The following is a 72,089-nucleotide window of genomic DNA, read 5'->3' on the forward strand; positions in this document are numbered from 1 at the left end:
TTATCCTGGCAGTTCAACACTCTGACTCATGTTTGTTTGATCCGGTCCACACAACAGTAAACATCTGGTCACGACTTTATAACAGACTAGGGGTGGAGATGCCGTACTGCGGATCGGTTCCCCTGTGGAGATGTCCAGGTCAACCCCCCCCCCACTCCCAGACTTACAACAAAGATATGCAGAGTGGGTAGGATTCCGGTGAGGAGCTGGCACTACATGATTTCTTCACTGATGGGAAGTTTGTTACATTTAAAGATTTCACAGACAAACTGGACTGTAACCCAACTAGAATATTTCAATATTTTAGAATGCGGACAGCTTTCCCTTGCCGGTGGTCCTCATTTACTCCTGAACCGAACCCCTATATACCATTGGAATTACTGGTGACCAACAAAGACCCCAGAAGACTAGTGTCAAGACTATATAAGGCCTGTCAGTCTAATCAACCATCAGTCATAGGGCCAAGGGGAAATGGGAAAAAGATTTAGGCATAATGGTTCACGAGGACCAATGGCTGTGCTGGTGCCGCTTGACAAAGGAGGTCTCCCTGCCCCTTTTAGGTTAATACAATTCAGGGTACTCCACTAACTGCACTACACACCTGTACGAGTCTCCAAATTTGCACCAGCAGCTGGTGACCAATGTGCAAAATGTTATGCAGAGGCTGCGGACTCCCTGCATATGTATTGAAGTTGCTCATGCATTGTCCATTTCTGGCAAACAGTTTGAGAAGTGCTATGTGACTTTCCTGGGATTCCCTCTACGCTGTCCCCTCGCAAATGTTTACTGAGGGATATTGGAAAGGTTCCTGTAAAAATCTGCCAACTCTTCAACTTGGGTTGACTGCTAAAAAATGCATTCTAAAATATTGGAATTCTGGTGCAGCTCTGTCATGCCTGCTGGGATTGCTCCAGCCGCTCCCTTTTGTGCTCCCTCTAGAATAATCAAAGCATATATTATGCTCCTAGAACGGTAGCCAGGCCGTTCTATACCCGTTACAGGCTCACTCGGTGGTTTCCTTGGAGACGGCGTTTGTTGGACGCCGTTCTCACTGACCGGCTGTTCTTCCTAAATGAACATGCTTCACGTGATTCAGGTCACATGCCTTTGGATGCGTTGTACTTTATTTAAGGACGGCTGTGGTGGGAGCCCGGTGCTTCTAACTGATTTTGGTTCATCGTAGCTCTGGTTTCCTCTTCGTGTTTTCCTGTCTGGCAACACTGTTTCCAGTTTCTTTCCACCCCTTGGAAAGCTTTAGCTGTCCATCGGCGGAGGAGCCATTGAACATTCAATTCAGCTTCTACATTCAGCCGCGCGCTTACCGCGGCTAATACACCTGTTACTGAATCTATGCCGCAAGACATGCGCGGCTCGCCAATATTTTGGTGGATCTATATTCGCTGCTACATTCGCCTACTGCTGTATTAGGCAGCTAGAGACTTGCGGTTCATCCATATTTCGCTGCTACTAACCCCAGCTGCTCATTCCAGCTGCACGACTTCCGCGGCGTCGCTGGCTTCTGTTGCAGCATCATGCCGCGAGGCTCACACGGCGATCGTCATCTTGTGGATTAGGAGCCACACTTAGACACTGCTACAATACTTCTCCTCTCACCTCTACAAGGCAGCTACATCGCTTGATTGCTCCCTGCAAATAACATGCTCATTACTGGGCTTAGCCCTTATCAACGGCCTCAATCTGCTCCTCTCTCCTAAATTGGACTCTACCTCCACTTTCACCATACACGACTTATTGCTGTTTCCTTCAACATTCTTTTGGTGCAACTCCAACATACTGTGCACTGGACTTAGACTCTTTCCAATGGATATGGTGCACCCCTACACTAGTGCGTCCCTCCGGCCAGTATGCGTCTAGTCCCTAACATCCCTTCCTTATCTGTTTTTCTGGACCTTCCCGGATCCTTCAGAGATCAACTGTTCACTGTCCAATGTAGGGCACTTATAAGGATTTTGTTGTTCATATGCAGTAAAGGGCTGGGGGCTAGTTTCTGGGCTTTTCCATACTGAATCCGGTACTTCTTTTCCTCGGAGAGACCTTCCATTAAGAAGTGGCTCTAATCACCGGCTATCCCCGTAATAGGGATTGCTGCACCTTTTCAATTGATCCGCTGTGCTTGCCTTAGGTTCTCTTGGCTAGTGGGGTTGGTCATTAGGAAGGTCTTTATTCATCTAGGATCCCAATCACAATGGCCCAGCAGTTCAAACCAGGAAAAAGCCACAGTCCCGGTAAGCCACCTTCTTTGTTCTACTCATGACTGGTTGTTTTCTGGGTACCTAGTGTAACAAGCTCCCACTGTTAATGAGTGGCTCAAGGAACTGACCTATAATAATGAGAGGGAAGAATTATATTTCATTGACAGTGCTCACCTGCAGATCCAAATACATATGGGGACTATTTCGTAGCTTCCTACAGAAGTCAGTCACTTGATCTGTAAACTGTGTTATGATGTATTGTAATCCAGGCTGAGTCATTGCTTCGCTGAAACCTACCTGCTCACCTGCTGTTGGTATTATATGGTGTGGCTCTCTCGCCTAGATATGTGTTGTGGTAACATGTATGCCACTGTAGTATAAATAAAAAAGAAATGAAATGAGCAATGTATAGGACCAGCTTCTTGTTATTCAGCAGGTGTGGTCCGTCTCTGGTCTTGTGGTATAACGAGGTGCTGAATAGATTCCATGATGTGAGTCATGGCTTGTGGTTAAAGTGGTTCTATGTAATAATGTCCCCACAAAAATAACGTCATGCAAAAAAATCACCGAAAAATTGCCTTTTTTTGCTGGGACATTATTAGATGGAACGAGCGGGGGACACCCCTGCAACTCCTGCTCCCTACATATATGTATATGGTCACGTATATAATGTCGCCAAGACCTTATCCAGGCGACATTATATACGGTGACCATATATATATAGGGATATTATTGTGAAATGAGGAACAACGGTTGTTAATGAAATTAGTTTTGTAATGTATTTTTATGTTGTATAAGTTTGTTGATCAAACTAATAAACAACTAATAATAAAAAATAATTAAAATAAATAGGGATATTATTACCGGATACCGTTAAAGTAGTGCAGAAGCACTTGACAATGCTTCCTTCCCAAGACAACTTCTAATAGTTGGGGAAGAGGACTTTTCTCTGGGGCATGTGAGCCACGCTAGTGTGCAAAGCACAAAGGAGCGGAGTGGTAAGGGTGCAATTATTTTCCATGGGATTGCCAGTTCCCTGCTCAACCGAAAATACTACTAGACCCCGAAAGGTAAGGTAGAGTTTGGTCATGGAGATTAAGCTATGGCCGGGTGAAACTGTCGTAGGCAAGTTGTGCAGATGGCAATGTCAAGAAGACTGTGACATGCTGAAATGGACTGTAGTTGACATTCACAGAAGTTGTTCAGTCAGTTTTCCATTAGTCTACTGAGGGTCTGGTCATTTTCTGAAGGGTGAGCATCCAAAAATAGAACGGTTTTAAAACGTATTTCTAGTTTGTAAAGGATTTTGGTTTTGACAGACCTTAGGTGTCCGTGTAATGTTTTAAAGTGGAATAAAAAGACAGGTGCCCCTAATTGTGGCATCTGAAAAGCGTGCAATCTGTCCTAATTATGAATAGTAGCAATTTAAGCTTCATACTACCAGCAATAAACTGTTTAGAAACCATTGTCCATGCATGCACAAAAATTATCCCTAGTGTTATAATTTCCCCACAAATAATTCTTGCTCTGTATAGGTGAGCCTTTGAGAGGACTTCAGCATACCTCAATACTGGAAGCTTTTATTGGATCGCAGCTTTTGGAGCAAGTGAAAACAGGACAACATGAGTTTATTACTTTCCTAAGATTACACCATTTAGTCGAGTAGAGGAAGCTGCGGTTTGATCCCAGAGTCACTAGTTCAGCAGTTAGCATTCAATACACTTCCCTGCAGAAGATATGATATGGCATTTATAACACGCCTATACCCAAGTGTTTCAAGGTGCGACAGTCAAGGAAGGGGGAAACTGAGGGAAAACAGGGATCCTACTAGGCCAGGTGTCATTCAGATCACAAGTGCATCTGAAGGGGGAAAGTGCAGTACATGGGATAGTAGAATAAATAATTAGTAAAGTACGGCCAGCGGGTGGCAAGTGAAAGGGTAAGTGCAGACATCAGGTGTCGGGGTTGCCAGGGAGGCAGTGCAGGTGTGTGTGACTGGTGGGGGAGGGACCTGGGCCAGAGATCAGAGGATGGCCAGGTAACCAGTGCAGTTTCAGTTTCAGCCAGGCGGTCAGAAGAAGCAAAGAGAAAGGCTTTGAAGTGCTTCTGGAACTGGAGCTGATTCTCCTCAAGTTTCGGGGAGGCAGGGAGGCTGTTCCAGAGGGAGGCCCCAGACGAAGAAAGAGAACTACCACCATCTCGTTGCTTGGAGAAGCGACTGACCCTGAAGGAGTTGAGGTGGATGAGCGAAGAGCTCTAGAAGAAAGATATTTAGCAAGAGAGAGTTGAAGGTATTGAGACCCCAGACCCCAGAAGGCCTGTGGACAATGCAGAGGGTTCTGAACTCAATCCTTGCAGCCACTGGAAGCCAGTGCAGAGATTTCAGTCCTGGAGAGATACGATAGGATCCCTGGGCTTGAGACCAAGGACAAGTCTTGCAGTCCTGTTCTGGATGGGTTGCAGAGGGCAGAGAATAGAAGCAGGCAGATTTATAAAGAGGCTGTTGCAGTAGTTTAGCCTAGAGAGAACCAGAGCTCTGGAGACCGTGAGCTTCTGGGGAAGGAGAGGAAAGGAAGAATACCACTGAGGAGGTGCAGCTGGTAGATGTGAGGAGAGAAGGAGAGTGTGGAGTCGAAGATGACCCAAAGTTTTTTTAGCCTCACAGGCGGGAGCACAAAGAGGGCCAAATTAAGTTAGCCGGAGCTACTGCACACTACAAAAAAACAGTGAGCGTGTTATGGCTGCCAAAAAAAGTCCTATGTTGCTGGCACTCACTATGATTTCATTAGTCCCTTTGACAGGATGGTCATGCAGAAAGATAAAGCCAATCCTTAATTTCTCCAATGGCTGGCCACCACAGTACGCTTTTGAGTAGCCATCCAATTCCTCCCTGTAAGCTCACCCCATAGACCTCCACTGAGTTTCCATGGGTGTGCATGGGTTACCATGTACTCTGTTCACTATCCTCCCCTTTCAGTTGGAATCACCATGGGCAGGTAGCCATATAAGTTATGTCTGAGTGAGGAGCCTGTGTGAATTCTGAGTTAAGTAGACCTGTGTATTAGGGTCTGTGGCAATCGGGGGCGGAATAGTTTGCTAGGTTAGGATAAGAAGAAAAAAAAGGGTAGTTCTCTCCAGAAGCCACAACAATGATATTTGGAATGCGCAAGATGAAAATAACTCTTTCATTCTGCTTTCCCACATTCCTAGCTAGTTGGGAGCGCCTGCTTCGCAGGTGGGGGAAGGGAAAAGCTGAATGGCAAAAGATAGCTGTCACTTTAAAAGAACTTCATGTTTTGGAAGACTTCACACGCTTGTGTTTCTCCGCATGCAGGTCCCCACCCTTGCACCACCAACTGACTCTATTCCTTTCATTGACTAGGTGGGCTAGAATTTTCTTTGCTCTGTGATACCCTTCTTTTTTGGGTGTTCCTTCTAGCTGATCACTTATTCAATGGATTGCCTTTTTCCTGCAGTTTCCTCATCTGATATCCTCATCCAGCTCTGCTTCTCGGAAACTTATTCGACAGGGGGGTGTAGTGACTTCGACTCGATTGTCGATCGGTCTTGCTCGGTGCTCGGCCATCAGCTCTGGACGTGACACCGGGCATCATATATATGCCATGTCACCACGCCCCATACTGCAGTTACTTTTTTCTGCGCGCTTGACCTGCTGCTCTGCGGAACACGACAACAGAGTCTTCGACCAATAATTGTGGGACAGGCCCCCCAGTGGGTGGGGCAGTAAGGTTTGGGTACCCTTGTGCCAGATTGGCACACCAATGTGCCCCTCTGCGCCAAGGGGAGTTGGGATACCATATGAAAAAAACGAAAATGGTGGAATGCATTTTAGGGGGCTGTGGGGCACCCCAAAGCAACAGGGATTTTTCTAATGGGACGGGGCGGTGACCCCCTCCCCCCAACATGCAATGGAGTGGGGGCCATGTCATACAGCCCTCCCTGGGCCCAGATATCTGCTCCTAGGAAGGGACACCTGAGCCCAGGGAGGAGTGCAGGACAGCCCCCCACTTATCTGCCTCCAAGGAGGGCTACATGAGATGCACCGCCCCTCCAATTGGGGTCGGGGTGGAGAGGTACACCCCCTTCACATTACAAAATTCCCCAGCGGTGTAGGGTGCCCCTCAGCCCCCCCTAAAGTGCAGCCTGCCATTTCCAATTTTTTTATTTGTTTACCAAAGTTGCCTTGGCGCAGAGGGCACATTGGTGTGCCAATCTGGCCGCAGGGTGCACAAACCTTACTGCCCCACCCCCTGGGGGGGCCTGTCCCACAATTTTTAGTGTCCCTCTCCCCCATCCCAAATGGAGGGGGGTGTACTTCACACAGCCGTTTGTAGGAGGCCCAGGGAGGCCTGCATGAGGTGCCCTGCACCCATTTGGTGTGAGTGGGGAGAGGGCCACTGAAAATTATGGGACAGGCCCCCCAGTGGGTCGGGCAGTAAGGTTTGGGCACCCTGGGGCCAGATTGGCACACCAATGTGCCCCTCTGCGCCAAGGGGAGTTTGGTCACCAAAGGAAAATGGTGGAATGCATTTTAGGGGGGGACTGTAGGATACCGGACTGACGGGGAATTTTCTAATGGCACGGGTGGTGACCTCCTACTCACCCCCCCCCGCAATGGAGTGGGGGCCATGTTATGCAGCTCTCCCTGGGCCCATGTATCTCCTCCTAGGAAGGGACACCTGACCCCAGGGAGGAGTGCAGGACAGCCCCCCCTGTCTGCCCCCACGGAGGGCTACATCTCATCCTCTGTCCCTCCAATTGGGGGGGGGAGAGGTGCACCCCCCATTACATTTCAAAATTTTCCGGCAGTTTAGGGTGCCCCTCAGCCCCCCTAAAGTGCAGCCTACCATTTGTTTCTTTGTTTACCAAACTTCCCTTGGCGCAGATGGGCACATTGGTGTTCCAATCTGCCCCCAGGGTGCCCAAACCCTACTTCACCATCCATTGGGGGCCTGTCTGACGTTTTGGGGTGGGCTTCTCCCCCCACCCCAAATGGAGTCTTGGGGGGGCACCTCATGCAGCCCTCCCTGGGGGCAGTTATCTGCCCGTAGGAAGCGGCAAATGGGCTTTCACTGGGGCGTGAGGTTCAATAGATCACATGGGATGGCTTGCAAGGGAGGGGGCATGCTTGAAAAATATTGATTTGTTTTTGCTGGTGTGACCGTAGGTAACACATGTTTTTTGTTTTGTTTACAGCTTTTTCTACGCGAGCAGCTGCAATGTTATGTGAGTACTGTTTTTTATTATTCTATGGTTAGGGCCCACTGTCAGTGGGGTGGGTGAGACTGGGGCTGGATTGTTGGTGGTGTGGGTGGGAATGGGCGGTCTGGGCAGATATTTTGGTGGGCTGGGACACAATTGCAGGGGCAGGCCACAAATTGCCCCCCATGCCAGCAGAACATTGGTGTTTCCCTGGGAGCGGATCCCTCCCATGTGGGTTGTCCATCTGCAAGCCCATGCTCCACCTCTGGCTGTGCTACGTTACAGATGTCGCCTCCTGGGAGGAATGGGGATCCTGCCGCGGCTCCCTGGAGCTGCCGATGTGCTTAGGGGACGGTACACCCACTTGGTACATGGATGTCCAAGGCCAAGGACATCACCTCCAACCGTCCTGGAGTTGCGGCTGGGCTGCATTACAGCTTTTCCCTCTGGGGAGGTATTGGCATACTGCCGAGACTCCCTGGTGGGGAGAAGCTGTAACACAGGCCAGCCAGAGCTCCAGCAAAGTCGGCGGTAATATCCCTGGCCTTGGGCACCCTTCTCCTATGTGGGTCTTTGCCGGGGGTTCTGGGTAATAAATTCTGGGCTGATTTGTGTAAGCCAGACTCTTTAGATTCCCACGGGTGTCTTCTTTTCAGAAATGCATGGGGTTCCCTGTTTTCCTTGCTGGCTTCGACACCCTAGGCCCAAATTTGTAGGGTGCGCACACAAACAAAATGTGTTGTGCTGAAAGGCTTGGGTATACCAGTGGGTTACCCTTTTCCTTTTGCCCCCGGTAGGTGCACCCACACATGTGAGGTACTGTTTTCATCGGAACACCTGTGGGAACGTGGGAAGGTATGACATTTGTGTTTGTGTGGTTTTCATAATGTCTAGACCCATTTGCTGGTGCCCTTTGTCACAACCCTTTCATTTCCCAAATGTGCACTACATTTATTCGCTGCTTTAGGCACCATGCACTTGTTTACCCTGCACAGGTCACCTACCCTTGAAAAGGTCTGCCTGTGCTCTTTCAAGAAATGTATGTTTGTCATTCCTCACCACATTGGTTTTCCTGATTTACACATGCTTAGTACGTCTGTTCAGGCCGTAAGCATAAAACCCCTGTGTACCATGGCTCAGTGTTTGGCTTGTGGTATTGCTTGTTTTGTGAAACACTATAAAAAATGTGTGCTTTCCTAACTGCAAGAGTCGTGGGAATGTAGTGGAGCATTGTTTTTCTCAGAATTCATGGAAGCCATTGCCGTACCTAGCCAACCATGTCCACCACATACCCTTTTTGCGCTAATTTTCCTGCTTTTTCCCCAAACTATGGCATTTTCCCCCTACCTAGTTGTTGCCAGATGTGATGCTGGAAATGCATTGGAGGGACAGGGCCTCCCTGTCCTTGTCCTGTAGTCCTTTTTAATTTGTGTTCTGTATTGTTTTCTGCCCAGGAGTCCATGTGGGACTCCTGGCAGTGCAGCTCTTCCTGTTTTTGGTTTGGTGTACAGACCCATGGGATACCCTTATGGCACCCATGGGTGAGGGTGCAACCCTGTGCCCCTAGTGTATGTTTTTGGGAATCTGTGTGTGGCTCACAGAGCAGGGTATGGGCTGGTGGCAGCTCCATGCTGAATTTGACAGGTGCTCTGGGTATCCTCCATTTTGGGATATCCAGGCCCTGCCACTGGAATCAGTTGATTCCTGATGGCAAACCAGATGGCCCCTGTGGCCTCTTGCTCTCTAGTGCCTGTTACCTTGTTTTCCCAAAGTCCTGGGAAGCCCTGACTCTGTCCCTTCCCCCTGACTGGCTGTTGGGTGGAGGTTCCATATATGGTGGTGTTGTGAAGTCCAGGCCAGACTGGCTGGAGATTTCCCAGTAACTATGTTGTGGGTACACCCTGTGGGTGGGACCTGGGTGAATGGATTGTGTGACCAATATGCACTTGTTGCTGTGGATGTCTGGTTTCTGGTGTATGACACAATGACTGAGATAGCCCTGCCTGAAACTGGGATGAATGCAGTGTGTAGTGTTGAATGGCTGGGTACTTGTCCCAAAACACATTCCTTGTTGTGAGTGTCTGAGAGGGAGGAGCATGGCCTGAATGCACTGTATGCCTGATTGGCTGACTGACTGCATTAATGCCCTTCTGTATGATTGGCTGCAGAGTGTGACCCAGCAGTGTGGATGAGAGACAGAATAGTATATCTGGGGACCTCTCACCACTGGAAATTGTTCAGAAGCTGAGTTGACGCTTGGAGAGTAACTAGAACGGCTTATCCTTGCCGCCCAGCTGGAAGAACTGCTGCTGCATTTGTTTCGACCCGATCCGAAAGCTGTTGAGTTCATCAAGGACTGATCCGAGAGAGTACCCATTAGGCGCCCTCTTCCCGTGCTCTGAAGTACCATCAAGCACCACTAAGCTTCGTGGAAGTCAGCCCCTCGATAGGCTGCCGACCGGAGACGGGGACTGCTGAGGAGAACGAAGTAAAGCACCCGGACATCGACGCTGTCGAAGTCCATTGCAGTCGACCACGGTTCGGAGTATCGCTGTAACCGCTGGAGGCCCGTCGAAGCCGGGTTGCCCAGAAGAGGGGACCGCTTAACGCTGTGCTGCCGATGACCGGAGCCGCATGCTCCTGTGCCTAAGACCTTTGATTCACGGATGCGCTCGTCTGCACCACCGCCTGCCTTATCCTGCCGGAAAAGGCCAGGCCGTTGACGCGCCGAGGAGCATCTGCCGGTGGGTTTCCCGCCACCCGAAGACCACAAAGACATCCACTAGATGCCCTTGCCGGGCCACAGTTCTTCAGAAACTCTTTGCGGTCCTGAACTATCAAACACTGAGGTGCCCTGCACACCTCATCTTGCAGGATGTCACCGACGAGCACCGTCTGGATCGACGCTGTGGTCTCGGCACCATTGAACTTTTCATTGACGCCGTTGATGCCAAGTTCACCTTCTTCAACGTCTCTTGACGATCCGTGGCTCCTGCTTTAAAGGGAGTCACTCAATAAGGATCCATAGACGCCTCACTGAAGAACTCTGCTCTACCAGGTACATTGGGGGCGGGGGGGGTTAGAAACCTTATAGAAGGAAATAAGACTTATAGGGCCTCATTACACGGACGGCGGTAAGGGTTAACCGTCACCATTAATGGTACCGGTGACCGTTAACCCTTACCGCCTTACTACGAAGTCCCTTTGCGGGTTGGAGACTTTAACGCCTGCTTTTTGCAGGCGTTAAAAACTAACCCGCAAAGGGACCAGGGAGCTAATTACGTTACCACAATTTGCAGTGCAGTAATTAGCACCTTCCCCATTCCCATTATGCCCTATGGGGCAAAAATGGGGAAGGGCAATGGGGGAAGGGGGAATTACCGCCCCACCAACCTTGGAATAGGGCGGTAATTCCCCTTTAAACCAAGGCGGTGCCGGTACTTTACCGGCATGGACCAAGGTGCTACTAGCACCTTGGTCCACCGCCGTCCGTGTAATGAGGCCCATAGAACAATATATTGACTGGGCTTGTGATACATCTTTAATTTACAGGTTGCCCAGGTGGGGGGGATCTCTACACAGAATTGTGCCTAGTTGGTAGGGGTCAGTATTCTGCCCATTGTTCTAACCAACTGCTTTCCTCCTATATCTATTGTTGGTTACTTTTTTTCCTTGATCTGTGTGACATTTGACCAGAATATAGTTCATACACTTTAATGATATCTGATAATAATTGTGGTACCACTTTAGAACTGTATGTATTTGCCATTGTGGATTTTCTGAGCACAAAGTGAGCTATTGTGATAGTGTACATAAACTTGAATATGAATTATATAAAGACTGTGTTTTAACTAATACAGTGTGTGGACATTACTTTGTGAGGGCTTGGAGACTACACTGTACTTAAGAACCAGCCTGCATCACCTCCTGAGAAGCTAGGCCTTGATTGCTCGACCAGTGCTACCCTATAGAGAATCTTGGCTGGGGTCCTCTGTGCCTCTCCTCTGCCATATAGAGAGCAGGAGTACAGACACCCCCCTCCAGTCTTTGCACCCGACCTGCGCAAATCACCCCTTCCTGAACTTGGAATTTTGTCTACTTTTCAGAAATAAATGCCTTTCTGTCCTCCAATTCGGCTTTCCTACCCTTTTCTTCCATTCCCTCCATGCATGTCCAATTGGCAAAAATGGCCAACATCGCCTACCTCTCACAAAACGATTGATAACCACATCAAAATTATTTTTTTTCGTTTCCACTCAACCTGTTCTTGAAAGTCAGGAAATTGGGGAATTCCGCATAGCAAACCATTTGTTCCTAGCTCTTAGAAGGAAAAATCCACAGGCTTCTTTGTACATCATTTTATTGGCATTTTTTGAAAAAACACAACATTTTCGCCCTTTTTGGTTATTTTCTCTCAGCCCCTTACAGCAACCAAGGATTTCTGGCTGGCGTTACGACCGCCTACATGTAGGAAAAAAGGGGGCCACATTTGGCCGCGATATCTCATGCAACAAAAAAGTGAATGGCGACATACCGAAATCACCAAAAAAGGCCTTGGCACTGGGGGAAAAACCCATGGCACATAAAGGGTTAAGACCATCTTATATGAAAACTTGTGGCTTCTCCCTGAACGTCCAGAACAGGCTGCTCAACACACTTTTTTGAAGGTGAGCATCTTTTTGGCCAGTAAGCTGACTCCTCCCTGGAAAATGTAAGGAGTCGCAATTAGCTGCCAAAATGGCTGGGCCTAGCTGCGCAGCCAGGCAAACCTGCCTTCAGCTTTGCCTCTAGGGGCAGAGGCTACAGGCGCTATGTACCTTACAGCAGGTAGGCACAGCTCCCACAAGCCTGGCAGGGGCAGAAGTGTTTCTTGTGCCCTGGAAGGGGCAGGGGGGCTTCCAGAGGCCAGCAAACAGCGGTAGTGGCTTGACTCTCTAAGCCACTTAGATTTTCCCCTTGCACAACCTACTGGTTTGTGGACGACTGGCAGAGCATTGGCCCAAAAGGCATGAGGCTACCTCCGATTCCTGGGCCCTAGAGCTCATGCGGTGGGGCCATTGTCTGCCCTTCTTAAGAAAACCACCAGACAGAGGGGGCGCTGTTGCGCGCATCAAAGATGGCTGCTTGAAGGGAGAGCTCCGGCTCCTGATCTAAGAATATCCTCTCTACGCTGCTCTCTATACTAACGACACGAAGATTCCTGTGCAAAGGTCCTCCTGAAGGTCCCCTGCAAAAATTGAGAATTTCCGTGCCCGGGCTGCTGAGTGATTACACCCGAAGGAGAGAGGCGGCTGCGTGGTGTGGGCGTCGCCGCCCCACGGCACTACTGCTGGAATCTGCTGGCTGAGCGCAGAGGAGCAGGCCGCAGAGGGGGGAGGGGCGCGACGCGTGGTGGTGCCGAACCCTCATAGCGGAGCTACGGAGACCCAACATCCTCGATCTGCGGCACCGCGGAGTTCGGAGGGGATACCTGCTCGGCTGGCTGCTCCGGTGTCGGACGAATCTGGAGGCAGCCTCGGAGGACGTGAGGCGGCTGTCCTTGGGCCCGCTTCGTGACACCGCCGGTGCGGAAGCGCCTGGAACGCTGTGCGAGGGCGGACCCAGCAAAAACAAGTAAGTGCAGCTGGATCGGTGGATCCCATGCTGTGAAGCTGCCCGGGGCTACTAGACCGACCGAGGCGATACCCCTGGATGGTGCGAAATTTGTGCGACCCCGACTCCACTTCTGATACGAGGCAGTACAAACGCAGCGGGTGGTTGGAGGTGGGGGTTGTGGCCTGCATTGTTGGTGTGTGCCCGAGCGGCTACTAGCAGATGCAAGCGGTGGGAAGCGGAGAACAGCGCCCCGCACTGATTGGAGTGATACGGCCTTTGGTTCCATATCCGCCCCTGCTGTGAGAGCGGGGGGCCCCCAACATCCCGAGGGGCCACAACAGCGGGACTGGCCGATATATCCCAATAAATCCCTTTGCATCGTCCGAAGTGGACACGCGGGCCACCCCCCTATAAACTACACACTCCAAGCATCCTGAATAGCCGGGGGGGGCCTCATGGTGGCAATACTGGTCTGTTTGATCTGGAGCAAGTGTGGGAGCACATCCACTTGGCCCAGGCAGTGAGCGAGGGAGACACTGGGTTCGCATATCATTTTGCCTCTATCAACGACAGTACACGTGGGAGGACATAACCCATTCCCAGACTACACACTATTCCACATGAGCCGCGTCTCAAAAAAAGGCACGGGAGGGAAAAGGACGGGCCTGATGGATTCCTTCGCGAGCTCTCAACCAGGCAAGGCGCCTTATGAAGCACAGCAACAACTGGACAGGCAGGATGAAGACCCATTGGAGCGCTTGGCAATGCTAGTACAAAACGGCTTTATGGCAGTAAACGTCAAACTTGACGACATTGTGGCGACGATCGGATCCCTTAAGGCCAGGGTTGAGAAAGAAAGCTCGCGGATCACAGAAACAGAGAATAGGATAAGTGCAAACGAGGACACCATCATGCAACATGGCCGCAACATAGCCCTAATTAAAACAGAACTTCGTAAAACCCAGGTTAAATGCGAGTATTTAGAGTCTAGGTCCCGCAGAAATACCATACGGATTGTGGGTGTGGCAGAATCCTTTGGCAAGAGCGACATGGAGAGGCAAGTGGAACATCTTCTGAAAGATACTCTGGGGGCTGAATCTTTCTCTGAACATTTCCTAGTGGAGAGAGCCCATCGCACTCTGGCACCTCCGCCGAAACCCAGAGCACGACCCCGCACGATAATAGCACGCATCCTTAACTATAGGGACAGAGACGCTATCCTTCGACTCTCCAGAGAGAAAGATACATTGCACTTTGATAACCAAAGAATCCACATATATCCTGATTTCTCAACTGGGGTACAGGCGCAACATCGATCCTATGAACCCATAAAAAGACAACTGCGTATGCGGAATGTACCTTATGCCTTGATCTTTCCTGCTAAAATCAGAATACAACATGGCGGTAGAGCCCATTTTTTTGAGAATCAAGCGGAAGCTATGTCCTACGTGGAGGCGTCTATACCACTACCTCCCAGAGAAAGGGCAAATGACCAAAACGGCGGTGTCCAGCCTGGAGCAGATAGACTTGATGTAGCGGACTAGTGGGTCTACAATATCCGATTCCCCACACGGGAGACCATGTGGAGGGTGAAAACTAAAAGAATGGCTTAGAGCGGCTTAGATGTAGATTCGAGGTAATCTTGAGCTGTGAGCCCCCTAAAGGGCGGCCGGATGGATGCAGCAGGCACCCCTAGGAAAGTTCCAAAGTTATTGGGGAAAATGCCCATCGGGGTAGACCCGACCGTTATTGGGCACCATCGTCTTGTTGGGGGTGATGATGTGGGTGGGGGGACGAGTTGGGGTATTACAATGTTGGTTGTTGAGATATATGGGATTCATGATGGAGTGGTGGGCATTGGAGACCCAGTTGAAAGGGTTCTACAGGTTGTAAATGTTGGCGGCGTCGTTGCACATGACATTCATCTGGTTCAATCCGATACAAGTGAAATGATGTTGAGGCACAGTCATGGCATACAGTGGAAAAAGGGATAGCGGAATGAAGTTAAAGCTCCTGACATGGAATGTCCGCGGTTTAAATAACCGGGCTAAGTCTAGAAAGGTTGGGGCTTACGTAACTAGACACCTCCCACAGGTGAATATGTTACAAGAGACTCATGCACTCCGAAAGGTAAACATGGACTTTTTGAAAAACTGGGGACAACATAGATTCTATGCTGACTACTCCAGACAGGCGAGGGGGGTTCTCACTCTCATACACCCTTCTGTGGGTTTTCGACTCGGTAGGAGTAAGGTGAACATTCATGGGCGTTATGTTATAGTGTGGGGTAGTGTTGCGGGGAGGAAAATGATACTTGTGAACACCTATGGACCAAACGTTGATGATCCTGAGTTTTATGTAAATGTTGTACAGGAATTGGAGTATACGGGCTCTGAACAGATCCTCTGGGGAGGAGACTTTAACACAATCATTGACGTCACAATAGATCGGTCCAATACAAAACCTTGATCCCCCTCCAAGGCTGCAGTAATGTTTTCACAAATTCTGTCGCAATTGACAATAGTAGACACATAGAGATCACTACACCCCTATAAGAAACAATACACATTTTACTCTACAGTACATGACACGGAGTCCAGAATAGATTATTGGCTTGCCTCCACAAGCCTCATGAGTCACATAGATATATGTGAGATACTTTCCCGCACCCTTTCAGACCACTCCCCTGTTACAATGGAAATGTCATTGAGGGATACAGCTCCCAGGGTTAGACGATGGAGGATGCCACCAGACATCCTTAAGGACTCTGCAGTAGCAGAGGCATTGCACATAGAAGTTGAACACTTCCTTGAAACCAATACAGGATCAGTAGACAGTCGCCATACTCTCTGGGAGGCTTTCAAGGTGTGGGTGAGAGGGATATTGCTTTCTAAATCCACAGTCATGCTGAAGGCAGTCAGGAGAGAACTTGGAGTGGTGGAACAATTATTGGGCAGTTTAGAAGCGAAATACACTGATGAGCATGACAACGAGACCCTTGCGGAAATCAATAGTGCCCTATTGGAGTTTAATAAACTAGCGGCTAGAGAACTGCTGTATATGTCAGCCCCTCATAGAGCACGTAGATACGGTGAGGGCAACAGAGCTGGATGCACCTTGGTCAACCTCCTTAAAGCAGATAGACAGCACTTGATGATCTCCAGTATATCAACGGGTGATGGCTCGGCGGTCACTAGCGAAGAAGGGATAAATGGGGAATTCACTTGTTTCTACACAGACCTGTATTCCAACCATGATTCAAAATCGAGTGACGTGGAACCGTACCTCGACAGCATTCCCCTTCCAACGCTCCCTGCGGAATACAGACTTGCGTTGGAGCAGCCCCAGACCAAGGATGAAATCGCCGAAGCGATCAAGTCACTGGCTAGCGGCAAAGGACCGGGCTCAGATGGGCTGGGGGTGGAACTATACAAGGAGTTAAGTGAGGAGCTATCCCCAGTGCTGCTGTCTGTATTGGAGGAGGCAGTTGAGGTGGGCACTCTGCCACGATCAATGAGAGAGGCCATAATAACAGTCTTGCTGAAGCCCAGGCGGCCGCCCAACGAGATGTCCTCTTACAGACCCTTGTCCCTAATAAATTGTGATGCTAAAATATTTGCCAAGATCCTGGCCACGAGACTCCTTCCGCACATGCCCACATTGATACACCCAGACCAGTGCGGCTTTATTCCCACTAGGTCAACGGCCCTTAACCTTAGGAGATTGTTTGGCATCATGACCCAGATAAAACCAGAAGCTCAGGCAGTGGCTGTGTCGTTGGATGCTGAAAAAGCGTTCGATTCAGTATCCTGGTTGTTTATGTTTAAAGTGTTGAAGAAATTTGGTATAGACCCATACTTTTTGAGATGCGTTAGTCTGCTGTACTCTGACCCTGGAGCCAGGGTACTGACCAATCGCATGGTTTCCGACTGGTTTGGGCTGGGGAGGGGTACGCGACAGGGTTGCCCTTTCTCCCCAATACTATTCGCCCTTACCATTGAACCGTGGCTGTGGCAATTAGGGAACACCAGGGACAGAGAGGTATCGCAATGGCCGGCCTGACTCACTCCATATCCCTATATGCCAATGACACGTTGTTATATATCCGTGAGCTGGATATACACTTAGGCCCGGCGATCAAGACCATCCAGGAATTTGCCGAGTATTCTGGTTATGAAACAAACCGATCCAAATCAGAGATTTTCCCCCTCACCCCGGCCACGCGATGCCCAGCCAACACATATGGGTTAAAATGGTCCCCAAGCAAAATGAGATACCTGGGAATTATTGTGTCCGGTGGCGGTGCCACCCTTTATTCTGACAATCAGTGGGAAAAAATGGCTGAACCTTACAATAAAGGGGGCATAGCAGCCCCAGATTTTGAATTGTATTATCTAGTGACGCAGGCCCAATTTATCAGGCACTGGTATGATGCACAGTGTACATCCCCTCATGTTGTTATTGAAAGACACGCTGCTTGCCCCACCGACTTACGCTCCATAATCTTTAGCAAAAAACATAAGGATGACTGCCTATTCCACCCGGTTAGCATAACAGTGCATGCATGGTCCAGATTGTTTCGTAGGCTGGGGTTGGAGACTCCCTATTACTCGGAAGCCCCCTTCTGGAATTTCCCCGGTATAGCACCCTCTTTTGACTCAGATGTCCAAAAAAACTGGGATCCAGATGAGGAATTCAAACTGAAAGATATATATCCTAATGGTAAATTCATAACACTAGAGGAATTTAAAGTTGATATGGGGAAGGATCAACTGAAGATATTACAGTACCACCGGATGCGGATGGCCTTTAAGGCCAGATGGCCCCTGTTTCCAGAAGAACCACCTGCCCACCCACGCCTCACAATACTGTCTACACAACAGAAGGTTAGTGTCTCAGGGCTCTACGCAGTAGTACAGGCGAATACGCCCACGACAAATAGTATCAGGGCTTCGTGGGAGGCTGACCTGGGAAGCACCATCTCGGACAAGGCATGGGAAAAATATTGTGACCTCACCAAACGGGTGTCTATAAATGCAGGCTTACGCCAGATCCAATTTAAGGTACTAAATAAATTACACTACACGCCAGTGAAGGTGGCTAAGTTCACTCGAAATGGCCCGGCCAGTTGTCCGAAATGAGGAAGCGCACAGGCCGATTCCTTCCATATGTATTGGAGCTGTCCACCCATATACGAGTTCTAGAGGGAAGTCGCATCCATCCTGGCAGACATTACACAGATCCCTGCAGACCTGTCGCCCTGAAAATATCTATTCGGAGATATTGGTAAGACCTCGGAGATGGCCAGGTGTTTATTTAATGTAGCATGTATAGTAGCAAAAAAATGTAAACTGCAACAGTGGAAGAATGCATACGCACCACAGATCAATCATTTTCTAAGGGAACTGTCTCAGGTCAACGAATGTGAAGAACAGTATGTATTATCGCTACCAAGACCATGTAAGCCTAAAGACATCTGGGCCCCATTCAGAGTCTACTTGTGTGAACTGGGTTCGGACGGAAATAGCCCGACTAGATCCGAAAATGAACAGATTGTGTAAAAAATGGTGGTTGTAATTGTGTTTCGACTTTGTAATAAGAACAATTGTATTCTATGTAATGTCATGTTCAAGCTGCGACGTGTACCACCATAATTAATTAATAAACAAAGTTTAAAAAAAAAAAAAAAGAAAACCACCAGACAGACCTCCACCTCCAAGCCAACCGGGACAGAAGCTCCAGGAAGAACTGTGAGCCCTGTTGTTGAAGGGTGCCATGGAAGAGGTACCTCCTGAGCAGAGATGATCATGCTGGTTTTTCCTGGTGACCAAGAAGGGAGAAACTTTCTGTACCATTTTGGACCTCAAGGCACTGACCAAGTTCATGAGGAAGGACAAATTCAGGATGGTGACGTTGAGGGAGATTATCCATGCTCTCGAATTGCAGGATTGGCTGGTGTCAAAAGAGGTACAGGACGCTTATTTCTATGTGTCGATGCATCGAAAGCACAGGAAGTTCCTGAGGTTCCTAGGACTATAAGTTCAAGGTGCTCCCCTTTGGGCGGACTTCTGCTCCAAGGGTCTTCACCAAGCTCATGGCAGTAGTTGCGGCTCACCTCAGTAGATCCAGCATCCACAAATCCCCATACCTGGACAACTGGCTGATCTGGGGGAGCAGTTTGTGTCTCATCTGGACAAGAACACCAGCTCACTACTCCACAGGATGGGCTTCTCTCTGAATTTTAAGTCCCATGTGATGCCAGTCCAGAGACTCCAGTTCATCGGAGCAGTCAAGGACACCCGGGTAGGTAAGGCCTTCCCTCCAGTGGAGAGTCAACAGCATAGCGCAAATAGTAAACTTGTTCCGGAACTACATTGCCTTACCGGCAGCTTCCTTCATCCGCCTCGTCTCATGGCCACCTGTATTTTTCTCGTGCCAGAGCCAGGCTGCGTATGATCTCTTCAGTGGCTCCTACTGGGTCAGTGGTCCCAGTACCTCAGAACCCTATCTGATTCCATTAGGGTGTCCAGGTCAGTGGTCAACAACCTTCACTGGTGAGCCAACTGCCACAATCTCATGGCGGGGGCACCCTTCTGGCCTCCTCGGCCTCAGGCCTGAGTGGTCACGGATGCGTCTCTGAAGGATTGGGGCGCTCACTGTGAGGATTTGCAGGTAAATGGCCTTTGGTCAGCAATGGAAGCCAAGTAGCACATCAACAGGCTAGGGTTGTAAGCCATCAGGTTAGCCCTGAGGGCTTTTGCCCCATCTCTGAAAGGGAAACATGTCCTGATTCTGACTTGAATACAGTGGCCATGCATTGCCTGAACAAAAAAGGTGGCGTGTGCTGCATTCCCCTTTGCAGAGAGGCGTTGCACTGATCATAGTAAGCAGGATACTGTGCCTGAAAGTGTGGTATGTGTTATGGTACAATGGTAAACTCAGTACCCTCGTTTTGGAGGGTCTTCACAAGTCAATTTAGGGGGAAACCCCATACTACTACACCCATGAGTACCCCTTGGTGGGAAACTGTCAGTACATGTTGGTAGGAAAGCATGAGTACCCCTTGCAAGAATAATAGCCAGACTGGATTCTGGGTCCTTGGTACCAGAAGACCTGTTAAAGTCTAATACAGTCATTGTGGTGCCGGGGAAAAGCTGCTTCGGATCTTGCTGTGAAGGCAAGCACTGCTCTGTAGTTGGCTGCTCCAGCAGGTTAGTTAGTCTATACTGAAGCCCTGGGAAAGTGCCATCATTGATATCTGATTCAGTTACTAGCACCCGTTAGTAACAATGTTCTTTTTGCAACTTTCCCTTCATAGTTTCATATGGAACCCCATTCTTTTCTGTTTTTATCCTGTCCTGACTTTTTGAAAGGAAGTGATGTCTTCAGCTTCACTTCCCATGCATTTTGCATGGTGGAACTGATCAGTCCTTCAGACTATTGGTACTGGGAAAGTTTGTTTGCCTTTTGAATTCTTGTAGTTTTAACAATGCAATCAGCATCTTACAATGCAGTGAAATGGGGATTTGTTTGTATCACCCTATCTTTTTACACACAGGTTTTTGGGTTACCTTTATATGTGCCTAAAGACCAGCTGATGACAGCAGTTATATCTTTATAAAACAGGAGGATAGATATCAAATCTAGTCACACAACCGCTCTCCATTGGACCCAAAAAGGGTAATGTAATTGTGGAAAAAGATTCTTCAAAAATATGCCAGTATCTTTCAAATTTCACAGAAGTTTCGAATAGAAATCCAAGTCTTAGTGAGTTAAATAGTTGTTTATCAAAAAGAACAGTTCAGAAGTCAGTCACTAGTCCAATCTTAGTGAGGACACGGCTAATACATCTCTAAATAAAAATAGACTTAATGTGCCAATGCATTTCGGAGAAATAATCTCCTTTGTCAGGGTAAGTCTGGAATATCATAATATAATAATGACAAAAACAAATTCCACCAGGACACAATCATGAAATGAGGATAAATCAAACAGTAAGTACATTGCAGCCTGACATAAACAAAAAATTGAAACAGTCAAAAAATTAAAACAATCACATACCAAAGTATAGGTAAATTCGGGTCATAACGCGGTGCAGATGAGGGCAAGAAAGGAAAAAGAGAAATGAATGTGACAATCTCAGCTGAAAATAGGTGAACATGTCTGGACATGTGAAAGTAAGGGAAGTTGGGTTACCTCTCGAGTTGTGTAGCCAAGGGGTAAGTGGTGCTTGTACAGAAATCTGGCGTGTACACAACACTGGTGTTCAGAAATGAACACCCGATCCAAAACTGGACGGAACACAGATGGCGTTCTGTGAATATAAGAGCATAATCAGTAGGACGTAAGTGTGCTAAGTACTAGCATACTAGCACCTCGGTAATGGGAAGAACTAATGCTGAGAATACCTGTCGTCTCAATCTGTGGACTTCGGCAGCCGTGGAGCTCCTGCACCGCTGAGTGAAGGCGTTGCTAAGGAAACGATTGCTATTATAGCCACGCGACAGCATCGCGGCCAAAGAATGGCGCGATGCGGCAGGGACATGGAAAGTCACTGCAAATGGGATGGGATGAGGATATCTGACCAAATAAAGTATTTGTCAGGACTGCTGGAAGATAATGAGAAATTCTAGAGAGTACAAAAAATGATAACAAGAATAAAGTCAAAAGGGTAGACATAGAAAAAATACTCAAAAAATTAGGAAGCGCAAATGGTCACATGTGATGTGCGTAAATGCAAGAACATAAATAACTGGGCCTAGACAGGCCAAATGTTAATTTATAAATACTAAGGAACATGTAACCTTGTCGCGGGTGGTGGCACACACGGGTGCCACCTTGGGTCCCAGACAAAACATCCAGGATAAGCGACACAGGTGAAAAAAACGCAATTGCGCAGGAAGTCATTCATAACATTAGGCTAGGGTAGTATATACATATGAAACACAGAAGTGCAACCACTAAAAATAGCATTAAACAACATAAAAATCTAGGCATATATGGAGATATAAATGCTATAAAGTCTAGTCATAACGCAGGAGGTCAGAAGCGCATAATAGTATGTACATATGTTTACATGAAAGCCAAACTGCTGTGGTGACATAGACAGTGTGTCAAACATGCACGGAAGTACATCCAATTTTAAATATAACAGTGGTAGTTGATCTCTTCATTGAGACCATTGGGAGAAAGACTCCCAAGTTTGTCAATCCAAAATGTTTCTCTTCTGTTGAGCCTCCGGCCCAGATCTTCATGTGGGTTGACTCTATTCAACACCTCTAGGATCAGGAACCTGATCTGTTAGATTGTGGCATTTCTCACTACAGTGGCGAGCCACTGCTGAATTAGAGTTTGAATTACGGATGCAGGAGCGATGCTCGTTCCAAGGTATTTTAGCTGCTCTTGTGGATTGACCTACATAATATTTCCCACAGAGACATTTGATGCCATATATAATGTTTACACTGTCACAGGTGCCAAATGTTTTAAGAAAAATCTTGTTGCCTGTTTGAGGATGGTACACGATGTTGCCTTTGATTACTAGATTGCAGTTGGCGCAGTGTAGGCAGGGATATATCCCAGTACGTTGGGTGATTGGTTCTTTTCTGGGAGGTCTTATGTGTACCAATTCGTCTGATAGATTCTTGCTCCTCTGATAGGCAAATACCGGAAGTTGGTCGAATAAATGTTGTACTCTGATGTCGTTCTTGAAGATGCTCCAATGCTTTTTAATGGAATTTTTAATCTTATTGCTCTGGACAGAAAATCTTGAAACCTATACTGGTGATTTCAGTTCTCTTTTAGGTTTGGTGGTGCAGGATAACAAAGTGTCTCGGTCAAGGGCATTCACTCTTTCGGATGCTAAGTCTAATTCTTCCTTTTTGTAGCCAAGTGCTAAAAATGTGTCTTTTCTTACCGATTGTTGGGCTAAACAGTCCTCAGGATCACTAACAATTTTTTTGACCCGCAGTAGTTGACTGTATGGTAAGTTCCTGAGTAAACTTGGTTGATGGAAACTCAACCGGTTTAGTAAATTATTGCGATCGGTGGTTTTGCGGAACAGAGTGGGGCTGTAGCTGGTGTCCTTCTCTATTTGTACATCAAGGAATGTAATCTTGTCTTTGGATATTTCACTAATGAATTGAATATGCTGGTCGATGTTGTTGAGGTATTCAAAGAAGTCATTGAATGTGGCTTCAGTACCTGTCCGAATTCCAAAAAATGTCATATCGATATAGCGTGACCACAGGTGTATATTGCTGCACCATTCTTGGTTATTGAGTATGTGATCCATTTCGAATTTGTGCATGAAACAGTTTGCATACGATGGTGCCATGGTGGCACCCATTGATGTCCTGGAAATTTGCGGAAAAAACTGATTGCGATACTGAAAATATGAGTTTTCCACAATGAATTGTAGGAGAGTTAGTATGAATTCCTTTTGTGCACGAACTTCTGGTGTTTCAAGTAGTAACCACTCAACAGATTCTATACCAAGATCGTGGGGTATGGATGTACACAAGATTTTGACGTCAATAGTAAACATCAAATGATCATGTTGGAAGGTTGTAAAATTGAGTTTTTGTAGAAAATGAGTGGTATCCCTGATGTAGGTAGAAGTTTTCTGTATTAATGGTTGTAGAAAAAAATCAATGTACACTCCTAGCGGTTGATTGATACTGTCCATGCCTGCAACTATAGGTCTCCCTGGAGGTTTAACCAAGTCCTTATGGATTTTGGGTAATATGTAAAAGTTTGGAATCCTGGGATGTTTATTGTTCAAGAATTTGCGGGTATGTTCATTGATCCAGTCAAGTTCCATAGCTTTGTCAAGTAATGTTTCAAGATTCTGCCTAATGGATGTGGTGGGGTCATGGTCCAAGGGAGCATAAATGGTTTGGTCTTGTAGTTGCCTTGTGCATTCTGCATCATAATCAGTTGTATTCATAATAACCAAAGCTCCTCCTTTGTCAGCCGGTCGTATTGTTATGTTCTTGTCACAATAGAGATCCCTGAGTGTTTTCATTTCATGGGGTTTGAGATTCTTATGTGGTGGAATTTTATAGCTGATCCACTCGAGATCTCTAGTAACGAGTTTTTGAAAGATATCAATCGATGGAACTGAGATGGGTGGTATGAATCCACTCTTGGCTCTGAACTCTTGAAAATCAAGAGCATTAGTTGTGCTCTCGTGGGTTTCTAGTTCTTCAAAAAAAAGTTTAAATTTCCTTACAAATTTTTACAGTTCGATCTTGGTGTCAAATAGTGTCATGCTATGGGTTGGCACGAAACGTAAACCCTTCTGAAGTGTATTTTCTTCCATCTTACTCAATATTTTGTGGGATATGTTGATGATTAAGTTTTCCTCAGTTGCAGTCGCGTTTGTGGCTTTTTTCAGAGATTTCCTCCTCCCCCTGCAGGTTCTTTTGGGTGGGCGCCTAAAAAAGCTGAGGTCGTAGGTGTTTGAGTAGAAGGGCTAGTCGTGTGGTTAGAATCCCCTGATGTCTGTTCTGTCGGGACGTCAGGCTCCCTTTGTGCTTCTGAGTCAGAGCTGGATGTATTATCCGATGGATATTTAAAGAGTGTTTTAGGTGCTATTGGTCCATATTTTTCCATCCACGTGTATACCTCTTCGTTAATATAGTCATGGGTATCACGTTAACATTTTTTTCACTTTCTTCTGTTCCAACTCAGTCTTATAGTCTTCAAGTTTAGTATTAATATCTGCTAGAATGAGGTCATATTCTTCTTTCCCCAACAAACCTACAAGTTCTTTCTCAATTTCTTGGATTTCAGTGTTGAGAGAAATCAAATTTTTAGGCAGCTCTTGGATAGTTAATAAAATGAGGTCTAGAGAGCATTTGTTCAAAATGGCTTCCCACTTACGTACAAACTCATTCAAACAACAAGTAGTTGTCCAATTGGGGGCAACCAGTGGTTTCACATCCGCCCCAGAAGCAGACTTTCTGGCGCCAAGGATGCGGGCTGGCACTAAACAGTCCAAGCCACCTTGCTGGGTCACAGACTCACAGACTCGAGCCCGCTAAATTAACAGCTTTCCCGCGAAAGTGCTTGACCTTCTAAGGACCTTTCTGACTGGGGAGGGCAGGAAGAAGGCCAAACAGTATAAAAAGAATGCAAAAATGGTAAAGATATAACTGCTGAATCGAAGAAAATATAAGTGGGCACCCCTAGGTAGATACACTCCAAATGCAGTAATTTATAAGTTAGAAATCTTAAATTCAGATGAAGTTAGTAGCAAGATCAAAAATCATTTATGGGAGCTGGCTGCGAAGAGTCTGGAGACACGCTGACTCGAAAAACATAAAACAGGAGGCTAGATATCGAATCTAGTCACACAACCGCTCTCCATTGGACCCAAAAAGGGTAATGTAAATGTGGAAAGAAATTCTTAAAAAACATGCCAGTATCTTTCACATTTCACAGAAGTTTCGAATAGAAATCCAAGTCTTAGTGAGTTAAATTGTTGTTTATCAAAAAGAACAGTTCAAAAGTCAGTCACTAGTCCAATCTTAGTGAGGACACGGCTAACACATCTCTAAATAAAAATAGACTTAATGTGCCAATGCATTTCGGAGAAATAATCTCCTTTGTCAGGGCAAGTGTGGAATATCATAATATAATAATGACAAAAACAAATTCCACCAGGACACAATCATGAAATGAGGATAAATCAAACAGTAAGTACATTGCAGCATGACATGAACAACAAATTGAAACAGTCAAAAAATTCAACAGTCAAAAGCCTAGACCACTTGTCCACCTACCTTGAATGGTTTGGCTATAGCTCCCAGAGTTGTCCCATACATCTGTCCACCATATCAGCGTATAGAAAATAAGTCCTAACACTTTGGTAGTCTGCTACTTGTGCCACAAGTCGCCTTCTCCCTGAATTTCACCTTCCCACCTTCAAGCAGCTGCTGTGATCGTGACTGGAAGGATGATTGTTGTTGCCAGCAACCTCTGATCATTGCTGGAACTAGTATTTCCATTCAAGTGGGTTTGAGGATTCTTCTGCCTGGGCACCTCTAACTGGAAACAAATGGTGGGTATCGAGCCCACCTCAACCCCCAGGTTATCCGGACATGTCTGGGAAATCTGAACCAGTAATCCTCAGTGTGCCCCTTCACTGTCCTCCACAGGATAACCTAAGGAGCAAGTCCTTTTGTCTCCTGTTTCCCCTCCGTGCACCTTTGGTAGATGGGTCGTTTATCCTGCCACTGGGTTAGCCGTGGATCTGGAAGGGATGAGAACACTTACCTTTCCTTGGGTAAATTGTTGAGTAACTTTTAAAAAATGTGAAAGTCATTACCACCACAAGCCCATTGCATCCTTCTAAAGAGAACTCCCACTGGTGACAAACATTCTGTTGTACTCTGTGACTTTTCGGCACAAGGCCCCATTCATTCTAGGGTATGAACTTCTCAAGTTATGATATTGTACTTGTGATTGGTTCCCATCATTAATTGCATCTAACTTGCCTCTATTGCTTGATTAAGCTATCTGATGTCTTGTCTATTACATGAAACTAATGGTGATTCTTTATACTTGTATAATGTTGTGTGATACTATCTGCAAGATGGATTTTTCAGTGTGTTCATAAGGTCTAAAATAAATAACTGTATTTTATAACTATCTAAACTGAATTATGTGCCATTCTGTGTGGACTCAGTGGGCCCCTGAGCCCACTTGCACTCTCCTGGGACCAAGCCATGACTGTTCAGCCATGTACCCTGATTGGGGTTTGGCTAACCCTTCAGAGCTCCTTGTTCATCATAACTAGAGTGGCCTCTTAAAATCTGTCCGCCAGGCCAGATTCTAGAAATCCATCTTAATAGCGTCACTTCACCCGAATCCTTGGTATTGAGAAAAGCTGCCAGTCTACCATCACAAAAAGACAAGTCTCCCTCTCCAATTGTACTGAATTTGGTACCGGAATCTCATAAATAAAATTCAATGAAAATGTTAAAAAGAGAAACATAAGGAACTTATTTTGGTACAGAGTAACCATTTTGAATCTGTAACCCTCGTCTTATTCGGAGTATTTTTATCCTAGAAAATAATTTGTTTCTCTGCAGGAGCTTTTATTTAGTACTCCTGCTAGATCTGAAAATTTAGGATTTTCCATCTTGTTTTGCTCCTGAGGCATGAGGTTCCCTTGTCGAAAGCCTAGGATCTTCCTCGGGTAGATTTGACAAATATTCAGGTCTGTAGACCTGTAGTGTTTATTTAATTTCAATCCTCAGCCTGCCTCTGTTGTTACCCGATGGGGTTGATTAACTTACATCCCCTATGCGGTCAGAAGAGGACCAGGTGAACCTTCAGTTCTGGCCGAAAACATGACTATTTTGGACACTTCTTGCAGACCCCTCTCTGGACATGGTGGCTGTTAGAAGTGTTGCAAAAGATGTCCAGAGGTCATAACTTCAGTTTCTCCAAATAAACAAACTGTGTCATCGCACTGATGCAGATGAAAAGCATCAATCTATATCCCCTTCAAAGCTGTTTGAGACAGGCATGCAAGCTCTAGAAATCTTTTCCAGAAAATAAGCCCAAATCCTCAGGAGTTGGGAAAACTTCCCATGCAGCAGCCCAAGTCTGTACTGCCTTTGGAAAGTTCCTCAGAGTCTGCTGTAATGAGGAGGCCCATTGTATTATCAAAGCAGAGTTGACCTCGCTATTCCCCCTTTAACAGGCTCCGACAGAGGGGTGCACATCATGTGATGGTTAGAAATATTTACTTGTTAAAGAAATGTATTATGGTGACAATGTTAAACCACTCTTAAGTTTACTCCCGTTATTTTATAATACCAAAGAAACGTGGTGGCATCAGACCGATCTAGGATCTGTACGATCTTAACCAGTTTCTTCTGGTGGGAACATTTCATATGGTAACTGTTCTTAAGATTCTGGTGGTGCTTCAGTCTGGGAGACTGGATAGGTCGTTGGATCCTCAAGATGTACACTTTCCTGTTCCAATTGTGAAAGAGCATTGTCAATATCAGAGGTTTGTTGGGAGGCAGATGGATATGCAATCCATAGATTCTGCCCCTCCCCCAGCCCAATACCGCACAGGTGAGATACATTACTAAGTCAACCGTACCTTTCTTATCCCAAGCAGGTACAGCAGGAGATGGACAAAGGTCTAAGCTGAAGATGGCATGAGTAACCAAACTAACGTTGTAATAGACACAAAGCAAATGTGCACTCTACATGAAGTATGCGTAAATTAGGTAACATGCACTTCTACATGGAGAATATGAACATAGCATACATAAAACATGAAGAATAATAACATAATCAATGTATAAACTGAATGCAACATGAACGACTCGCGAATATAGCCCACTAACACAGAAGCGCAAAAGTACTGGGCAGCCATCTTGTCCAAAATGGAAGCCACAACATGCTTCTAATTAAACGAAAGGCCTCAAGACTTCACAAAACTCCAAATGCTGAAACCACACAAATATAGTTCTGTGCAGAGCTCAGGCAGGAGCTTGCAACCACAGCCAAAGTTACCGCGAATTAAGGGAGAGTGAAAACATTACAGTGAAAGCACGGAATAGCAATTCCCAGAACGCAAGAAGCATACTCCCAGGTTAATTAAAGTCGTATAAGAATAGAACCATCATTTGTAAGCGAGGTGCAGGACAACTATAAGCCCAAAGATTTCATGAAGAATACAAGTGTCCCCTGTGGCAAGAGAAGGCATAATACTTGCATCAATGTTGGCTTAAATCCGAATAAATTAAGGGTGAAATAATTCTAAACATGGTCTCCTCACACATGACCCATAATTGAAGAACACTGTCTATTCAATAGCAACAAACAGACAGGACACCTGCCTTACTCCTTGCACATATCCCCAGACACAAGATGCCACACAAGGCCAAATAAAAAGAGGATCACCCTGGCTCATGTCCTAGAAATTAGGGATGGTATCTTTAATTGAAAGGAAAACAGTCCGTGGACCTCTTTGTCCCTACTTCTGTCTGGCCCATGTCTTGATGACCTGGCAGTTGTCCAAGGTTGGTTAGTAAGAAGCCAACCAATATCTGTTCTGCTGTTAGTCCAAAAATATGAGGCTACTGTAAAACAAAGAAAACACACCAGTCACGAGGAACAAAGATATAAACAGTATATTCACACTTGAGCGCACGCTGCCTTTTACAAATGCACAGCATACAAGCATTGGAAAAGTGAGCAAAAATTGGGCATATAGGGGTTTAATGCCGTTTCAGAATACAATGACGTATTTGGCTAGCTCATCACGTGACAATGACTTGTGACCTACAAACCTATAAACGTGGCAATTCACCATAGCAGCATGTGCTCGAACACTCCATGTCATTCTACAGACTATTTACTGTCTGGGAAGCAAAGCAAAGGTGGGTGTAGGATATCGTGTTCTTCAGTACAAGGTAACATTCCTTGCACTACTTTATCTATGTTTGTGCTAGGCTAAAAGGTCAGTCTGCATGTCTACTCTGCAGTTTGATCATCTTAGAAGCAGAATATGCTGAAAATCATGCTTTGCTTTAATTGTCTGGATTGCACGTTCACATTATACTGCAGAAAACAAGACAGTCAAGGAAAACAGAATGGCTCCTAATGTACAGATTAGCTATGTTCGTGCCAGTGCTTCAAGGTATTCTGTTGCAGAGTTCAGCGTGCTAAGTGATTTTAGCATTCCCATGTGGGGGTATGTTTTAGAGAGAATGAAAACTCGGAAATGAGAGCAAAGCAGCCAAGATGGCGTTTTTGGAAACCGCAATGACGTGGTTCAATGTGTATGTGCTTAGGCCAACATTATATTGCAAAATATATCTACTTTTACGCTGCCACCCATGAAATATGGTGCAAGCCAATTATTTTATTTATTGGATATTTATTAGGTGCCTTTACAACAGAACAGTGTTTCAAGGCGTCGCAAGGCAAGCGGAAAGGGAGCAGGGGAGAAAATAAAGCAATAACCATGACCATGAATAAATAATAAAACTAGAAACGGTCCTACTAGGCATTGTGACATTCGGAATGTGTAAGTGCAGTGGAAAAGGGGGGGAATAAGTGCTGGAAGGGTCCCCCGGGTTTGAGGTGATTTAAGTGACAGAGGTGAATGTGGGGGAGGCAACAGGTACATGCAAGGGAGGATGGATGAACCTAGGTGGTGGATGTCTGCCACAAAGCAGTCAGGTGTGTGACCAATGGGCAGTGCAGGGGATGGTGCTGGTGGCGACTGGGCAGATAGCCTGGACCCTGTTGGATGAAGAAGGTGCCAGGCCACCAATCTCAGTGGCAGATGGGTGTATAAACAAGGGAGTGAGAGAGGGAAGGAGGTAGATAAAAGAAAGGTCTTCATTTGTTTGGGGGAACTTGATGTGGTCCAGTTCAAAACAGAGAGGGAGGGAGGCTGTTCCAGAGGAGGGAGCCAGTAGAGGAGAGAGATCTGCCCCAAGCGCTCTGCTTGGAGAAATGTTTGGTCCGTAGATAGTTGGAGCTAGAAGATCGAAGAGATATGGAAGGAGAGTACCTGGGGAGTGACAGCTGCAGAAAGCATAGTTCCATGCCCAAGAAAGCTTTGTGGATGATGCAGAGTGTCTTGAATTTGATCCTTGCAATCACTGGGATCCAGTGGAGATATTTTAGAGCTGGAGAGATGCAGTCACTGGGCTTGAGGCCAGGGATAAGTTTTGCAGCCATATTCTGGATCAGTTGAAGTGCACAAAAGGAGGAAAGAGGCAGGTTAAGGAAGGGGTTGGTGCAGTAATCCAGCCTGGAGAGGACTAGAGTTCTAGAGACATTGAGCTTCTGGTGAAGTGAGGAAAGGGAGAATGTCTCGGAGGAGGTGAAGTTGAAAGTGGGCCTTCTTGGCAGGTAAAGGAGAGAGAGGAGTCGAAGATGACCCTGAGGTTTCTACAAAATGTAGAAATGATGTCTTTTTACTGTCATCAATTTAGAGGTGGTCGCAGGAGGAGCCCTCAGACAAGCATTGGCCAATTACAAACCCGACCCCTAAAGAATGTATATGTAATCACTATTGGCCAATACCTGTATGTTACCAACTCTGATATGCAATTAGCCAAATGAAGGTCTCAAGCACAAATAAAATATGTACCCTATCTAATCCTCATGACTCTCTGCAACACACCCTTTAAACAAATATAGGTTGATATCAAAGGATCAAACTGATGTTACATACAAAAACATTTGTCAAATTTATTTAATACATTAAATCAAAGGTGTAGCCACCTGCTATTTCACCCAAAAATTATTTGTTAAAAACATACATTCATCAGTATACAACATCTGATGGTGTTATTATTAATACTCCAGTTAGTACAATAATGATACTGTGTACGTGATTGGCACATAGATAATCAAGTCCCCATGACCTGATTATTCATAGTGTTGTTTTTTTTACACCCAGTTCTCACACTATGATTGTCTTCGCCCAAATTATTTAAGTTTCTGTCCTTTGTGGCTGAACCATGCCAGACATTCCTCAGGGGCAGAAAATGTGTATCTTAAGGGTGGCAGGGGGTCAATTCCACTATTCTCTCCAATGCCGTTTCCAGAGGGTCTCTGAATGTTGTTGCTGTTTCCTTACGGATTGAAACGACAATGCAACCCTAAATGTTGCTGTAGCCTTTTATGTATATGACGGCTGTGAATTAATGTTTGTTCCTAACGAATGAAGGACATAAAAGGCCCCACCATTTGTGGGGTATCCTGTGTGAAAAACCCTTCTGCCATATTCTATTCACTAGTCTTAAGAGCTACTACCCCCAAGTTTCACCAGGGTGGTAAATAAACAGGGCGTCTTAAGAAATTGCTTCTAAAATAGAACAGGACTTGTAGCCTTCCTTAGTAGGAAGGTCTAACACCTTATAGTGGGGTGTGCCTGTATGAGAATAGTGACCAACTCTGATATTGCATTTCTTTTGTGTTTCTTTGAGGAACATCAGATGCAATGAGACTGGCCAACAGACTGGCCTACAGCTGAAACGCGATTGCCAAGTGAGGTCGCAGAGCTGATCTGTGGAATGCTTGATGCCTCAGGCTGCTCGGGGCCAGTTGAAGCCCCTCCTGAGAAGTGCATGGCTGACAACACTGCTGGCTCTAATCCCAAGGCCAGAGGTTGCCTCTCAGAACAGAGTGAAAGCCTTTTGCAACTGCAGACTATACTCTGAAATGGAAAAGAAGTGTGGGAATCCCTCTACTGATAATGAACATGGGTAAAAAATGTGTTCCACTCAGGAGTGTTTACAACCACGTTTTAGCTCACTGCACCCTTCACAGAGGAGAGAGAAATACCCATTTGGATATCATTCTTTGTCCCACCCACATGGGCAGTGCAGCACCGAAATGCTAGGCAATTCTCCTTTGAACAAAAGTACCATCAGCAACCCCAGGCATGTGTCTCTGCCTTGTTGGGCCTCCTCAGTGAGGTGGAGCTGAGACTTTCATTATGTTCCCAGACAACATAATGAGGGTGGTGGAAGGGAAGGTGGATGTGGAGGAAAAGTTAAGGTCCGCCCAGGGGTGGTTGTACATTTTGAATGCAGTGGATGCAGTGGATGACGCATGGCTGACAGTGAGAAAAGCAGTGCAGGTAGTGGGTGAAGGGAGAACACACAGAGGGACATGATTGTGTGGGTCTAGCACCAGTGACAAAATGCTCTGGGGGTGGCTCTATGTATTTCAGAGAAAGGGGAGGAAGAGGGAGGAGACACAGGCTGGCTGGGTAGCAGGGGTGGCAATGGTGTGCAACAGAGGGGCAGGAGGATATTCTGGAAAAGAGGTACGATGACAGATTTGGCAAATAGGTGCCTGCAGAGGGTGAGAGGCAGGTTGCAGGTAGTCAAAATGGCTGTTGTGATGGCCGCTAGAAAGAGTACCACCCACATTGTGACACACAAATGGGGTCCTGACAGCATGGTGGGGGAGACATACCCGGACAGAAGTGCAAGAAATAAAATAGATTTTGGAAGGATGGGTGACTGTGCACCTTTATAGGGCAGTGACTAAAATGCTGGTGGAAGGGGTAGTCTCAAGCGAACTACATGAATGCATGTCAGACTGTCAAACCACAACAGGACATTTTCAGGACGTGCACCAGAGAAGGACATTGACAGGCCCACATATAAAGAAGGTGGTCAGTGGCAGCATGACTCAATAGTGTTTGGGGGGGGAAAGAGCACAGTATGGTGAATTACAATCAGTGGTGTTGGCTCCGATAAGAAAGAATATAACTCTATCTGAGTAAGACTGGCCCATGACATCGGACCATGACCTACAGCCGTAGCTAATGGCATTCATAGAAGATAAGGAGTGGCGGAGGGTTCATAGCTTGAAGTGATGAAGATTATCCTACAGAAGGGCAAGAAGGAGGGTCAAATGAAATGTGTGGGGCTACTGGCAGAGCGGCAAGGGGAGGATGAACAAATAATGTAATACATCAATGCAGAGAAAGAGCAAGACAATGGAAATCGGTGCCTGACACAGATGGCCTGTTGGACCAGGGCCAAAGAGGGCTGCCAGGAGCAAATGGGCAATTTTGTGACTCATTGGAAGAAAAAACAGATGGAGGAGCCAAAGAACTAGCCATTCAAACAGATGGATGTGAAAGGCACACAGTGGGAAGACTGGCTGCTGTTTGTTCGCCATGGCCTAGCAGTTGGAGAGTGGTCAACGACCAGGTATTCACCAGGCAAGATGCTATATGTGAGAAATATGCCAAGCACTGACACAATGTTGCTGACACTGACTGCAGATGCACCATGGGACTGGGAGGTACCTAGAGGCTGACTATATACTGGATAGTAAAACTGAAATTTACTTGGACAGTGCACACGAACATAAGATACATGAAGTAGGTGGTGCTGGATTTTAGAGTGACAGGGATGCTTGGAGCTAGAAAGACCATGCTCAAGGGCGTGCTCGTTGTTTGGCGTGGTGCTGCATGGAGGGAATAGGCGGACACTACGATCCTGGAGCACTTCCTCCTGCCCCTGTAAGAGGAGACCGCACAAGCGCGTGCTCGTTGTTTGGCGTGGCGCTGCATGGAGGGGAGAGGCGGCCACTTGGACCCTGGAGCACCTCCTCCTGCCCCTGTGAGAGGAGATGGCACAATCCTGTGGCTGAAGCCTGTGCTGAAGGGCTGCTTGTTTGACGTTGTTCGGTGGTGGAGCAATAACTCTCTAAAAGAGGTATTTCTTTCTATCCTATATGCCTTATATACAGCCTTTGAAACTGTATCCATGTACGCAAACGCTACCTGAAGTCCGGTGGGTTTTGTGGATTTGTGTTCCTGTGAGTGTACGTTCCTACTTGTTCCTGCTGGGCACCTTTACTGAGAAATGGTTAAGCACAATGGGAAAATAGATCCATTAAGACCTCTGTGTTAACTATCTGATCACTGGGTAGTCTCTGGGTAGTGCAGGTGGGGTGAGTCAGACTACGGCAGCTCTTTGAGCTGTCTGGTGTTCCCTGCCCGCCTGAGTCACTAAGCTTGCCTTAATTTGGTCATTTGTACTATATGCTAAACTTGCACTACTGTTTATTTTGCTAATTTGCACTAACTGCTAAAATTTGTACAATTCAGTTATGTGTTCATCTGCACACACTGTTTTTTTTGTACGACCTAATGTCTTTTGGGCAATACTGCCTGTTAACCGAAGATGGTAGCAGAGTGTAAAATCAGATAATGGGTAAAAGGAAAGCTACCTATTCGATTTCTCCAGCGTAGGGTCATAAAAGATTATTTAAACTGACCAAACCCATTGATGACGTCAAACTTATAACATAGACTTAAGATCTCCTAGGAGATATTGCAGATGTAGACACTGCTTCTTCTTTTAATGCTGGGAAAGGTGCAGCAGGTAGAACTGGTGGACGAATTTTAAAATCTAATTGTAGTATCGTTTCTAATGCACCTGATCTTATATTAATATCTTTGGACCTGGTTTTACCCAGTGCTACTGGCAATTTTGCAACAGGGTGTGGCCAGAGTGCTGCTAGGTCTAAGAAAGTAGCAGATCCGTTAATCATACTGACCAGAGGGTGGGGGCAACTATGTGATCCTGATATCTGGTCCTGATGTATGCTCTGGAAGAGGTCCTATTGAGTGTCCCTTAGGTCAACACAAATAGTCAACCAGAGTAAAGAGGGGCAGGGGGTTGTGGTGAAAGCATTACCCTCCTAGTTAGTCAAAAGGAGGGTATGGAAACCCCCCATGCACCCTCTTTACTGGATGCACATGCTCAGCCGTTGAGTAAAGCTGGTATAGACCCGTTAAGGCCTGTGGAGAAATTGTCTCTGCCTAATCCCAGCGGCTCTTGTGAATGCACTATCCCCACAGGCAATAGTTTGGGAATCTTAAATGAGGAGCGTTTGGTTCAGGTAATAGATGAGGTAGAGAAAAGGTGACCAAAGGAAGGAGGAGGAAGGTGGGGAAAGAGGAGTGGGGGAAAAGCCCAGATGTACATGTAGACACACCTGAGCCAAAGCCCCGGAGCATCCCAAGCTGTAGCATTCTCTCAGGTTTAGTCTGTGGTTGTAGTGTTGGGTGACTCAGTGAGGTGATGATTGTTCTAAATACCATCTCAAAGGAATTATCAGATTTAAAAAGAGAAGTGGCTAAATTGGTTAAGGTTACTGAACCAGGGTCTGTAGAGCAGGTATCCCTGGTCCACGAAAAAATTCACGCAACTTTGACAGCGAAATCATTGAAACCACATCTAGAGACTGGCGATAAGGAGCAGTCCGGTAATGGGACCGTCCAAACTGAAGTACTGACAGCAAAGGAAGCCCAGATTCCTGTAAGAACCTCTAGTGTCTCACGCTTCAAAGGAGCGAAGAGTCTGAGTAATATTAGGCAAGCCATTGGAGATCTTAGCCCTTTATCAGTAATTCCATTGGATAATGTGTATAGGAATAGAGGTAACAGTGGACAGAGTGACAACCTCGGTGGGTGAGGGCAAACATGCGCAATTATTTCACCTGTATAGGAGTGGTATACATTCCAGAGATAGGAAGGGTGACTTAGCAAGGTGTTGTCAGCAAATATACAATGTTAGATATACATATCAATTGCTCCAGGTCAATAGAGAAGGAAAACAGAAAATCACCTACCTGGGCAGAATGGACGAAGAGAAATGTCCTATGGCCCGGTGGGTACCTGGAATGGATCTCGCTGACTCTCCCTGAAGATATTAGGAATTCCCCTGAAAAACCCCTCCGGAGTCCTGCTCAAAGGCTTGATCCCCGAGAGGTGCCCAGGGAAACCCTCACGGGGGAAAAAACCCTGTGGAGAGCTGCTTGAGAACGTTGTATCATCGGGATGTTCCAACGCGGGCTGAAACTTCACCTTCAGAGTTTGGGAGCTCCTTAGCGATTGATATTAAGTTCTAATGAGGAATACAAAGTAGATTAGAATATAATTTCCTTTGTATATCAGAGGTCAGATCCCCTTAGAAACTTTAGTTCTTATTCTTACCCCCAATTAGTAGAAAGGGAGAAATCGATGTGGAGGAAGGGCGAGATAGCCTGGAGTTCCCAGAAGTACTTAATTGCTGGGCTAAGGAAAATAGCAGAATAAAAAAGGACGGGTAGAGAGAGAGAAATAGCTAATGATCACGACCAATAGTAGAAACAACCATAAAATATAAAGCCTACCAGTTCGTAAACAAAGGTAGTCTCCTGGAGACTGCTCAAAGAAGTTCGGCAGTGGACCTGGGATGTTGCGGTAGGTATCCGTGCTAAAATGACAACGTGAAGAGGAAAAATAAAACGATAACTAGATTCCCTAGACTGCTAATGAAAGAAGAAAGAATATAAGATGTATGGAATACCTCGTGGAGGGCGAGGATCTGTATTCCTGAACCAAAGAGAAACTGAGCTGGAACCGCGCTCCAAAGGGGCGTGGTTAAAGTCCTCCAAAGTCTGACAAGTATTTTCCCGTGTTTTTGTAGCGGTCTGGAAGTCAAGAGAAAAAGGGAAAAGTAACGAGATGAGAGAGTGTCAGCTGAGGTCAGGAATAAGAAATAAGGAAACACAGAGGTAAACTAACAAACTGACTCACGAAGCGTTTGTATACTCCTAAGAGAGTAGCAACGCACTGGACTCCTGGAGGATCCTGTTGATAAGCTGCTTGGGAGGATGTGACATCAGAGCGCTGCAATGTGTTCTGGGAAAGAACATCTAGACTGCTGCGTGTGCTATAATCGCCAGACACGGCGGCCATGTTGAAGTGCCTCCCGGGAAACGGATCTGCCGAACAGAACATGACAGTATGCCCCTTCTTAGGACCGCTCCCTCCTGGTTTGTCAGGATGCAATAGATGAAACTTTTTTACTAGTTTGGGCGCATGTACAGCTGATTTAGGTTCCCAACTCCTATCCGTGGGTGTGTAGCCTTTCCAGTCAATTAGATATTGTAAGTGACCCCGGTGATACCGTGAATCACATATCTCTTTGACCTCGAATTCAGGTCCGGAAGCGGCCATAACTGGCGGAGGACGGGTAGAGGTTTTAGGGTGAAAGGAACTACGATTGTCTGGTTTTAATTGTGAAACATGAAACACCGAATGGATGCGAGCCCATGTGCTCGGTAGACGGAGTTTGAAGGAAACTGATCCTATTGTGGCGATCACCTGAAATGGTCCAAAATATCGGGGAGAAAGTTTGGACGGGACTAGATGTCGAGGGAGAAAACGTGATGACAGCCAAACCCAGTCTCCTGGTTTGATTATCGGGGCTGGGGACCGGTGACGGTCCGCAAAATGCTTTGTTCTTTCCTGGGATTGTCGAAGCGCAGTGATAGCTGTGCGATGACCCTGCCGGATTTGATCCATCAGGAGATTTACATCAGGAAATTTGGACTCAGACTTCTTCAAGGTAGGAAATGACGATGGGTTGAAACCATAGGAACAGTGGAAAGGAGAAGTACCGATTGCCGAGTGAAAAGAATTGTTATAAGCGAACTCCGCTAAAGGTAATAGATCCTTCCAATCATCCTGAGCCGCGGAGACATAGCTCCTGAGGTATCCTTCCAAGGTTTGGTTGAGTCTTTCTGTCTGGCCGTTGGATTGGGGGTGATAGCCTGAACTGAGAGCCCGTGAGATTCCAAGATGACGGCAGACAAGTTTCCAATACTGGGAGGTATATTGTGAACCTCTGTCCGAAATGATTGTCTCTGGTAAGCCATGTAAGATGAAAATATGGTTGATGAAGAGGCGAGCCATCAAGGCAGCAGACGGCACTCCGGCAAGTGGAATGAAATGTGCCAACTTAGTAAAAGTATCTATAGTAACCATTATGGCTGAGCATCCTCGTGATGGTGGTAGATCCACTATGAAATCTGTGGAAATTATTTGCCACGGTCTTGAAGGCAAGGGCAGCTTGACCAAGAGTCCTAGAGGAGCTTGTCGAGACGTTTTAGTTTGGAGATATATAGGACAGGATTTAACATATTCTTTTATGTCCTTTCTTAATGATGGCCACCAAAAGAAACGAGAAACCAATTCTTGGGTGGAGAAAAAGCCCCTATGTCCAGCTGATTTTGAACTGTGGCACATATTGAGAACTTCTTCCTGAAGTGTTCGTGTCGGAATATACGCCCTGTGCCCAAAGAAATAGCAACCGTCTTCCAAAGTTAACGCCAGTTGTGTAGACCGTGGTAGTTCTTTTTTGACAATGGGACAGGATTGTGATTTCAGACGTGAGAGGAAATCAGGCACAGTATGCAGTTCCAGAGCCATACAAGGGAAGATGGGTTCAGACCTAAAAGGGTTGTTCGGGAGCTGTTCCTTACGGGATAGAGCATCAGCCTTGAGATTCTCCTTTCCTGGGATAAATGTGAACATGATTCGAAATGGAGAAAAGAAATGAGCCCATCTGGCTTGACGACTGTTACATGTTTGGGCATATTGTAGGATCCGGAGGTTATGATGATCTGTCCGGACTTCAACTGGAAATTTGGCTCCCAATAGTAGATGGCGCCATTCTTCGAATGCTCGTTTGATAGCCAATAATTCTTTCTCCAGTACCGTATAGTTTAGCTCCGCTGGAGCAAGGGTTTTAGACAGATACGCTACAGGTCGTTCAAGATCAGAGTTATCTATTTGAAGCAAGACCGCCCCTAGAGCGTATTGAGAGGCGTCGGTTTCCACAATGAACCGACGGTTCTGATCAGGGGTTAGCAACACTGGAGCTGAGGTAAAAAGATCCTTAAGCCTCTTAAAGGCTTTATCTGTTGTTTCTGTCCAAAGAAAAGGGACCCCTTTCTTCAGAAGATTTGTCAAAGGCTGTGTAAGTCTGGAGAATTCAGGTATAAATCGCCGGTAGAAGTTCGAAAACCCCACAAAACGTTGAATGTCTTTACAGGAGGCAGGTGTAGGCCAGTCCTGAACAGCAGACACCTTCTCCGGGTCCATAGCTATTCCTTTGGCGGATAGAACATACCCCAAATAAGAAACCTGGGGCTGATGGAAAGAGCACTTTTCCAGTTTACAGTATAAATGATTCAGCTGGAGTCGCCGTAGAACCTCTTCTACATGTTTCTCATGTTCCTGTGCTGTGTTGGAGTATACTAAAATATCATCTAAATAAACAATGACATTGTGAAGGAGGAGGTCGGCGAACAGATGGTCCATAAATCGTTGGAAGATAGCAGGAGCATTAGAAAGGCCAAAAGGCATCACTCTATATTGGAAGTGGCCAAAAGGGGTTCGAAATGCCGTTTTCCATTCGTCTCCTGATTTTATTCGGATAAGGTGGTAAGCTCCTTTTAAGTCTAATTTTGAGTAGATGGTGGCCCCTTTGACAGCCTCTAAGATGTCAGGAATTAAGGGCATCGGGTACTTATCGGGAACTGTGATCTTATTCAGTCCCCGAAAGTCTATGCAAGGACGGAGTTCAGTAGTGTTTTTCTTTGCAACAAAGAACAGGGAAGCGGCTGCTGGTGAGGTTGATTCTGTGATCAATCCATTCATTAAATTGGTTCTAAGGTAGTCTCGTAAAACCTCTTTTTCGTTATTAGATAGGATGTACATCCGACCAAAAGGTAAAGGTTGATTTGGAATCAGCTCAATAGTACAATCATCTCTTCTGTGAGGAGGTAATTGATTGTATTCAGTAGCAGCAAATACCTCTCGGTATTGTTGGTATGCTTCTGGAAGACCGGCAATCTGGTTTAGAATCGTAACCCTTGGTGAATCCTGGAGAGTGGACATTGAGTCTACGAGTACCTTTTGTTGATCCTCTATGCAGTGTGCAAGACAATATTCAGACCCTAAGAAAAAAGAGCCCGCGGTCCAGTTTATGAATGGATTATGCTTTTTGAGCCAGGGTATACCCAGGATGATGGGATGATGAGCTGCTCGGATGATATCCAAGGTAAGGTTCTCCCGATGAGATGCAATGGACATCAACAGAGGGCTGGTCTGGTCTTTGATAGGTCCTGAAATCAGTGGACTTCCGTCAACGCTTTCCACTGGTATTGATTCTGCCTTTGAGGAGCGTGGGATGCCATGTGAAGCAGCCCAGTGGTCATCAATGAAGTTCCCTGCAGCTCCGCTATCGATAAGTGCTGGGATATCCCGTAAGATTCTATCTCCAAAGGAAAATGAGATCCTTAACACTACCATGTTGGTATCAGGATGGCTAGTACACATAGAAGAATGAAAAGACTGTGAGGAACCTGGCTGAAGAGTGGGATCCCGGATCGTGGTTCCTCTTACGACCGGGCGCTGGCGTTTCCCGAGCGCCTAGGTGGTGTAATCGGGCAGTCTTGTACAGTATGAGTATTGGCGCCACAATACATACACAAGCCTAAGGTCTTTCTGCGATTCCGTTCTTCTGGCGTTAAAGGCCCTCTTGCCGTTGATCCTAACTGCATAGGTTCTTCTGTAACCTGAGTCCGGGGCGAGTGGGGAAAGTTAGATGTGAATCGAAGAATCCGGCCTTTTCTCCTTTCTAACAGTCTCTCCTTCATACGGTAATCTAGCTGTAGAACTAGAGCGATGAATTCTGTTAGATCGGTGGGCCGCGGTACTCTGGACACTTCGTCCTTAAGTTCTTCCGATAACCCTCTCCTAAAGATCGTAACCTGGGCATCGTCGGACCAGGTGGTCTCACTTGCCATCTGCTTAAATTTTGTAATATAGGTTAGTATATCAAGATTTCCTTGTTTGAAATCATGGAGATGTTCTTGGGAGGCCACCCGGATTTCTTGTCGACCGAACATGGTGCGAATACTGTTACAAAAGGCAGTATGAGAGTCCAGAATGGGATTATTACTAGTAATCAAAGGGGTTGCCCAGGCTAAGGCTGGTCCTGTCATTTGTGAGACCATGTAACCCACACGGTCTCGATCGGTATGAAAAAATGCCCCCTTGAACGTAAATTGTACGGAACAAGAATCTAGGAATTCTTTGACCTTATGAGGGTTCCCATCGAACTGACCGCCTGGTAATGGTCCAGGCGGAACCTCTGAACAATGAGGTACGCGAGAGGCTAGAGCCTGTTGAGCTACCTGCTGAGCTGCCTGTTGTTGGTGCTGTCGGAGGGAATTATTCTCCTGCTTAAGTTGTTGCACCTCAGTCGTTAAAGACTGTACCGCAGCAATAAGCTGCTGGATCTGCTGCTGTTGAGGATCCATTTTAAGGGGTTTCTGAAACCGACTCTAATCACTTGGAGCTAGTCAGAGATTCTGACTACTTTCTTTTCGGGCGTTGCTAACTGTCAGCAAATATACAATGTTAGATATACATATCAATTGCTCCAGGTCAATAGAGAAGGAAAACAGAAAATCACCTACCTGGGCAGAATGGACGAAGAGAAATGTCCTATGGCCCGGTGGGTACCTGGAATGGATCTCGCTGACTCTCCCTGAAGATATTAGGAATTCCCCTGAAAAACCCCTCCGGAGTCCTGCTCAAAGGCTTGATCCCCGAGAGGTGCCCAGGGAAACCCTCACAGGGGAAAAAACCCTGTGGAGAGCTGCTTGAGAACGTTGTATCATCGGGATGTTCCAACGCGGGCTGAAACTTCACCTTCAGAGTTTGGGAGCTCCTTAGCGATTGATATTAAGTTCTAATGAGGAATACAAAGTAGATTAGAATATAATTTCCTTTGTATATCAGAGGTCAGATCCCCTTAGAAACTTTAGTTCTTATTCTTACCCCCAATTAGTAGAAAGGGAGAAATCGATGTGGAGGAAGGGCGAGATAGCCTGGAGTTCCCAGAAGTACTGAATTGCTGGGCTAAGGAAAATAGCAGAATAAAAAAGGACGGGTAGAGAGAGAGAAATAGCTAATGATCACGACCAATAGTAGAAACAACCATAAAATATAAAGCCTACCAGTTCGTAAACAAAGGTAGTCTCCTGGAGACTGCTCAAAGAAGTTCGGCAGTGGACCTGGGATGTTGCGGTAGGTATCCGTGCTAAAATGACAACGTGAAGAGGAAAAATAAAACGATAACTAGATTCCCTAGACTGCTAATGAAAGAAGAAAGAATATAAGATGTATGGAATACCTCGTGGAGGGCGAGGATCTGTATTCCTGAACCAAAGAGAAACTGAGCTGGAACCGCGCTCCAAAGGGGCGTGGTTAAAGTCGTCCAAAGTCTGACAAGTATTTTCCCGTGTTTTTGTAGCGGTCTGGAAGTCAAGAGAAAAAGGGAAAAGTAACGAGATGAGAGAGTGTCAGCCGAGGTCAGGAATAAGAAATAAGGAAACACAGAGGTAAACTAACAAACTGACTCACGAAGCGTTTGTATACTCCTAAGAGAGTAGCAACGCACTGGACTCCTGGAGGATCCTGTTGATAAGCTGCTTGGGAGGATGTGACATCAGAGCGCTGCAATGTGTTCTGGGAAAGAACATCTAGACTGCTGCGTGTGCTATAATCGCCAGACACGGCGGCCATGTTGAAGTGCCTCCCGGGAAACGGATCTGCCGAACAGAACATGACAGGTGTAGTAAAAACAATGTGTTTATGTATGATGATCCCCAATTAAAAGCAGTTTGCTTTGAGGACCAAGCGTTGCTGATAAATCTATAGACTGGTTGAGGCACGCAAGTGGCCGAAAGTCAGTAATGCAGGAAGACATTATTGTGCAAGAGGTAAAATGCCCACAGGCAAATGTGATTTTTATCTGGATAACACTGGCTAACCCAGAGGGGTTATGGCTGGTTGAGTTAAAATCCTGTCCCCCAGCAACTTCGAATATTACCCTTTGCCCCAGACCCCCAACAAATAACAATCTCATCCTTGGTGTCACCACTATCTTGAATCTGCCACAAAGAATTAGGGTTGAGAGTGTTGATGGGTTGGATGAGATTGACTGACTGGCCTGGACAAATAAAACTCCCCCTAATGTGGTACAATAGTCCCTGCAGGTACTGCAAGTGGTAGAGAACCCCCCTTTTCAAATACCTGAGGGTATTCTTGTAAAATGTGGTAGGGATGCACAAATTGATACAGGACTCAGATTGGGTCTGCTTTATCCACAGGTTTGATATTATCTGCCTCCAGGAAACATGGGCTGTGTAGAATATAGAACTAGGTGGGTTCCGCTCCTTCTGTGTAGGTGCAATAAAAGGTCCTAGAGGCAGACCTAAGGGTGGGCTGTCAATATTGATTTGCCCAGCATTAGAATTGTCAGTCAAAACTTTGACAAGTTCAGTTGATTTGCAGTGCCTGGCGGTAACCCGTCTGAATGGGAAGCACATGTACATTTTTAACAGGCCAGATCGGAGCACACCTATGGAAAGTCTCAAGATAATGTGCTGTATGATCATGGAAAGTCAGGCTATTACCAAACATCAACCTTTTATTATAGCTATGGGGGATTTTAATGTACAATATGAGCCCATAGGAGAATTGCATGCAGTGGGATGACCAGGATTTAGCTCTTGGCATTCCCAAATTGGAGTCAGTCAGACCAAGGAGATGCCTCCCAGGCACGATTGAGGCTGCCAGGTTATTGGGCGAGGCAGAGTTGTGGTCCTGCAATGAGGGGGTGCACCCAGACAAACCTGCAGTAACAACTTATGTAGGACTACAAGGCAGATCCCCTATAGATTACATCATGATCGGTGCAGCTGACAGGGACATGGTTACCAAAATGGAAGTGGTCAAGTGTACGGAGAATAACCACCTCCCATTAATCTGTACTTTTCCTGAGTGGGGAGGGAATTCTAATACAAAAGGAGGAATTGGGTGGAAGCATGATTACTGTCACAGGTAACGCAAAGCAGGTGATCAAATGGTCATCACTAGACCAGAGTAAGACCCTCCCGAACCTTTATGTAAATATTGACTCACACATAATGGGTATTTGTTTAGCAGATCCCATGTCCCTAATATGGGCGACCTATTTACAGAGATGGTGAAGAAACTGTTCTATTTCCTGAAACCTGCAAGCAAAATCAGGAAGTATAACCTGGCTAATTAAGGGTGGTTTGATGAAGACTACATGTCATCCAAGCAGGTTTTAATGAGCTATTTTAAAAATGGAATCGTCATTGATAAACCCCATCTGAGGCAGCATCAGGTGAATTATAAAGTGGTGATAGCCCTTAAGAAGTCCCAATACAATAAGTATAAATGGGATGAGCTATTGTCCTGCAGTGTGAATGGTGACCACGTTAATTTTTGGAGGCTGGTAAGTGGATTTGAAGTGAAGGCGGTGGGTCCCGTCTCCAATCATATTTCACCAGTGGAATGGTTCAACCATTTTAGCAAATTGTATAAAAAGTGACAGAACTAATTGCACAATCTCAACAGGTGACTGGGGAGAATTGCAATGAACCACCACTAATAATGTTCTCAAACACTGAAGTGGAAGAGGCCATGAATGGGTTAGCTAGTGGGAAAGCGCCAGCACCAGATGGAATCCCGATTGGCCTGTTAATAAATGAACCAGTCATTTAGGCTCCCCTTTTAACACAGGTATTTGACTTTGTCTCAAGAACTGGGGATTTCGCTCAGTCATGGCGTGAAGCAAACCTCATCCCCTTGTATAAGAAGGAGGATTAGAAGGACCCTGATAATCATAGACCAATCTCACTACTTGATACAGTGGGAAAGGTTAATGCAAAGGTGCTTTTGGCACAACTACAGCGTTGGGTCCAAGAGGGTAATCATATCAACCATTTGCAGGCTGTATTTCAGTCCAGCATTGGCACAGTGGACCAATGCCTTCGACTGTATGCAGTTCTGTCTAAATACATTTTCCTGCAAAATAACAAGATCTATGCTGTATTTGATAGCATTTCACATAGTAAATTGTGGTCAGTCCGGAAAGCTAAGGGTATTCCCGGGCCACCGCTTTCTAATATTAAAGCACTTTACAGCAATAACGGAGCCTCAGTAAGATGGGGATTGGTTAGTGAAACCACTGAAACCTTTCCGGTAGAGATGGGGGTTCGACAAGGGTGTGTGTTGCCCCCACCTCCTTTTCTGTTTGTACATACATGTGATAATTGAAGAATTGCTAGCTTCTGGTCTCGATCCCCCCGCCCCAAACTTGGGTCTGATAAATTTCCTGCACTTTTCTATGCAGATGATGCAGTGTTGCTATCAACTACCCCAATGGGTTTTAGACGTAACTTGAACACATTTATTAAGATGTGTAGTGAACTTTTCATGGAACTCAATAGAGCGATAAGAAAGGTAATGGTGTTTAGCCGCAAACATTGTTAGAAAATAAATGTAAGGATTTTAATTGATGAGCAAGTATTGTTTTTATGATTTTTTAGGGGTTAGGTTCACTGAATATCTATCCTGGTCTGCTCATTGCACTAAGGCTGTGACCACCTTGGAAAAGTATAGTAGTGGAATACAATGTTTTTTTAGTACACATGGGAGAGGAGTAATTTCCCCTGCCCTGAAACTGTATAAAATCCAGGGCTGGGCAGCAACTTTATATTGAGCTGAGTTGTGGGGTCATTACCCGTGCAATCAAATTAAGGTGGCCGACAACCAGTTGCTGATGTACTAACTCATGCAATCGAAGGGAGCCCCGATGGAATGTTTGTGCTGGGAATGTAACCTTATGCCCCTGTGTGAAGTAGCAGCTAGTAAGCCACTGCTATTTAGGACCGGATTGTGGTGCAAGCCTGAACTTGCAAAATACAGGGAAACGCTTATAAATGTACAAATGTATCTGGATGGAGTTCACTGCCATGGCTCAAACACGTACGCACTGGGCTGGTGAACCTTGAATTGCCAAACTCTTGGGCCTGTTTAGAGGGGTTACCAGCTGGCTCAAAGAATGTAATTAAAACAAAAGGCTGTGAATCTATAACAAAGAATATGAAAGGACGTGCGCCATTCTAAAAATTGGAGCACCTTATTCATTGATAAAACAGTCTGCTTTGAGCCCTATTTGGATTGTGCGACCCCAGGAGATGTGTGTGCAATGTTATTTTCAACTATGTACAAATACTCTTAAGGTGGCTGCATTCACTGCAAAATGGACGAGTCTCCCAGACCTGCAATGTAAAGTCTGTGGCAATCCAGCGGAAATGACACAACATAGTTTACATATCTGTTCAGGATACCAGGGTTTTAGGAGGCATTATTTGATTCCCCTCTTCAGATTAAAGAGTATTTTGCTGATGGGAGAGGCCATGGTATATTGTAAAAGTTCAACACATGTGAACAAGGTTTATTATGTTGTAAAATTCTTTCATAGGTCCTGACTAAGAAGAGCAACACTGATATTGTAAGAATGGGCTGTTAAATTTATTATGGCCTGTTTTTATGAACCCTTTGATATTAATATATCTTTTATTCCTGTTTTATCCATGCGTTGGTTTGTAAAGATGATTGGTATTTCTTAAAAATTAATTGTATTTTATGGTGTAATATTATATATGTATAGCTGTTTTCATGGTATTTACTGCCAAATAAAGCTTATTCAAACACAGAAAAGGGGGGCGGGGGAGGCATGTAGTTATGACTGTTTCGGTTGTTTTAGATGCCCCCTGGATAACGGCTGATGATGATAGTGGGGAGTGTTTTTATGCAGTGCATGAATGGTTTTATATGAGTTAGGACACATCAGTTGTCTTGTTTAGATCATTTGTATTGTTTTGCTTCCTTTATGAGTAAGTATATATGAGAATAGTTGAATTGCTGTGTGCTTTATTTTGAAGTAGTGCAAGGCTTTGGACAGTGATCATAGTGGTTCATAGATGAAATGAGAAGAGAAATAAATCGGGCATGTAACCAACTCTGATACTGCGTTTTCTTTTTGTTTATTTCAGGCACATTGAATGCAATGAGACTGGCCTACTGACTGGCATACAGCTGAAACACCCATGCCAAGTGAGGTCGCAGAGTGAGCTTTGGAATGCATGATGTCCCAGGCCAGTTCAAGCCCCTCCTGAGAAGTATACAGCTGACAACACTGCTGGCTCCAATCCCTTGCAGAAATGACAGTGAAAGACTTTTGCAACTTCAGGCTATACTCCGAAATGGACCCGACGTGCATTATACGTGCTGCTTTATGGGTGGAGAATGGTTTCAGCCACTACGCTTGTGTATAAGCATGAGTCAGGCCTTGGGGGAGGAAGTAGTAAGCAACCCTTCCATGCACTGGTGAGTTTTGCATTACAGCCCATTTCTCTGGGAGAGCAGGGCAAGCCTGTAACATCGTACCCGTAGGGTTTTGGTAACTAAGATTACAGTAAGTCAGTTATGACAAATGTTGAATATATAAACCATTCTTTTTTATTTAATGGGAAAGAGCACCAAGAATGCCATGTTTGCCCCTGCTTTATTGTGATGATGATAAAGCTGGGTTTTGTCTTGCATTTTGTCTATTTCCGTTACTGAGTCCAGTTGAACTGGCTCCAGAACCTCTGTGTAATTTGGGACTTTCAGGGACATCTTACTAGGGTCAGAGTGGTGATAAAGGACCACTATCAATATTACCACTTCGACTTAAAATTCACCCTCAGATTATTCATGTAGGTAATGTTAGTATTGTCAGCTAATTTATGATAAAAGAATGTTAATTTCTACCCTTCCCTAGACAACTGGCTAATAAGGGTTCAGGGAACCTGCAACGCTATTTTCAATCTGGGATCTTCTGTGGACATTCCCAAGTCAAACCTGAATCCATCGCAGAGAATCCACTTTATTGAAGCAGTGTAGGATGCCACTTTAAACAAGTCTTTTCCTCCACAAGGCAGAGTCTTGGCGATTCAAAAGATGTCATTTCTTTCACAGTCAGGAATGTCGATATGCGGGTTTCAGAGACTTTTGATCTTGATGGTGTCGTACAAATACCAAGACTGAGAATGAGGATTTTACAGTGGCACCTATCCAGCCGCTAGAATCTGTTGTTGGATCCCAAATACAAGGTGATTACTGTTACCAGTTCGGTCAGGCGCAGTGATTTAGTAGAGGCAATCGGAAAACCATCTGTTTGAGTCCTCCTTCCAGAAAATTCAGCCTCAGATTGCGGAGATCACTGATTACAATTGGTCAGCTCATGGTCTTCCTCTCAGAACTCCTGGTATTTGGTCAGATCAGGAGGTAAAGTATCACATAAACGTCTTGGAACTCGGGGCTATTTTGCATCCTCCAATATAATTCCTTCCGTTCAGGGAAAGGTTGGTAACATTTTTACAGACCATACTTTTGTTTTACAGACCCTACTACAGCGGTGTTTTATATAAACAAGCACGTTTCTTGTTTTATATAACTAGGACCTGCACTCCCCCCTCTGCCTTCTAGTTGAACAAACGTGTTATTGGGCCCCCCAGATGCATCTTTTCTGATTTGCGTCCCATGTGGAAAGGGAAAAGGAATGTTAGCCTAAGCAAAAGTCTATTTTGCCCCTATTCCTGAAAATTGTCAGGCTGTCACTTGTGCTGCTCCTCCTGAATTTGTTTAAAATCTTGCTTAAAGCATTATTCTTAGATGTATCTCCTGACGTTCCACACATTTTAAGGTTTTCTTAGTGATGGCTATCTTTTGGCATTCAGCTTTGCCTGACCCGCCTGCAGAAACAGGCTGCTCCAACCAGTTGGGAAGGAGTGGGAGCCATAACTTGGAGAACCTGGATCTCCACAGAAGTAAATCTTGATCTCCTACAATGCACTGTTCTACTTCATTTAAATGGGCACTGATCACTCCAAACCCCACAATGCACAGGTATTTTTTTAAAGCATATATTGTCCTCAATACTGCTCTGCTGGATACCTTGGTACGGCAATGTGCACTTTGAAATGTCCTTAGATAGTGATGCTGATTACTGTGCAGCAACAACCCACAATTCCTTCAATGCACTGTTATGGTCCATTGGAAGGCTGAATCCACAGATTTGCTTTGTAAAGAATATGGTGCATGTAATAATATCGCGGGTTGGGATAGGTCTGTCCTCCATACTGAGTTGGCAGGCCTGCACTGTGGCAAGTGAGCAATCATTAATGAGATTTGCCACACTTCCTTTATGTCTACAGTTTTCTTCCACTTGCACCATTTAACGTTGTCACAGCTGCTCAGATGTATGAGGTATTTGCACTCAATGTAAAGGAGGCCGACCACACAACACTGCTTAGGCACACGCGCTGCTACTCTACTCAAATATCCACATTCTCCCCAAACTTTGTGAGGAAAATTGGGGATCATTAAGGAGGGATGTTGGCGCAATAAGTGCGGAGAGAGGAAGAGAAAACGCACACCAACTCTCGAAATGAACATCCGCGACATTTGAAGGAACAGTCAAGGAGATTGGGAGGGAGTTTCAGGGGAAGCTTGAGGAACCTGACAGAACATCGGCTCCATTTGAAGGCAACTAGCAACATTTGTTATGTGTAATGTCCGGTCTTCCCTAATGAGGCCGTTTTATGTCTGTAACATGTAATTCTGTATGGGGGTCCCTCTATACCGTTAGGCAGACTACCTCCATGGTCAGGTTGTACTGTTCGAGGGATAATCTCCTCCATAGTAAGGCGGGGGGGGGGGGGTTCTGTGCTATGCAGTTCTGTTAGGGCATCTGCCCTATGGGTGAATCCGGTAGTAACCCCTGAACTGAGAGGGCCTAAGCACATTCCAGGAAATGGAGCCCCATACGAGTTGCACACTGGTATTTATGATGGCTAGACCTTGCGTTGTACCTGTGTGTAGACGGATCTATGAGATCACCTTGAAATGAAAATACAGAGGACAGAAATGCATTTCATAACGTATAAATGTGGTGGAGATCCCCCACGCAGCCGCGCCCCATACCCCTCCACCTTTATTACTACCTTCACCCACATAAATATGCCGTGAAATGCTGCATTTTAAATTTGGCATTTTTGTCCTCGGAATTTTCTTCTTCAGTATTTTGCTACGAGACCTGTGAAGACTAAATTTAGATGGGCATCTTTGCCTGCACCAGGGCAGACTGGGCTGCAGCAATCAAATGATAGACCCTCAACATACATGGCGGCATCTGGAGCATTAGATGGCAGTACTTGTTAATGTGACGCTCTCCCTTGGCTTTTAATTGTTGGATCAGGACATGTGAGGCCACAAGTAGCATCATTTAAAGCCATTCCTATACACTCTAATGCTGGTTTAGATATTACGTATTGCTGTGGTTTTATACAGTGCTGTTTTCCCCACATAAGTAGAATGTGGCACAAAGGGGACAATGATTTGCCCAGATCACACCATTGAAGCCCGTTTCATGGTTCCAAATTCTACATCTTAATTAATTTCAGGCAAACGTAAATTGAAACAGCTAGATCCAAACATAATACTAGTCCTCTCACCCAAATACAGTAATTTGCATTGGGTCCTGTTTGGTGCTACACCTGTACCCCCGGACCCACCCAATCTCCCATTTGAGCACGTTCAGCAGGAGCAGCCAGCTCCCCATTCCAGCTATCATAGTTATGGCTCATAACGCTCATGCCCCCGCCCCCTGTACCCTCTTGAACTGTCACATCCTCCAAGTGATTCTGTGAAACTGAAGATTGGACTCTCAGATGTTTCTATTTTAATCATATAAATTTTATTTTAATGCCAGATGCATTTTTAAGTCTGGCAGACATTATTTTGTTTTGAAATTAATCTTATTTTCATATACTGTGTTGAACTGCATCAGCTTTTACTAATTCCCATGAATCCAGATGGAACAGCTGCTCCGGCTATGACAGTGATATGACAGTGAGCTGATAGAGTACTAGGTTGTTCTTGTGTGAGCTATGTTTGCAATTTAGAGCCTTGATTAACATCTTTGTCTATCTTTGGGGAGGTTCTTTCCTAAGTTATTTCATAAGAAACAACACTTTTATAGTAAAAACTCACCATACATGATGTCATACTACGTGGCAAAAAAGAAAAACATACGGGGTGCTGTGATACACTCAAGAGGAACATCTAAGTATACTTTATATATAGGGATGGGTAGTGATTGGGTCTCTGCGGTCAGGTGGACAGCTTATGCCCACCCCTAGTGCAAGTCATCTGCATCAGTTATTAGATACACAATATATAATTGTCTCTCAAAATATAAGGCTCTTCGTTATATTATCCTCTATAATTGGTTGGCACACTTGTACCCTTCTGGAACATTCGGCTCACTAGCAGCACGTAAACTAGTACCCCAGGTGTCAGTGGGTGGACTTTAACCATGTCTCCTCAACCAATTAACCCAACATCTCTCATCGTTCATGCCTTCTGCCATTCAGATTGTCTTTGAACTTGGCCTTGCAAAGTATCCTTGCTCCTGGGAATAAAAGGGAGTGTGAGCACACGCTATCTCAAGTCTGGAGCAGCATGCCCACCTTCTATTTCTATCCATCGCCCACGTGACAGGAGACCGTATTTCGGCCTGTTTTCCAGCATGTAATTGTCTTTAATGAACAAACTTGGCACTCGTAGTGTTCTTTCTTTGTACCTTAACACAAGATGGTTCAGCGTCTCACAGTTACTGTTCTTCAAGGCTAGATAACCAGTTCTTGACCGCTTCATCCTTTGACACTAGGCCTGACAGCTCTTAGCTTCATGTTGCTGTGACACAGCTTTGCGATCCCTCTTTCTCTGTGGGTCTGAGCTTACTTAATATGTGACACCGATGTCCAGCTTCTATATAATGGTGGCACCACCTGCAGTCTATTCACTATGTATAGCTAGCCTTTAAGATTACTTAATCTACTTGTGTTGCTGTGTCTGTACAGTTATTCAACGGCTTACATTTTCTGCAGTGCTCTTCACATGTGCAATCTTCATTCCACATATGAAAGTTTACTTCATTCTTTATTTCATCATCAGATTCCATAAAGTCTATACATCCTCTTCTTTAGCCACTCTTACCAGTGTGTCACTCTTGCTTCTTGTGACGTCACCAACTTCTCTTTCTCTCATCTTCATATTCCTTCAGGGATTTCCTCCAAGAGATTGGCATCTCTGTGGGTATACATCACATCAGGTTTTCTCAATGGATACCTTTTCTCGAAGGTTCTTTGTGGAATTGACACAATCAATGGTGTGTATGGCGCGATTTGTGGTTTCCTGCATATAGGAATTATGGGGCGGGACTTCCTGAAGAGGCCTTCAGCTGCTCCTCTACAGCAGCTTACAATTTGACCATATCAAATATCCTGGTGGCTCCTTACAAAAGTAAACGTATTAACAATAAACCTCTTGGCAACAAATGGTTCTACCTTGCCTTTGCTCTCAAAAATTAAAATGAGAAACTTTGAGGCCCTAATACAATGAACTGCAAAGATCTTAAAATCTTCATGCTACCCTATAAATCTGTGATTTTTTAAGCTAAAAGAGAATACGATGCCCAACAAATTGACACTGCCCGACATCACTTTAAAGGGTTGCTTAGGAATTTGGACAGTTAAAAAAAAAATGTTTTGCTCATGTCTCCCTCCTGCCAAGCCCCTTATTGGTGTAATGATCTGCAATCATACTTTCACAATAATCTATCTAAGATCCAAAACTGCATTATTACTCTTGTTTATTCAGCCTGTTCTCGGGGCCTAAAATCTGTATTCTTCACTAACTAACTTGAATCCTTCCCATAAGCAAGACCAGTCTGAGTCACAACCTGTTTGTGAGGCAAAAGCAATCTTGACTACTCTTAGACCGTTACGTTGTCCACACTGAAACCCCTGACGTACCTCAACACCTATGCCACTAGCATACAGCGACTACCAAAGAATAGAAAATTCGGTATCGCTGGGCACACATCGAATCTTCAAAAATAGCACTCTATCATAAACCACCAACAGTGCCCACCCACTTGCCTGACCTTTGGGCTGCTTAGTGGGGCCTAGCCAGCCACCTAAGTCCTAAGCCTGCGAAAATGCACACAAGCATCTCTTAATCTAAACTCTTAGAACCTCCACCACATTGACTGCGGTCACCAAGGGCATTCCAACCACAAAGCGCATTGAGGCCATACAAATGGGGAAAGAGTGCTATATAAATAACCCAATACAATAAAGTGACCCTTGTCCTGCTAAATTCCTCAAACATTGCAAAGATTTACTATAGCTGTGGATTTGTAAGATTAATACCTCTTTCAGAGACTGTACCATGCCAGAAATTCTTAAGCAATCCTGGGTCAGGCCTTTTATTAAAAACAAAAAATACTTTTCTGGACTGTGCTAGCGATCACCCCTTCACCAGCCTTCTTGGTTATGTTTCAGACCGTGCTGATACCCTTGATCATGATAAACCTATTCAATGTATTAAATATATTCAAAAAAGCCATCTGAGGACACCGTAAACTGGGTCAGTTCCTTCCTCAGCAATAGAACTTTACCAATAAAGATCTAGGAATAAGGCCCCTTGCCTGAATCAGTACATTATGGGTTACCTCAAGGCTCATGACTCTCGCCTGTTCTATTTAACATTTATACGAAGTTGATATGTGATCAACTAAAAGATAAAGGCATAGCTTCCCAAAACTGTGGATGATACGCACATTTGTTTCACCTAGACAGTGATTACAATGCCACTTTAGCACACTCAAGCCATCTTTAAATGCACTGAACCTTGCATGGCTGATAATTGGCTGGGGCTGAATTTAGGAGAAAACAGAACTTTTTCTTGTGAACACCGCTGGGTAGCTTTCCCACCATGCATATTTCAGGGCATATTAAAATTCAATCCAATGTCAACACTCCTGGCATGACCCCGAATTCCACCCCATCAATGGTACTGCAGGTTAATCAAGTTCTAAAAGTTCAATTTCTGAATTGCACCTTCATCCAGCCAGGCCCCCTGCTTTCAGAAAAAAAACACTGCATCTATTGCCAGGGTAATTATTGGTGCTAAAATGGAATACTGTAATACGCTTCATGCAGGCATCCCAGGTTATATTGTTCAGTTGTTAATGGTCCTGCAGAATGAAGCAGCCGGAATTGTTACCAAAACGCCCAGGCACATGCATCTCGCCCGTATTGAGCAAACTACATTTATTACCATTAAAGATGGTTTGTTTTTAACTATTGTTCATAAAGCTTTGTTTGGCTGGTCACCCTTGTACATAAAAGATCGTTTAAAGCTGCTAGTTTCTTCACGCCCAGGCACAGACTGCCCTGTAGGGCAATAGGCCCATGCCCAAACCAAAAACACGAAATGCTGGTGTGGGCCATTTTTTTGGATCAAAGTGGCCACTTTTTTGGCCAATGTCAGCCAGTTTAATGAGTTACTTTACTATGCGGCTAGTAGTTTTGACCAGTGTTGCAGAATAAATATTCTTTAAAATGCACACGTTGCATCACATTTTATCAAAAAACTCCCCATTGGATACTATTCAGAAAGTGTCACAAAGAGAATGAATAGCCATTTGCAACTGTGGGCCACTTTTTCATTGGTGCCCAAGACAATTTTATGGCCCAGTTCAACACTGCTCACACCTTCTGAGCAGCTACACTGAACCCATAGAACTAGGGACCTTTTAGAAGAGGTAGCAATACTTGGAGATAGTTGGGGATGCAGAATTTACTCAAACTTCAATAATCAAACTGACTCAGTAAGGTGGCAAAACAACGGACATCAACGGACGTTCGATCGATTTCTCTCATCACATATTATAAAAACTCAACTTTTATTGCAAAAACTCATCAGAGACATCAAACTACGTGGCAAACTAATAAAACCTACTTGGGGATGTGATAGGCTTACAGGGAACATCTAAGTATAAGTCCCATACTGACAGGGGTTGTGATTGTGTCTCTACTGTCAGGTGGGCAACTAAGCCCATCCCAAGTGCAAGTCATCTTCCGTGTCACATTAATACTCAACACTTTATTGGTTACACAAACTATAGGGCTCTTTGATAAATGGCCCTCTACCATTGGTTTGGCATCCTTGTACCCTTCTGGAATATTCCACACGCTAGCAGCACGCAGGCTACCACTCCAGGTACAGGAAGGGTTGGGGTGATCATGCCTCCCCTCCCAATTAGCCCAACATCTATCATCTCTCTTGCAGTCTGCCAGTCAATTAAGGCTTTGAACTTGGCCGTGCAGAAGTTCTGTGCCTGAGAATAAAAGGGAGTATCTTCTTGGTTTCGGTGTAGCTCGACCCAATGTCTACTTTAAACTAACCATGTTACTTGAAACTACGTTTTTGAGCTCTTTACTGCATTTAATAGGATTAAATGATGAACTTTTGACACCTTCAGTGTTTTTCGATTCCACCTCAAACAGAAGTTTGTTTCTTTCTCACATTCACGTAACCACTGGATGGACAACTAGGCTCATAGTGGCTCCGACTTCTTGGTGCTGGGCCAGCCAAGCCTTTCTTGAATTTCTCCTTCGCCGTCAGTTATTTTCCAACTGCACCACACAGAAAAAACCTTTCCAATCATGGGTTTTAAGCCTTGCTTAAAGTGCATCGTGGAATATGCAGGTTCTATACATTCTTATGTATTATACTTTGGCGCATCGCCGCAAATATTCGCTATGTAGCCAGCCTTAAGATCACTCTGTCTACTTGCGTTACTGCGTCTGTACAAGTGTAAACTGATTTTGCATTTTCTTAAGCATTTCTGTAGCATAAGCATCTTTATCTCGAGCCTGAAATGTTGCTCATCTTTACCACCTCCTCTTCAGATCTTCTAGAATGTCTATGTTCTTTTACCTTGTGCGTCTTTTCTGAGTGCGTCAGCTCTGCTCCGCATGACATCCCCAGTCTTCTTTCTCATTTGTTTTCACACTTCCTCTGGGATTTTGTCCAAAAGGCCATTATTTCTTCGTGAATGCATATAGGGTTTTCTCAATCGATACCTTGTTTCTAGGATTCTCTGCGGTACAGGCATCTTCACTAGTACTGCACGTTTCTCAATTTCTGGCTTCCAACAAATAGGCAACATGGGGGCAGGGTTTTTGATGGGGGTACTTGACTTCTCCTCTACACGCCCCTTCTGGGCGATTCATCGACCACCCTCTCATCAATCTTCACATCAAAATATCCTCGTCCGAAGAAGTGCTTCTTTGGGACCCATATCTTTTTGACTCCCTTCAGGCATCCTGCTGATTTCACATGCTCATCAACACCAAGTCCTAAGCATGCATTTCCATTGGGACTGCAATAGACCCATCTCCCCACATACTTCTTGTGGTTCTTTGGATACAGGAATTTCGTTCCCTCGGGTGTATGAATGCTGGCCTTCACGTAGTCTGTGATTTCTTAATCTATCAGCTCTTTGGTTCAAATCCTGATTTGACATCAATCACAATCTTCATTTCTACTGCTTTCTTTGCAGTCTTCTTGCATTGTGCGATTATTATACTGATCACACAGAAACCAAACATGATCATCACCAACAGGGCTCCAAGCAACTTGAAAATGTTTGCCATCCATTGTGGAACCCATGAAAAGATTGATGCACACCAACTGTCATCAGCAATGTCTTCCACCTCGTTCTCCATCTTGATGTGTAAGTGTGTCAGCAACGTTATGGCCTCTGTCAAGGTGCCATTCTCGTCGTCGTGAGAAGGTATTAATATGTGCAACAATATTCTCCAATTTTGGCACAAATGCCTCCATCCATAGCTGTGATCATGTCCAGGACACATCTGTTCTGAAAAATCATCAGTCTTAAGGCTTTTAGCTCCTCCTTGATAGCATTGAATCCTTTTATGGTGGTGTTGATCATCTGCAGAAACTCCCATCTGCTTATCTGTAACCATTTGGCATTTGTCATCACCTGGATCCTAGGCATAAAGACTGTCGTTAATATTGCTGAAGTCTGACTGAACAATCTGTGTTCATATGAAATTGGCATCAAACGCTTTGTCATGATTCCTGCCCCTCATGTCTCCAGCCCTCCAAAATGTGAGGCTGGAATCAGGCCACGATCATCTACATGGCCCATAAGGGCCTCTCCATCCCTCCAAAGACCCACTTGGAGTCAGACTTGGCGCCTGTGGCACCAGACACACACACACTACCATAGGATGGCATTGAGCATTGGACTTGTAGTGCATAGGTGGGACAAGATGGATGCCCCCACTTGTTCTGGTTCCTAGAACGGCATATGCAGTCTAGCTTTTTGGGTGTGGTTCAGCCCAGAGACACCTGGGATAGCCAGAGACTATTCAAGCCACGCCCAGGCTGAGAAGCACGGTTTGCGTTTCTCTGCACCTGCAGCATGACACTCACCGTGTTCGGATCGGTCTGCAGAAGGCCGACAACTTTCATCTGAGCTCAGCACCTGCAAGAACAAGAACACCATTAGGAATTGCCTTACCTTGTGGAGAATCCGCCCATCTTCCATCGCTCCTTCAGTTCTGCGGGCTCCTTCGGTGGTGTAATTTTCTTCCTGGCATGCCGCTTCCTAAGAAAAAGGGAAAAGAACAGAAAGAAGACATTAGTAAGCATTCTGCAAACCTTCGCTTACTTTAAAGACTGTACTAGATTCAAACGCTTACCTGAATCAAAGCCGTTGTGGGGAAACTTCATCTCCGGAGCTTCTCATTCATCTGCAAGTGGGAAAAGAAACACCAGGTTAGCTTGGGAATGCATTCAGAGGCGCCACATATTGCGCTACTCACCGCGTTTCTTCTTCTTAACTGGCGTCCATTCTGAAAACATTGCGGCACCTAAAGACACAGAAAAAAGAACTCTGTTCAATACAAGTACGAAGAGGTCGCATCGCGCATCGCGTCCTCACTAACCTTCAGTGTTACTCACCTCAAGCAGCACGCCATCATCCCTGGACGCCGGCCATCACCTGGGGAAGGAAAGGAACGAGAATTGGAGAACTGTTCATAGAGACTCGTTATACTTACCCGTCGGACTCTCGCCAATGAAGTAACTAGACTGCAACGAGCCCGCATCAATCAACGCACCCCTGCACTGAAAGCAGGATGGAGAGCACACTACAAAAGAAAGCAAGGTGAGGTGTGGACCAAGGGTAAGGGTTGGACCCCGGGGAAGAAGGGGTTCGAGCATGCAGAGACAATAAAGAGTTCAACCCTATCAATCCTGTGTTTCAGGCCCAGTCTCCGGTCGAGTAGACCCCAGGGAAGGGTTCGAGGTAATTGAGGTCAGAACAGGCTGAGTGACATCCCCGTGGATACCAGGTGAGCGTTACACGCTTCTATTGATTTAGCTGAGAAATAGTTCTCTCTTCATTCAATTCAAAAGCTCAACAGATCTCTTCTTCCTCAGGGGAGCATCTGCTTTTGGAAATTCGCCAATATTCAGGTCACTCTTTTGGATCACCAAGGCTGGAACATGAACGATCACTATAGAACATAATCCTCCCCAATCTCTGGGCAGCTTCATGTAAACTCTGGCTCCACAGGCCCAATAGTGACCCATTATCACTACAGTCCCGTCCTTCATTCCTGGTACATCAAAGATTTGTCCGCATTGCTGATTCTCTCCAACTTTTCTCATGCCATTGTTTCTGAAGCATAGTTCTGCACTAGGCAAAGGCACTATCTGCAATGGATCTCCTTTGTCTTCGATCCATGTCAGCAACATTGCAAGCCTCGGCCATATAGGTTTGTGTTAGGTTGGACACATTGGATGACACAGTGATATGTTTTAGTATTTATTGATAAGCTAGTAACATAAAAGGGACCCCCAGCTGCCCACACGCAGCTTGATCTACTTTAAGAGTCCACCAACTGAACAATATAGAATCTCTACAAAAGTAAACATACATCACTTTGACTCAAGAGAATACTCCTGAACCAAAACTCCACATGACATCAGGATCCACACTCATTATGAGTGTCCCTTAAGCTGCATCATAACACATCTCCCTCCTTTTATATAATACACATTAATGACATTAATCTTCCTCTCATACCTCACTCCTCATACTCACACCACACCTCTCCTGACCACAACAACTCTATTATTGTTCCATAACTGACCACTCGCAACACGGATGGCCCCTTTTAAGACTGCAACCACCCTCACAGGGTCGGATTAAAACTGATCTCCTTTTCTTTTTATCACAGCCTTTCTTATTCGCACCATGTCACCACACTTTACTCTCAGCTCTTTTCTGCCTCTCCTCACGTTTTCTCTCACAACCCATTCCTCCTTCCTCCTATTCAACAACTTCGTCACATCCTCAACCACCACATCGGTTTCCTCACTGAGGAGGTCCAACAAGGCCGAAACATGTCTGGGGTTGCTTGGTTTTCTGTGCAGAGGGGACCTGGCCTAGCAGTTCGGGCTGGGCTGCTACCTTCGGTGGCGGCAGCTGCTCACTGATTTGCACAGGGCTGGTACCCTTTTGCAATGGCGCAGACGGTCTAAACAACGGTGGTGTGGAAGGTTGCCCAGAGTAATTGCCAGTGGTTTAGATTCATTCGAAACCTTCCACCCATCACTTTTGTGGTCAGTTTGTTTCTCCTTGTGAGAGAGGGTATGCCCAGACTTGGGTCCCTTGCTCGCTGCGCCACAGGGAACCAGGCTGCACCTCACTGAGGAGGTCCAACAAGGCCGAAACATGTCTGGGGTTGCTTGGTTTTCTGTGCAGAGGGGACCTGGCCTAGCAGTTCGGGCTGGGCTGCTACCTTCGGTGGCGGCAGCTGCTCACTGATTTGCACAGGGCTGGTACCCTTTTGCAATGGCGCAGACGGTCTAAACAACGGTGGTGTGGAAGGTTGCCCAGAGTAATTGCCAGTGGTTTAGATTCATTCGAAACCTTCCACCCATCACTTTTGTGGTCAGTTTACTTCTCATGCATTTCCTTGGGTATGAGGAGCAGAGAATTTTTGAGACCCTTCCCCAGAGGCTGGATGACGGGACTGGTGACGCTTCAAATGAGCTAGAGGGTGCCCTCCTAAGACTTGACCAGCACTTCAACCCCAAGACGAGCACAATCTTGGAACATTTCAACTTCTGCATGTGGATGAAAGAGCCAAATGAATCTGTGGAGGACTACATTACTGCATTGCGGCATTTGACACTATCATGCAAGTTCAACAATGCCTTTGACGAGCACATAAGGGACCAATTTATGACAGTGTGCCTCCAACAAGATTAGGGAGGAACTATGGTTAAGGGACGAACCGACTCTGTATGAAGTACTAAACATAGCATGAAGTGTGGAGCATTCATTGGCATGTGTCGCTAAACTGTCAAAGAATGAGAACACTACATATAAAGATCAGAAACCGAGGTACTGGCTGTGGGTGAAACCAAAGGCAAGAAGAAGCATAGGTCCAAGCAAGGTAGTCGAGGGGGAGGAGAGTTGAAAGCCTCACAAGGTTCTATCCTTAAGGGAGAAAAGAAAGAAGGAGAGAAGATAGGGGAGTGTCTATGCTGTCGCTGCGCTGGTGGAAGCCACTTTGCAGCGTTTTTGGGATGCCCCGGAAGGGGAGTCATATGTTCTAAGTGCAAAAGAAAGGGACACTTTCCTAATTTTTGTAAAAATTACCAGTCTGGACAGTTCAATCAGAGGAGGGTGCTATACGTTAATGAGGAGTCTGACTGAAGATCTTCAGATGAGGAATCGTCTTATGTTGAGAATATAACTGTTGGCACGATAAATATAATGGATGATGATGATGATGATGACGATGACTGCGAGCACCCTTATACATGCATCAGTGTGAATGGTCAGGACGTGATGATGATGGCTGACTCAGGGTCCAAGATAACATTGGTGTCTAGGGAAGTGTTTGAGAGAGATCTGAAAGGAGAAGTTAGACTCTTTGCCAAACCTGCCATCGACCCGGGTGGATACTACCAAGATAAAATTGAGTTGTTGGGTTATTGTGTGGGTCAATTTGAGTTTAATGGTTGCCAATGTTAGGTTGGACACATTGGATGACACGGTAATACGTTTTAGTATTTATTCATAAACTAGTAACATAAAAGGGACCCCCAGCTGCCCACACGCAGCTTGATCTACTTTAAGAGTCCACCAGCTGAACAATATAGAATCTCTACAAAAGTAAACATGCATCACTTTGACTCAAGAGAATACGCTTGAACCAAAACTCCACATGACATCATCAGGATCCACACTCATTATGAGTGTCCCTTTAAGCTGCATCATAAGTTTGCACAATCGTTCTGCATTTTCTACAGCTGCTTTGTGCAATCCCTTCACTGCACGTGCACTGCATATGACCACACCTTCTTCCCATCCATCTGGAGAAAGCACTGTTCCCCAGCTGCATCTGGCCTCTTTCTTTGCAGTTTCAAACCTCTTCATCAGTTTTTCCTTGACAATCGAGTCTTCTGTTTATTTCCCATTTAATTCCTCCTCCCTTTATACCAGGCTGTTCATATCTTATCACATGATTTCTGGTGTGTGCTCTTGCTTTTGTCTTTATATCTTGCACATAATCATCTTCATCTGGTGCTGACCATTCTGTCACCCATATCAAGGATGACGTTCGGCCCTGAAATTGACCTCTTGTATGGCAGAGTGCAAGGTGAGTAAGGCAATGAGCCCTTTGAACATCTATTTCAATAGCTATGGATATCTTAGACTTTCCAATAACACAAGGCAGGAGTGCACATACATAGCAATCCTCTTCAGAAGTTCTCTTTCCCACCTCTTTCATGTGCTGATACCACATGTTGATCCGCTAATGTGCTGTACTGTCCATATAATCATTCAATTAATAATCATCCTCCCTTGCACTCTTAAGTCTCTTTCTTTGTCTCTCTCTCAGAATTTGTATTTGACGCTCAGCAAGGATATCTATAAGAGTCCTTCCTGCATAAGGATTTCTAAGGATAACTGCCACTGAACCAGGTGCCTCCACATGAGCTACTGGAGTAGAGACAATCACATAATGCCTTGGCTGTCTCACAATGCCTAATTCTGCCAAGGTGACTGGAGTGGGAAGGATCAAAGGGACCACTGCTTTCTTGGGACCAATGAAATACACAATGTGGATTAGCAGAATCAGAAAAACAATGATAAACGTAGAACAAGCATATATTATGCACCATTACATGAGGCTCCACCATCGATGCCTCTCCACTCATTGTTGCCTCTGCTCACTTTCTGGACCTGCAATATGCTCTATGGACCACATATTTGCCTGTAATTACTTTTAAGGAAGGAAAAACTTTTTTTATTCAGGCAAACTCGTCAGATTGTCCGGTATTTTTTTGAATCTGCTCAATGATTTCAACTAGTAACTGGCTGATTGCGGGACGGTTTATAGGATCTTGTATAAACACAAAAGTAATGGTGTTAAGATCATAACAAGTAGTTTGTGGGCATCATCGCTAGACAGGACCATTTTTTTTTACCTCCGGTGATTTGCTCAGGTAAAAGTCTGACCTGAATTATTATTGCTGCCAATAAGCATCTAATAGTCGGGCCATTCTTAGAATCCTGGACAAAAGCACCTATATCAGTGCTCCTCCCAACAAGAGCAGGGTAAGCTCTGAGTAGAAATATGAAGCCAGCAAGAAGTAGTCTGAGTATATCAGCATTGGATAGCCCCATAGGCACCTCCAAAAAGATATTCAGTGAGAAATGAGCCCAGGACCTACAGCAGCTACATAGAGTATCTCAAGGGAGCCACAGTCCAAATGTACACTTTCATCTGTCTACTGTGCAGCCTCTGCATCCTTCTTCCTCGTCATCGATCAAGTCTGCACGTGTGAAATTCTTCTTCTTGTCTTGCTTCTGAATGGGTTTGGGCTTTGTGGGCCTCTCCAGCAAAGACTTGGTGGATCCAACCTCGTATTCCTAGGACTTTGACTGCTGATGGTGTAATTTTCTTCACCACGAAAGGGCTGCTAAATCTGGGCTCGTGCTTGTGTAAAATTTCTGATTAAAACTTGATCTCCAGCAAATAATTTTGGTAAACATAGTTCTTTAGATCCGGTTGCAGTATGGTCGACACCCCGTCTGCTTGACTTGATCTGAAATTACAGATATTAGCCGTCATAGATTTTAAGTATGCATGAAGCTCATCTCCTAACAATTCTGCAGTTGTCTGTGCATCACTTCTAGTCTTCGATGGAGTAGTTAGAGGCATTCTCATTCGCCTCCCTGTGACTAACTCGTAGGCTGTGAGGTTGTGGTCAGAGCCGGGCTGATTTCTCAATGCATATAATGCAAGGGGCAAGCAGTGCAGCCACCCCGTTTTCAGTGTTAATTTCAACTTGGCTATTCTCTCTTTGAGCAGACTGTTGAGTCTCTCACATATTCCGTTCGCTTGCAGGTGATAAGTAGAAGAAAACTTGTGTTTTGTGCTAAGCAATAAGCTAATTTTCTCAAATACCTCATTAAAAAAATGGGGGTCATTACCTGATCTTAACACTTCAAATACTCCCCATCTAGGAAATACTTCTCACACTAAGAACTTTGCAGCGCAAGTGGTGTCAGGTTGTGCGCTTGGACCAGCCTCAATCCACCTGGAGAAGGGACACACCACCACTATCATATACCTGTATCCATTACAGACCTGCAGCATATCAACATAATCGATATGTAAATGCTGAAAAGGATAATTCAGTCAAGGAATTACTCCTCTGATGGTTCGCAGCGTGTGCCCAGCAGTAAACTTTTGACATACGATGCAATTTACTACATAAAAAGCAACGTGTTCTAACAGGTTCGGTATGAACCAGTCCTCTTTTATGGTTGCTGCAAGGCTCTCCATAGTGACATGCGCAGGGTAGTGAAGCTGTTCTAATGCTACCCTTAACAAGGCTAGAGGCATCACCAGTTTACCACTTGGCGTCTTGTCGCCAAAGTGCCTCGGAAGGAGATGAAGAACACTCCCTCCGTGTCCACAGGTCTTTCTGTTCCTGTGGGGCTTCCCTCTGAACTTCCATTAGCTGCGTTTGCGATAAGTGATTAAACTTTCATTCACAACCATCATCATAACCATTTTCTCTTTCACATCAGGCACATCAAAACTCATTATGTCAGGTGAATATGCAACCTTTTTTGCCTCTTCGTCTGTGCCTTGGTTTCCACGTGAAATAAACTCTGTTCTCTTAGTGCGTGCTGCGCACTTAACTATTACAATGGCTACTGGGAGTTGTAGTGCTTTAATAAGCCTGCCCAATAAGGCGACATGTTGCACCAGAGTGCTCTCTGCTCGGAGGAAGCCCCTCCTTTTCCAACGTGCTAACCCTGCGTGTACTGTTGATGTCACGTAGGCGGAGTCACTGTACACTGTTACTTCCTGTTCTGCTTGATTCTCTAGTGACCCCTCATTACTGGGTACAGAATCCCACTGTAATATTCCAAAGGTTTGTACTCCAATGTAGTTCTGTGCGAGAGTACTGCTGTCCCATTTGTGTTGCAAGAATAAAAATAACTCCTCAGAAGAATTGGGAATCCCTAAAACTGGAGCTGTGTACATTGCCTTTTTTAATTCATCAAACCCCTCCTCCATTTCCTCAGTCCATTAAATGTTTTCCTGATTCACCTGTGCCTTTTTCAGGGCCTGCAACAATGGTCTTTTGTATGAACTATAATCAAATACCCATGCTCTGACATTATTGCATAGTCCTAAAAACTGTTGCATTTGCTTTATCGTGTGCGGTTTTGAGGTTTTCAAAATCGCCTCAGCTCTTTCAGGCATAACCTTCTTTCCTTCATGTGAGATTAACTGACCTATGTACAACACCTCTTCCTGGCAATACTGCAATTTCTCTTTGTCCATTTCATATCCTTGTTCTGCTAAAATAATCATTAGCTGAATCGAGTCTCGTCTGCACTCTTCTTTTGATGTGCTACACACCAAAATATCATCTACGTATTGCAGCATGACACTTGGCAAATCAATATTGCTTAGGTCCATCTGCAGGACCCTATTGAAAATCGATTTAGACTCACAGTACCCCTGGGGCAAACGTGTACTGTTCAGCTTAGTCTGAAAAAACGTAAATTACGTGACATCTTGGAAATATTTATTCAATGGGATTGAGAAAAACTAATTTGTCAAGTCAATTACCGTGAAATATCACACCTCAATGATAATGCTACATCGTATCATCGTCAGATTTGGAACTAGAGGAAACTCTGCCTCTACAATCTGGTTAATTGGCCCCATGTCCTGAATTAAACGCCACAACCCCCTTTTGTTTTTTTGATATATACACTGCAGTATTTCATGGTGACTCTGACGTCACTAAGATGCCTTGATCCATCATGGCTGATATAGCCTTGAAGATACCCTCCTCTGCCTCTCAAGACATGGCATACTGACTTGCTTGAGGTAAAATTGCTCCTGGCTTCAGCTTATTCTTAACTTCTCCATCTCCTTTTAACAGGTCAACATCATAGGGCCCTGTAGTCCATAAAGAAACTAGCACTTTCTCCATATCTTCATCAGAAAATGCGGGGGCTGCCGCACTATCAACATTTTCTGTGGGACTTCTCATCATTCTGTCCTGATCCAATATGTAATGGTCATCTCAAACACTACATCATCTGATGGGCCTTCTTTAAACATATCCTAGTCAGTAGTGTCAGTCAGTCTGCATCCTTCCCCAATAGCAATTATTGTTCTCCATGGCCTGCCCCGATCCCAACCTTCGAGCATGGCCAATAACCCTCGCAGTATGGCTGCCTTTAACTCCAATGGAAAAACCTGTTCCCCTTCTTCGTCCATAGGTATCTGTGGCCTGAACAAAAATTCATCAGCTATTCTCATAATCGCTGCCCGCTATACCGGGTAGCCACGTTAACAAAATGCGCACCAATAGTGAAAAACATCTGGCTCTGACAGCGTTCCTCGCAGAGCTATTTGCCCTGTAACTGCCATGATAAATTTGCCCACGTTTAAATAATGTATTCCTGGTGTTGAACACACTATACCTTCATCAATGAAGGATGTTGTTATAATTAGCTTCGTCATTAGATCTCTGCCCAGTATATTAACCGGTGTATGTCTTGAATACAACAATGGGACAGCCATGTCACACTCTCATATAGAGACTGGCAATTTCTCATTAAAAGGAACTCTACTTGTAGCTCCAGAGCATCCCTTCGCATTCATGGCATTTCCAAATAACGAATATGTTCCCTCTTGTATACATGAGCAAGTTGTCCCTGTGTCTACCAAAAAAGAAAAAGATTTGCCTCCTATGGTAACATCAACCCTCGGTTCCTCTTGAGGATTGGGCATCACTGATAGTACTGAACATGGCACACTGTGAGCTGTCCTATTGTGGGTACATATTTATTCCCGTGCCTGTAAAAGGATTCCCTCCTATGACAGTGACACCCCCTACTCGAAGTCAATAACTGTCCTGTGTTTGTGCTCTGCTGTATCTGCATGGGTGTGTGCTGTGACTGCCCTTGCGACGGAATCAGTGGTGCTTGCTGTGGTTTTCAAAGCCTGCTTTGTTTGCGGTACCTGTGTTTGATATACTGGGCCTGATCACGACTTTGCAGGTAACGCCGGCGGTATTACTGCTGGCGGTATCAGCCCTACCGCCGAACTCCCCGGCGTTAATAGTGCCGGATCACGAGTTTGGCGGTAATGCATTTCTCCATTCCCCATTGAGCCCATTCGGGAATGCCCCATTGGGCTCAATGGGGAAAATGTGCGCTCTTACCGCCGGCGGATTTCCCGCCTGCGGTAATAGCGCGAATTTTCAGCAGATTTCCCCCCAGCTCGGGGCTGGGGTGAAATCCGCTGAAGTCCTGATTTGGCGGACCCTTAAATCCGGCGGTAATAGCGCGACCGCCGGATTTAAGGGTTACCGCCAAAGTCGTGATGAGGCCCACTGTCTGGTCTTGGGCGTACCCGTCCATATTTTCTGGGCTATATGCTGGCAGATAAACTGCCCCCCCCTTGAGAATTGCCCTTACTGCATCTTATGTGCCATTATAGAGCCCATATCTGACGTATCGGGATATTGTACTCTGCCACTCTATAATTATTAAATGGCACTCCGTCATGCGCTGTGTTCTGTGCTGTGACACTTGCATATCTTGCTCTCGTCCAAATGTCATCAGCCCTTTCCCCAAGGATAGCTGCTAGAAGACCCTTAATGTCCCCTATAGCTAGCGTGTTTCCTCCTGTCATTTTATCTAATTCATAGATCAATTTCCCAGCGCCCGAATTTAAACTGTGGTGCTTACACCATAGGTTATCCTTGTCCATCTGGGGCCACGGCATAAACTACTGTCTGGCCCCTCCTTTTTCTAACAAGGGAAACTGTGAAATACCAAAATCACAAATGGCTTCCATCGTTTGCCTATCCATAGTAGGGACAATCGTTCCTGATTGCCGTCTTCCTGCTAATGACCATAGTCTATTCACATAGGGTGGCGAGTCCCCCCCCCTGACTAAGAGGTTGCCTTTTAGGTCACTCTGGCCACGCCATAGACACTAGCTTCCTTTCTTTAGGCAGGTCCAAATCCGACCACCTCACTTCCTTGTCTATCTGAAAACACCCCTCTGGACCGCACGCTCCACCCTCCTCCCCACGGAAGGTTTCCCTGTCTTTGTCTGACATATCCTGTCCCCAACTTATATGACTGTCCTCCTTCTCGTCTCTGTTTAGTGTTAGCCTGTCCAAAGACAAGGCTCTATGCTCGAGACTGTACAGACCTTCCTCCTTGCCTTGCGATTGGGCAATTCCGGATCAATCATCTTTCCCTTTATTTCTCGATTCACCTTTTGCCCTCATCTCTTGAAAGGCTTTTTCGATTCTGTCTCCAATATTTCCTATCTCAAAATTCTTCTCTAGATTTACTCTAGAGGGTCCTGGCATGGGTTCTTGTGTCCTCCCATGCCACTACTGGATTTGGTCCCATTAGCTCTCTTTCAATGCGATCAATGTTGCATGTCCTCTGCCTTCTCTTTTGTTCCATTTCCTCATCAAATTCTCTTTGTTTCGTGGCTTCCTCTCGAAACCTTTCCTCTTCCTGTCTTTTCGCTTCCCTTCTCTCATTTGCCCTATGCACCTCATCATCTCTGTGTCTTTGCATTCTTTTATCTCTTAATTTCTGTTTTTCCTCTTCTTCTCTTTTCTAGCCTGTACCGTTCTTCGATAGCTCTCTGCCTGTTGTCATATTTTCTTTGGTCTTTTGCTCTTTCTTCCTTTCTTAACTGCTCTTCCTGATATAGATTCACCTGTCTTTGTCTACTCTTTCTTTTATCCTCGTCTTCATTCCAACGTTTCTCTCATTCCCTGTCCTTTTTATCTTGCTCGTCTTGATATTCCCCTTGACATACTTCCTCAATGCTCTTCCCATCAAGTTTGAGCAATATCTGACTGCCCATCCATTCGTTCTGTATGAGCGCAATCTCGTCAGCTTTCTCCTTTTCTCCTTTCCATCTCTTAATTTCTAGTTCTATAACTAAAGTCATACTCGGTCGTTCACTTCTCTCTAAGTCCTGTGGGACTTTAGAAATCCGATCCCTTTCTGGAGTTTTTTCTGGACTCTCATCACTACTACACGCAGGTGGCTCATGCGTCGGATTACTGTATCCTGCTGCTGCTTTAAGCTCCCTTAATGGATACTCTCCTTCATCTTTCGTACTATCGCCATTTACTTCTAGAACGGAGGGGGAGCAGAAGGCTTAACACCCCCCTCTTTACTCTGGTTAAGCAGGAGGCTGGTCTTTCCGTTGCTCCTGGTACATTATCCAAAGCTCTAGGCTAGCTAACCTTTTTCTATTACTTCTTTCCCGTGTAAGCTGCGTTTAGGTATGTGGTCATGTGCTTTTGACAGTGATCCCCCCTGTGGCCATGGCATGAACATTTGATCTGCCGTGCCTTTAACCCATTATGCACTATACTGCTTAAGCTTAAGTGCGTGTTTTGGCAGCTGTTTTCACCGGTGCATGAGCGAGGTAACATCCTCCATCATGATTAGTCAAACTCGACTGTCAATACTTACTGTTATTTTACACAAAATACTGTTCAGAAAAAAAAATACAATATGAGCGTGCACCAATCGTCGCAGCTCCAAACCTCTATGTCTCACTTTTCTTCAATCTACCTGCTTAGTCAATACCTTTAACAACTAAATAAATAAATATTGCACTCTCCGCCTTCTACCACAATCACTGGTTGTCGCTCTTTGACGTTTCATCATTTCCTTAATACATACACCACATACAATATACATACAGGCAGACTGGCCAGCCCACATATACCTCTGCCAATGCTCCTTGTGGCTACTCTCGCCCCTAAAAGGACTCTGATCAGAGTTTGAATTGTTTTTTTTTAACAGATCTATCTATTTGTAGCCTAGGTATATCCACTTGGATTTTAAAACAACTCCTTCTAGACATCTCTGGACGTAGGATTCTGGGTTTATCTTATGGATCATTCCTCGTCCATATATATTCACTTGACGCTCTTCGCCATTAACTCAAATACCCCACCAAACCTTTGTTACTTCCCCCCATAACCACTTTCCCCATTTAATACACAATTATTTTTGCCACCTTTCTCAACCTACTCACCATTCGCTTTTCAGCTCTTGACCCTTGGGATCGTCTTCTCCTCAAACGGCCACATTAGCCTTCGGTCCACTCAGCTGCCTGTAGAAACCGGGAGGGGAATTCAGTGAAAGAGGTGTAAAAAGGGAATTTTAAATGCCATATGATTGGATTCGCCCCGTCTGAAAACAATAAAAACAACAATCTTTATATCAGATATTTCATAGACTCTGACACAGAAGATTTCACACACAAGCTTGCATTTATTATAAATCACATATATAAGGGAAAGCCAAAAACCACAGTGGCAAATAGCCAACTGCAGCTTATCGACTGGCAAACTACAAGCAGAATGTTCACGTTTATATAGGCAGATACCAGACAGCATTTTCCACACAATACGTGCCTAGACATCTCGTGGCTGATTAATCATCCCTCTGTCACTCCTGCGATGTAATCTTAAATCTATATGTATTTCAAAGTGCATTCGTGTCACAGGGTCATGTCAGAGGAACAAGAGGAAATGTGAAATAATTAAATGAAAAGCGCAGCGCTGCACTTCTCAAATTTGCATCCAAAAAGGGTTTCTCTTCATCTACCACTCTTCTATTCTTCTCTCCGGACCACCTTCCCTATTTTGCTTCTGCTCTCAACCTTTTTGTTATCCTTGACCCATCTCACAACGTCTCAATATTCATCTCCAAATCTGCCACTGCGGCAAGACTTAATCTCCTCAACATCCGAAAAATAAGGCATCCTCTCCCCTTCAACACTGTTAAGCACCTTATCTCCTCTTTAGTACTCTCTCAATATGACTATTGTACAAGTTTCCTCTAACCTTCCTAAATATGCCTTTTCACTTCTTGACTAACCCCTTAACTTTGCTGTCTGTACGCTCTTCAAACTTCCCCGTTTCACCTCCATCTTCCCAGACCATTGTCGGCTGCATTTCTGGGACAGGGGAAAAATATAAGCTAATTCTCATACTCTTCATTACTATACACAGACTTGTCACACCATACATATCGTCACATCTCGCTCCCTACTCTGCCTCTTGCTCTCTTTGATCAATCTCGGCTCACCTCCTTGCCATCTCTCATGCCCTGTGCACTTCAGCTCTCTCCTCAATCCCTTGGTATGGAATGATCTTCTGCTCTGCACTACTCATTCTGTCACGATTTAAATCCAACCTCCTAGCTCTCCTCCTTTGTGAAGAACCACTTTCATAGCATGACATGCTACTACATCTCCCTGTTCTCCTCTCACCTAACTCTTGATGACAACCCCACAGCACTTACACCTCACCCCATCATCCTAAACTTAGCACTTTCTCCACTATCTCTTTCCTATATCATGCTCTACTGTCCTTGTCCCTGTTCACATCTCTACCTCATCTGCATCATCTAGTCACCTGTCCACATCCTCTCACCCATTGTTAAGGACACTGGTCCTCAGCTCTGTAAATCTGGTAAAAAAATGTGTATGCATTTGTGTGCCTAAAATGCATTGCGTTCCCTGTAATTTCCATAAATAATCATTAGTTGGCGGATTCACAAAAGAAGTGTGAGAATACATTTTACAATACATTTGTTTTCTGAAACCATTGACAAGTGTTGGCATTGGTGCCAAATACTGACTTTCCTTTTATAGGGCTGCTTCAAATCTAACACTACTTTCTAGCTTTCTAGCAAACGAAAGTTAAAACTCTGGGAATTATGTTTGATTCTACCCCCTCTATGGTGCCCCAAATGAATTGCACAATGGCATATTCCAACTACTACTTAATGATGCTTTGAAAAATTAGGCCCTTTCTTTCTGGCATCATTGTTCTATTTTGGCCACAGCTTTTGCAGGATCTAGACGGGATTACTGCAATTAATTATATGCAGGATTCTCTCAGTCGTCCATTTATATACTTCGTTCTGCGCAACTTCTGCAGATTACATTAGTTACTGATCGGAAGCAGAATTTCCTTCAAATTGCTCGCCTTGTCTCATAAAACTCTCTATTCTTCCTCCCCACTTTATATCAGACAACGACGTTATGTAGCTGGCCCCCTCAAGGTCTCAATGCTCCCCTTTCTGTAACCTTCTCTTCCTCCGTCCTTGTAAATGGGTGAGAGCCAGTGGTAGATCCAGTGCTGTACTGTCAGCCAAATTGTGGAAAAGCTTTCTACTGGCCCTTCAC

General features: G+C 45.2%; 1 long non-coding RNA gene across 1 annotated transcript; it reads left to right on the forward strand.

Moving 5' to 3' along the window:
• Positions 1 to 1,121: 1,121 nt before the first annotated feature.
• LOC138511568 (uncharacterized) lies at positions 1,122 to 47,882 on the forward strand. Its single transcript, XR_011280632.1, has 2 exons — positions 1,122 to 2,246; positions 47,334 to 47,882. It is a non-coding gene; the product is annotated as an uncharacterized lncRNA (long non-coding RNA).
• Positions 47,883 to 72,089: the final 24,207 nt, after the last annotated feature.

The sequence above is a fragment of the Ambystoma mexicanum genome, chromosome 6p, assembly GCF_040938575.1.
Source record: "Ambystoma mexicanum isolate Mex_15411 chromosome 6p, UKY_AmexF1_1, whole genome shotgun sequence".
Lineage (NCBI taxonomy): Eukaryota > Metazoa > Chordata > Amphibia > Caudata > Ambystomatidae > Ambystoma > Ambystoma mexicanum.